At 42.2% G+C, this 61,127-nt stretch overlaps 1 protein-coding gene across 2 annotated transcripts; it reads right to left on the bottom strand.

Moving 5' to 3' along the window:
• Positions 1 to 1,142: 1,142 nt before the first annotated feature.
• On the bottom strand, positions 1,143 to 24,157 carry ZNF395 (zinc finger protein 395). 2 transcript variants are annotated; one of them, XM_063441999.1, is made up of 10 exons: positions 23,974 to 24,157; positions 13,141 to 13,388; positions 11,308 to 11,555; positions 10,483 to 10,589; positions 9,201 to 9,436; positions 8,485 to 8,585; positions 7,892 to 8,150; positions 7,111 to 7,203; positions 5,539 to 5,642; positions 1,143 to 3,887 (listed from the first exon to the last, which is right to left on the bottom strand). In XM_063441999.1, exons 2-10 carry the CDS (start codon positions 13,381 to 13,383, stop codon positions 3,776 to 3,778), a joined length of 1,503 nt encoding a protein of 500 aa, XP_063298069.1. In that variant the 5' UTR covers positions 13,384 to 13,388; positions 23,974 to 24,157; the 3' UTR covers positions 1,143 to 3,775. The 2 variants fall into 2 exon arrangements, with proteins under 2 accessions (XP_063298069.1, XP_063298070.1); XM_063442000.1 differs by lacking the exons at positions 1,143 to 3,887; positions 5,539 to 5,642 and adding an exon at positions 5,845 to 6,452.
• Positions 24,158 to 61,127: the final 36,970 nt, after the last annotated feature.

The raw sequence follows: 61,127 nt of genomic DNA, 5'->3' as shown, positions 1-61,127 counted from the left end.
CATATACAAGGCCAGTGACTGGTGTCAAAACTGTATCCGGAGGATCACTTTATGACCAAAGACTACGTAGAAGCATTAACAGACTATTCTTCCAGTCAACAAGAGTTTACAATTAAACAGCCGGGCTTCAAATAAAAGAAAACCCACAATATAGAGTATGCATCAAATTACTGAAAATATCAAACCAGCACCACAGGTAATGAAAAACTTTTTTTTTTTTTTTTTTTTAATCAAATTATACATCTAAATTTAATAGACCATTTCATAACTTTTTGTGCAAATTAAAAAAGTTTTTATATGCAACATTAGATATTCTTCCTCATTGGTTTAGGCTGATGCAGAGAGGGATGCAACATTTCACACGCACAAAAAAAATATATATATACTTTGTTGAGTTAATATGACCATAAAAAAAATATTCCATATACATATCATTTATATATAATTTTAGAATTGGAGCTTATTTTTTACGATTTAGAAAATAAAATGCATGCAAAATCTGCCCCATTGTAATAGAAGAGGTGAAGTATTTAAAATGCAGGATAAGTTCAGAAGCAGGTATCCCGCCCCACCCCCCGCCCTGCCCCTCACACGCCACCCAACCCCCTCAAAGCTTTGTCGCGATTGGTAGAAAATCTGCATGAATAGAATATTTTTTTCAAAGCTGGCTAACAGGTTGAATGTTTTGTCTTTAGTGGTTTCATAACCCTGGTCTGGACTTTGTCAAATATTCTTTTAGAAGGTGTTTGAATCCCTGTAATCCAGATAGAGCTCTGGGTGGAAACACTGCACTGAATGTCACGGCTTAATAGAACAATTTAAAAATAAAATATTGACTAGTGTTTCACTAAATCCAACAACTTTAAGTGCTATATTTTTAATACAATTAATAAAAATATTCATAATAAAACAAAGTTGACAAAATAGCAAAAGTTAATCACTAGCTGTGAAGTTAACACTAATCACCTTCATACATTTAAATCCTCTTTATGTAACCAGTGAATTTGAGGTTTTGTTGTTGGTTAATTGTAGGTTTTCTGCCCAAATCATCCCTTGCACCAATTTGTATTGGGATTGTTTGGCATTGCAGATACCGGTAAATTCGTTTCCCCAGAAGGTTTGACCACAGCCTGTCTGTAGAAAATTTGATTAGAATTTACGCTGGCTAAGAATTCTGGGAAATGTATTTCACAAACATCTGCAGTGCCAAGATTAGCGACCACTACACTGTGCTTTGCAGCTTAACAGGTAGTTTTAATTCTTATTCAAGAATACTCCAGGCTTACCCTGTCACAGACTCCAAACCAGGGCTAAAATAACTCCATATATATCACAAATAGTGCGAGAACATGCACTGCGGAACACCTGATTTAGGAGGAGCCAATGTATGTATCAAAATTCGATAGACTGTAGCCATCACAACAAATTTTTAGAATACATTTTTTTTTTTTTAAGAAAGTTACATTTGTACCCATAGCCAAAGAAGGAAATGTCTTAATCTATCCTTAGCTGCCTCACAGTCACAAAGGACTAAGAAGTTTGACAGTCGAGAACTCCCCAAACTGTCCCACATACCACCACTGCAAAAGGTTTTTTTTTTATATAGTTAATCCTCTTTACAGATACATCCTTTTAAGCAACATTAAATCCTAATGAGAAGAAAAAAAAAAAATACACATATATATATATATGTATCAGGAATCCTGCATTTCAAGGGCTCAATTAATATTTCATGCATCCTATGTGTATTAATCTAGGGCCCCTAAAATTACAATTGAGAAAAATTAAATAATTGTCAACGTGTTTCCTTAGTACATAGAATCAATCACACGTCAGCACAGTCGGTCTATTACACAACAATAGAAAGTCATTTTGGCCACGGATTATATTGGCCAACACTAATTGTTTGTTCACTTTTTTCTTTGATAGAAAGAAAAAAAGGCTAGGTGTCACTGGGTTAATGTAAAATACGCACAGATCTGAACAGCTGAACACGCTGTAGGACACATTGAAACCAGTCTGTACTGGTGGTCAGGAAGGAGGCGCGGAGAGCATCAACTAACCCGGATAAAACCCTACGGATAATTGTAAGAGAAACTGGCTAGGAGCAAGTACCAGCTGTCTGAGAGTCGCCGAGCTTTCATGCTTTAAGTTCACACTGAAGTGGCAGTGACTGGGGTATAAAGAGAACTCATACATTTCTCCGTTACCAAGTGCAAGGTTTTTCAAACCTTAGAAAGTTTATTTCTTTTCTTTTGTTTCTTTAACACTGTTTTACACAACAGTGGCTATACGAAGAGCATTTAAAATGACATAGTTCTAGCGGGTATTACAATATAAAAAGTGCTGGACACAAGGCTCCTTACAGTGCTCCAAGGTTGTGGGACGGATTGCCTACCACCTACGACAACTGACTCAGTCACAAATAAAAGATATTAATCGACCTATCAAAAATGAGAATGCTCCCATTGGACTCAATCCATTGGACGTACAGGGAGGTAGGTGTTTTTTGGTTTTCTGCCACGTTTCTGTAAAAGCCCATGAGAACAAGATGGTGCTAAAAGCTTCCTTCATACTTTCTAATCTAATAAGTGCTACAGCTTTTTAAAATTAAATTAATATCACACATTTAAAAAAAAAAAGTGGGATTTTCGTATAAAAACAAAATGGTGGCACAATATAGAATTTGTTGCGCGAGTGTAGGCACCGTGCAATGTTACTGCTTCTGCAGAGATCTAAATGGTGCCGGTAACGGAACCCAGATTTTTAAACATTTGTAATAGGATCACCAACCCTAAACTGACGGGTAGAACATTGGACATTTCCACCAGTGATGTAACTCTCCCCACCCACATAATTCAAAAGTATATCTGCAAATTGTGTTACATACATTCCTCTAGTGGGCCAAAGGCGTGTAGACTCGCACATCCCATATTAAGCTCCAGTCACTATGTCTGCTTTATAAGCAAGGTCATCCTTTTCTAAAAGGACTCAACATTTTTGTGTCTGTTGTTGCAGCATCCCCTGCTTCCAAAAATAGTACCCTTTATTTCCCTCCCCCCAAACATGGATAGATAGATAGATAGAGATATATATATCTATGTACTGGAGAATCTGAATGGTTTCCAGACAGATCATCACCTTCATCATCATGTCTTGCATAGGGTTTGTATTTGTGCCTCGAAAAAAATCTGCTATTGCACCAAGTGCCATGCCAACAAACACTAACCCCTCTTAAACCAGGTCAAGGAAGTGTTGGAAAAGTCAGTGTAATAAAGCTGATAAGGTGCCCCTCTCCTAGCATGGGGCCAAAATGAAACATTGCTGTATTTACAAGATCATTAGTTAAAAGTCATGTTTACGAAAATGAAAGAAAAAAGTAGCAGTTTAAAGACATTAAGCAGACAGATAAAGGACATTTAGAAGTGAATCAAAAGGGAAGGAGTCTATATTACATTAGGACAGGTATCAGTTTTCAAAAGTTCTTAAAACTGGATGAAACTGTAGCAACTTGGGATTTGAAAACAACTTCAAAACACTTTGGTCCCTGCAATTCCATAAAGCAAAGATTAAAATAATAAAAAAAAAATAAAATAAAAAAAAAAAAAAATCTGGCAAACATACAAAGTTGTACAGGTCTTGGAATTTACATTGGTAAAAGTCTTTGTCACCAGTCTTCGCAGCAAAGTTTCAGGTGCACTACAATAAGCCGCAAGGTACTGAAGCTTTATTTGTCCACGGATCAGCGGACAGTGCATATTTGGCGTGCTAGTGCTCAGTCTAGGAAACGCTGACACGCTTTTTTCCACCGACATGCGGTACACCACTGGTCCCGATGTTCAATGCCGTAAACTTTACGGCATTTCTTGGCTTCACCACGAACTTTCCTGAAAATCAAAGAACAAAATCCTATAAGTCAGTCTTGGTGGTACGGAGGGTCACCTAATATATCAAGCCGTTTAATTTTCTATAATATGGGAGACTGGAAGCCACAAGTGAATATGGATAAGCATGTACGTTTACATTGACCAATAATGATTATCTCGGGAAACAGATGACCGCTGGCTATATACATCAAGAAAAGTTAAACCCTTTAGATCTCGAAGATAGATGCGATTGCTTTTTTTGGCGTATTCTTAGCACAATTGATTAAATCTGTCAAGTCTCCATAGGTTGCGCCTTCTGAGCCCTGGCATTTCTGAATGTATGTCATTTTCTCTGCAATGATATCATTAATCTTTCCATCACTTTTACTGCCAGAAAAGTGTTCCGCTTTAACTTTTCATTCTACTCGATAAGTTTGGTGATCTTTTCTGAAATGGAGAGAAAAATTATGGATTTTTTCCCCCTATTTTAATTTCTAGTATTCAGATCAGAGACACTGAAATAACTCCAAGCCCAGGAATCAGTACGGTGTAGTAGTTATGTTGCAGTCTTTTTGTGCGGTCACTTTCATTTTCCAAACCATTAGGAAGGCAAAAAGATTGATTATTGGCATAAGCCAATCCCAATACTTATAATGGTTATACAAACTTAAATGGATCCTATAGTGTCAGGAAAATAAAGCAGTTTTCCTGGAACTACAGGGCTAACAGGTACCCCCCACCCTCGGGGCTGATGAGGTAAAACCCCTTCAGCCAATTACCAGTGCCGATGTCCCTTCAATGCTTTCCTATGGGGAAAATCTGACGCTGGAGGTCTATGAGGACATCCAGCGTCAGATAACAGACCAAGAGTCTGTTTGGATTTCGGAAGCCCTCTAGTGGCTGTCTGTTAGACAGCCACCAAGGGCAGACTTAGAGCTGCAATGTAAACACTGCAGTTTTCAAGAACTGCAATTTTTACATTGCAGCACTAGGTGCAAAAGAGACACAGCACCCAGACCGCTTCAATGAGCTGAAGTGGTCTGTGTGCCTACAGTGTCCCAGTGATGAAAAATGAGGATTTGAAATCCCTCATTATCTCAGTGTAGGCTTTAGGAGACAGTGACATTTTTAACTGCACATTAAGATCTCTTAATACCATAACCACTGCAGCCTATTCTAGTGATTTATCGTTTTAAAGGAACACTCCAAGTACCATTAGAATCGCAGTTTTGATTTAGTATCTTGCACTGTCCTCCTGTTAGCAGTCAAACCATTTTAGTACATTTCGACAACTTACCTGGGTTCCACTGGGTGCAGGCAACCACTACTTCTGGTCTTTTCCTGCATGAGAATCTGGTTAGATCTGCAGAGCTTTTGCCAGCCTCCCTGGCAGGAAATGTAGCACAGGCACCCAGGTAAGAGTTCAAACCGCACTAAAAATGGTTTATTTACTATTGGATGGTGCCAGGATACACCTGGCAGCATAAACACTACAATGGGCTGTAGTGGTTGTGGTACTAGGACTATTCCTTTAAGTACCTATCAGGACCCATGTTGCTGGAATACACTGTAGCGATTAAAATAAATCTGTTTTAGCATATTTAAATTTAACCATATTTGCTGCAAAGGAACTGCACTTTGATAAGTTACGGGTTAAAAGAGAAAGACTTGCCTGTTGCCGTTTGAAGCTCTCGGAGGGGACGCCACAATCAAATGAGACTTTATCGATTGCGTCTGCGGCTGCTGTTCGCTGAAACTGAGTGACCGACTTCGAATCTGAGAAGAAAATAAATTGAGTCAGTTTCAGAGAAATGTATATTTTATATTTCCTTCTTAAAGAAGAGTTTACACAACACGTATATTAAAATAACAACCAATCATCTATAGATCTGTGTAAACAAGGGGGAATATTTAAATGCACAAACAAAAGAACCATGAATATCATAAACAGACATTAAACTTGTTCAGATTGAATAATACAGAAACGGGCTTAAAACTAAACACTAGTTCTGTCACTGTGAAGACATATGATATAAGATATATAAGAAATAAGACAATATAAAAACCCGTGGTTGCATGAAAACCTAATGAAGTGAGGTCTAACTAAATGCTTAGCATCTTAGCTGACACCAGATGCTTATCCAGGACACTGTAAACCATTTGGAAAACTAGTTGTCAACTGAAGAGACCCAATGCAGGTACTGTGCGTCTATCTGACCCTAATCTAAGCTGTTTCAAGGCTTCAGGCACTGCACCAAATGTGGCCACCAGAGAGAGACAGCTACCTGCATGAACTCAATACTATGGTCTCTTTAGAGTGCAAGGAACATTCTAACATTATAACAACCTGATTTCTCGGTCTCCAGTTCTGGCTACAATCTGCCTTACCACAAGAAAAGTTTCCCCACTTCCAGAAATAAAAACCAGGTCAGCAAGACGTACTGGTCCATTTCTAACCCATGATAGACCTTCCATGACTGGCGTTTCTTCAGTCCACTTCACTTACAACTCCTGCCGCCATCAACCACTGAAAAGCAGCGGGGGAACATGAAAGCCAGTCCTAAGCTGACCCTGTAAAAAGATAACCTGTAATAAAGAGTGGTTTAACAATTTTCTGAGATGGGACAGTCTTCATTTCTTGTCCTTTAGGAACTGGGAGACCAGAATTAGACTGCATTTTTTGGGCACATACAATAAAGCTTGGTAAACTTACTATACCTATTAAATGAACGCATGTTTTAGTGCTAAAGGTGCTAGTAGTGTCCTGGCGCCTTTGTAAGTAGTCAAGACTTTTTATAACAGATTGATGCTTTACCTGGGGGGTCCACCGGGAATCACTCTCCACATCCACTACAGCCAACAGAGAGCCTGAGCTAAACCCTGCAGTGTACGATAGCTCAGTGGCAGAGATCACTCCCAACCTGTGAGCTAACCCTGTACCATAGAGTTTTAGGATGTCTGTAGAATGCAGTGGAAGTTGGGAAAGCTGCACAGTAGTGTTTATGGTGTTCGGTACGATTCAGGTATCTGGGTCGGTTCTTTTAGCACTCACTTATAATGTCCCTAATTTCATGGAAACGTTTTATACAGAAGGTAGCTTGACAAGCAAATGTGTAAACAAAAACACACATTCCAAAACACTAACATTTCTGTCTTAAAAACTCTCAAAATTCTTTTGAGAAGACAGGACAAAATAACAGTTAAGGAGAAAACATTTTTTTTGTTTTAAACAGACAATACTCACCGGAGAGAGTGCTGGGATGCTGGAAGGAGCTGCCGCCCAGCTTATGCTGGTAAAGATATGAGGTGAAACCGGAATCTGGATGGAAGGCAGGGCCTGAGGGTTTAAATAACAGATATATAAACAATTGGACCTTGTACGTAGCAAAGCAATAGACATTGAGGAATAATGCACGCAAGCTGTGAATACAGGCTACGGGTTATGAAGAGATCCGAAAAGAGTTAGAAGGAACAAAACAAGCTTAAACCCCACATTATAAAGAAAAATGCCCTATGTATCATTTTATACAAAAAAAAATGTATTTTTAATTGCAACAAAGTAAGACTTGTTTCTATAGCAACTACATGGACTGACTCTTTCCATCACACCCCTGCGTGGGACGCCCGTTCCGGTTTTATGTAATTGAACCTCTAATTAAACTCTACCGGTGATATTGGTCAGCTTCAGAAAGGTTCTAAAATAAGCCAAAAAATTGGTGTTTTAAAAAAAGTATTAAAATTCAAATCAATAGCAGCATCCCAGATTTTAAAACGTGTATGACTATCTAAAGCGAAGTTATCAGGTTTTCCAACACACCATGAGATCATTTAGATCAAAGTTTCAGGTTGACAGACACTTAATCAAGGGTGCTACTACAGTGCCCACGGATCCACAAACATTCATACAACAAATCCCACTCCAAGCCTATCTTAGGAGGATCTCTACAACCAACGCTGAGAATTCTAATGAAAACCATTTGAATATCATCACACGTCACAGGAGGATAAAAACAACAAGAAGATACCTGATAAGCATGATCAGCCTGGATGTGCCAAAATGACCCGGGAGCAGATTGGCTAAGGGCGCTGGGCAACGGAGACTCCACAGAGGGCACCTCCAAAGCAGGAGTCTCTGGCTTGGGCAGCACTGGCTGGATAAGAAGTGGGGCAGTGGCAGTGTTTGGGCTTCTCGGGGTGACCTCTGCTTCAACCTCCTCCTTCATTTGGACTTCTGTGTAATAGAAGTCCTCTTCTCTTTTACGCTGATCAGAATCGGCTCCATCCCTGTCAAATGCACAATCATACATTAATATGTACAACGAAAAAAAAATATATTTTTTATATTCTTTTTTTAAAGCGGGGTGGCTATACATCACTGTCCTCTAGATTTGAAAGTTTTGAGAGGAACCTGACACCAAAATCTTAGCAATTAGTGGAGCAGGATTTAGGAATGAAAGGGAGTTTGTATTTAAATAAAGATCATGTCAGAAGCACTTTTTAAAACCAGAGGAAGAGAGGGAATTTAAGTGAGTAAAATAAAAACCTACCAAATGATCACCACCTACATCTACAATCATGTGACTTGTCAAAAGATACAAAACCAAAAAGCTATTCTTACCCAAGATGTTGAGTCTTCACATGGCGTTTAATACCCACAATGGAGCGCAGGAGTTTACCACAATTCGGCCACAGACATTTGTACATGACTTTAACGGAATTCTGAAACACAACAAACCACAACAAACCACAAGGCATTAGATTCACAGGGAAAAAACACAATGTCACAGCTGCTAAAAAGTACTGTCATCGCCAGTAGCTGGTGATCCTTTGTAACACTTTAGTCTATATCCAAAAAAAGACAAGGTCAATAGCGCAGAGGTATGTCGACTGCCAACTTAACCAATAAACAAATGCATCACAGTTCTAGTCATTTTCTATCATTTTATCAACCACCCAGGGAAGAGGTGCAGATAACAAATTGTCCCACCTACTAAAAATATTGCTACTCGAGATGTCAGGGAAGCTCCCGATTGTTCCTTGTGGGAGTGTTTTACCTCTTTTAGGAGTAGTTCCACATGCAGTGTTTAAGAAACAGTGTCAATATATTAACTACAGGTATACGGCTCACGGAAAAGTGAATTGAAAATGGATGACAAACAAGTTCCAAATCCGATCTAGTCATAGTGAGGAAAAGCAAATTAGACAATTTTTTTTCCCCATTCATTTTGACAAACACATTTGTTTTAATCACTGAACACGGCACAGGGAGTTGACCAGTTTACATCTACTAATGGACACATGTCTATAGATTCCATAAAAAGGCTTGTCCTGTACCTTTCTCTTCCGTGGTGCCGGTTCATCCAAAATGAAGGGGTCAGGGTCCGTCTCAAACCCCTCATCCATATGGGATGCACTGAAAACCTCACTTGTATACTTGGGGCTTGCTTCAGTGTGAGGAGGAGACGGAGTGGAAACTCCACTGCCTGCACTCCAGTGACCACTGGTTGTGCTGCTGCCACTGTCCGACACATCTCCACTTTCTTTCCACAAGTCACACGTCACCCGAGGAGCTAAAGGGAGATGTAAAAAAAAAGAAGAAAAAAAAAAAAAAGGCTTAAAAAACATGAACGACAATGCAATGACATTTAGATTTGGGTTGCTTTGATTTAAATGCATACCTTTTGACAATAAAAGAAAAAAAATATTGATTGCAAGGATCGGTGCTGTCAGACTGATTGTTCCATTTCCCAAATAGAGAAACTTTGGGGTAATATTCAAAACGTGTAGCAAGTAGCAGAACAATTGCAACCATTTCTATTGTTCCTGCTTTGCAATGGCTCTTTAAAAACGAGAAGCGGTTAGATGAAAATCTCCATCATGTCACATCTTGTTGCCACCACCAGCCGGAAAACTAGAATTATTTGTTATATTAGGAAACTGTGCCAGGTACAGAGACGTACATGTCAGACATGGGTGGAATTTAATTTTTTTTTTAGTTTTTAAAGGGACACCAAGCACCAAAACCACTACATGGCAAGGTTGTCATTTTGGTGCATGGACCGTGCCACTTGTCAGAAAGGTTGACAGTTCTCAATCCAAGTGAAACACAGAATGCAAATTAGATGAATTATGGATATAAACCGTATTTACATACTGCTACTAAAAGAACAAGGATATGAAAACCACTGAGAATTGTACAACTCAGTTAGACAATATAGACCTTTAAACAAGTACAATAAAGTTCCAAGGCGCTTTTATAGTATGTTCAGCTCTAAACTATAGTGTAGTCACACAACCACTCTACAAAATAACAAAAACAGAACTAGTAAAGTGTGCAAAGTGCAAACAGGAATATTTAATCACCAGAAAGTATTGAAGAGCAGAAATGTAATACTTCCTCTTGTAATGACCTTAGCAGGATACAGGGGTAACAAATCTATAAATTACATTGTAAACCGAGAAGTCTGCTAGTGCCTGATTTTTATTTTAAAAATATTAAAAAAGCAAAAAAAAACTGCAGATCACACAGATCTATGTAGCCCCGTATTTTAGGGATATTCTGTATCTTGTCCATTCAGTGAGCTCCGGTTTGCACAACATAGAAAGTGTTTCATACCTGGGATAGTGTCACTGCACGGAGGACTCTGGACGATGGGACTGCAGGACAGGCTCGTCAGGACCATAGCTGCCATCATTTCATCCATCTCAACAGCGTCGGACCTCCTAAACGAGAAGCAGGATAAAGGTGTCTGCATGGGAGACAACAGACGGCTGCCATAAACAGTTCCAATTCATTCTTACATTGGTAGAAATGGATAAACCATTATATAGCATTATACAGATTTCCTTCTAAGTACACTTTACCTCTTAGCGCTTTATACATGCGTCCACTACGGATACTAAAAGCTTTGTGGCTGGATCCAACAAAGCCAGCCCAAATACTCAGGAGTTGTACCGCAAACCTGAATCTGTAGTTTCTGTACATGTACGGTATTTTCAACCGCTTTAAACACATTACCCATGATTTAGCCCATCTCACAGAACGCAATGCCATGACATCATCCTACCACCCTGCCACCCCCAGTCAACTGATTACAGACACCACCCAGCCACTCCCTGGCAACGGATTACACACACCACTTTAAGATACCAAATGACACCCACCTAATATAGGACTATAAAGCGGAAAGCATAGGGGGTTGAAGCGTAACCATAGGAGGATTTCTTTTAACTTGGAATGTGTAGAGACACCAACTTTTGGGGAGGGCCTCTAGACACAATTCATTGCCAAAAGAGATTTACTAAACTTACTAGGTTTACTTAGGTTTTTATATTTAAAAAATAAATAAATAAAATAAGCGTTAAATATAATTCAAGTAAACTAGTGCAGCTCTCAGCCACGTACGATCCAAACTAGTCTAATCAGAGACTGTTAACCTACCTCTTAGGGACATCGATGCTGCGAGACACAGATCGCGGGGTTGTGCTGGATGCTGCTCCAAGGTTCGCAGGGATTGTGTGCTCCATGGGGTAAGGGACCGATTTCTGAATATCAGCAAGACGAACATCTTCCATTTTTCTGCACAGGTGGAGACCGAGCTCCAACACAAACAGCTTCACTTCATCATCGACGTGATTGTGCTGCTCCACCAAACCCACACACTCCTTTCCATTGTGGGTGATGCAGACCTGTCGATTACACAGAATGGAGAAAAATAAAATAGGTTTAAACACCGACATTTAAACATTTAGACTGGGATAAAGTATATTTATGTCGGTCTGTATAAAAACAAAAAAAACATATCACCACTGTAGGCACCCAGACCACTGCAGTCTATTGAAGTGGTCTAGGTACAAACTCCCATCACCCTTAACCCTGAGCATGTAATTATAACAGTTTTTAAAACTGCAATAATTACATGCTAGCGTTAACTCCTTCTTTCTTGGCTGTCTATCAGACTATCCGACGCTGGAAGTCCTCACGCTCTGGACTGCCTGTTTATTAAAGAGAACAAATGTATGCATTACATCACTATCTGTGCAGTATGGGATTCTCAAAATTGATTTTCCCCCATGGGGAAATCCAATTAGAGCGCGGTGATTGCCACGCATGTGCATTAGGTCTCCCCCGCCGGCTGACCGGCGAGGAAGGAGCTAAGCTAGCGACGAGGGACATCGGCGCTGGACCCAGGTGAGTGACTGAAGGGGGTTATTAACATCTTCAGCGCCACAGGAGGGGGCCTTGACAGAAGTGGAAGCTATGGGGCCAGGAAAACAAGTTTGTTGTCCTGGCACTATATTATCCCTTTAAACCTCTGTTCAGATCTAGAGATTGAAACAAGGGGACCTGTACAGTGGGATTTACAATTCTGATCTAATCATTATTTCTCAAACTAAATTGTATATTTCCTCAAATCAAAAACATGAAAGCAAGACTGACAATTGTTACAACAGAGTGATACTTATGTAAAATCACATTTAAACTTGTCATTGTTCGAACAGAATAGCATACAGGTTACTTAGAGAATCATAGTAAAACTACTACCCAAAAATCCTCAGAGATGCTGACATGTGCAGTGTGGCATTTTGCCGCGCACTCTCAATAGCCTCTCAATGCTTCCCTGTGGAAAAGACTTGGATTGCCTGAGGCCATCAATTCTGATGATCTTGTTTTCATGCTGATCGGTCAGTTTAATAAAAACACACACCACAAAGGGTTACTCAAAAAAAAAAAAAAAAAAAGTGTTTTCAGAAAGCACTGGTTTTGGTTGAAATGACACACAAACATGTTTAAACTGACAGGGGAGGATGTGGTTGCAAGTAGAACTTGACCTCAGCGCAGGATAGCAGGTATGTGTTTTTTTTGTTTTGGTTTTTTGGGTTTTTTTAAAGACACGATCCAGCAGACGTACTACTTTATTAAAAACACTTTTTGGTTGTATATTTGTATATAATTATTGGAAGTAAAAATTCAGCTACATGACACACCTGCTGTGTGCTAATTTTTTTAATAGTTTCTTTTAACTGCTAAAGCATCGAAGCAGACAGATGTCTGTACTCGGCAATGTGGTCTGCCAGTCACTAGAAACATGACTGCATGGCTGACAGAGCAGGGAGCTTAGAACATACTTTGCCAAATAACAGCAAAGAGGTACCTGAAAAAGATTACTGCCTGCAACATTAAAAAAAATAAAACACTCAGGAACATTTAACTCCTCATATTCCCCCTACAGCAGGTAGGTGTAATAAATGAAATGAGCCATAACAAACTTACCCTCTGACCCGGGTACAGCTTGAAGCGGTTTGAAGGTAAATTTGTCATGGAAGTGCCAGCCTCCTCTGGACACTCCTTGTAGCACCCGCTTTCATAGGGGCAAAAATTGGCTCCACCAGACAGGTCCGCTTGCACGACCAACGGCCCCTCCACCAACATTCCATCAGGAGACAGGCTCGGGGTACATACACGCGCCCCAAGAAGGGACCTCTTCCCAAGACGTTTGGACAACATGCTTGCCATTGCAACTAGAAGAAACAAAAATACACAAATACAATAACATTTAGTATTAAAATAATCATCTGCAGCTAAATGGTTTCCTGGAATGGGGCCAAGTGTATCACTAGCACAATCTGTAACATTAACACAAAACCAAAAACAAATTTCACTACATAAAAAATATATATATATATATATATAAATAAAAAAAAGAATTATAAAACAAATCAACAATACCAAAAGCATAAAACAAAAACTTATTTTTATTTTATACCCCCTTTAACCAGTTAAAATTACTGTTGTAGCTAGAACTCAGTCTACTTATAGGGGAGCTAAAAAAAAAAAAAAAAAAATATATATATATATATATATATATTTTTTTTTTTTTTTTAAATTTTTTTTTTAAAAATTGCACTAACAAGGAGTGCCATAAAACTCACTCTGTGCACATACCAAGAAGCCCCAATCTAAAAACTGCTCAATGTGGCCTATCACTTACAGTTGTTACAACATATAAAAAAAAAAAAAATGGTATATTTACAAGGGCAAATGGGTATAATATTTGTACGGGACAGCAGGAGGTATACGAATAGTCTTCTTTAGAAAATATTCCCAAAAATAGGGAGCCATTGGTAAAATGCCGAAGCTGAATAGGCACGTGTCCCAGAATCCTAGAACTACTGAGAGGGACTGGAAAGGATTCTGGACGATCACCCTCTAGATTTTAACAAATCCCGTTTTAGAATCCCAAACTGCACAGATGATATAATGAATACACTTGTTCTCTTTAATAAACAGGTAGCAATGCTCACATCACCTCTGGCAGGTCTGGGGACCCCAATCTTGGGCGGAATAAAGAACGGTGTACCCCATGTTATACTCACGGGTGGCATTTTAATGACAATGGCAGAAATAGCCCCTGCCCCATACCAACTAGGCAGCACTGGGACATTGAACGAAGTCCTCTCTCTAATCCCTACATTACATTAACACTGCAGATTAAACCCTAGAGTAAACCAACACTAACCATTAACTCCTACACTAACTAAAAAGATCATGAAATATAAAGGATACAATGATGAACTGTGTAAAACTGGAAAATAATGTGATCCTTGGGTTCTGGAGACAATGATAAACTACGAGATGGACCACACACACCAAACACTAAAAAAGGATGATTATTGGCCAATAGTGTGGAGCAATCAGCAGGTACATAGCACTGGTTTCAACGGTGATAGCTCCATTTTTAGAATATTTTTTTGAGGTTTTAAACCACATGTTTAGCAGACCACGGCTTTGATCTTCCGTGAAGGCACATGGGGAAGCCTACTTACTCGCATTAGAGCAGGTTTAGCACAGAACGATACAGAGGGCCCACCATTTCCTGAATACCTGATTCTGGGTAAGCACAGTCAGCTGTGTGACTGTAAGATACATGACAACAGAGCACATACGGTGACGTGCTACGGAGCTACTGTACAAGGGAAAGTCCCTGCATGACTGTGTGGGGGGGAGGGGAAATCTGCTGTAAAATTACCGCAGGGAAAAAAAATAAATACAAGGGAAGCAAAAATAGAAGTTCAGAAGTTAACTTGAGTGGATCTGCAAACAGAACTAAATTCAGTAAACAAAAAGAAAGGAAGTTGGGAAAGAGGTGCTGATCGTTCAGTGGCTTAACCCCTTAAGGACCAAACTTCTGGAATAAAAGGGAATCATGACATGTCACACACGGCATGTGTCCTTAAGGGGTTAAAACCAGAGAATTTAAAAGATAATAAAAAGCTCACCAGCAGCTGTAAGTTCACACTGGCCTTGTAACAAAGTATCAGCATTCTTAGACGGGCCATGCCAAATGCACACCCTCAACAGCCATCTCAATCTTCAATTGAAGTACAGCATTTATTCTGCACGCTGCAAGTTAAACTGTTACAATCCACATTAACAAACTGGGACCTTTTTGGTGTTTATTTATTTATTTTAAACACACACTATTACTTAAAGGTTTACTCCAACCACCAAAACCACTACAGATCCTGCCACTCATTCACTGGCACACAGCATCAGCTGACTGCATTTAGCCAATTAATTAGATTTTCGGTGCTATTTTTGGTGCAGAATTGGCACTATTCAACGACAGTGGCGATCATGGAGTTACACCTCTGGCAGCAGAGGGCTAGACACTATATGCAGCCTTTCAAAGCAAATGATGGCCATACAGACTCCAGGCACTATGACCACCTTTAAATGCCCCTGTGATTATATATATATATTAACCCTAGAGTGGCTACAAAGTATATGAGACATTAAAGGGACACTATAGTCACCTAAATTACTTTAGCTAAATAAAGCAGTTTTAGTGTATAGATCATTCCCCTGCAATTTCACTGCTCAATTCACTGTCATTTAGGAGTTAAATCACTTTGTTCCTGTTTATGCAGCCCTAGCCACACCTCCCCTGGCTATGATTGACAGAGCCTGCATGAAAAAAAAAACTGGTTTCACTTTCAAACAGATGTAATTTACCTTAAATAATTGTATCTCAATCTCTAAATTGAACTTTAATCACATACAGGCAGCTCTTGCAGGGTCTAGCAAGCTATTAACATAGCAGGGGATAAGAAAATCTTAATTAAACAGAACTTGCAATAAAGAAAGCCTAAATAGGGCTCTCTTTACAGGAAGTGTTTATGGAAGGCTGTGCAAGTCACATGCAGGGAGGTGTGACTAGGGTTCATAAACAAAGGGATTTAACTCCTAAATGGCAGAGGATTGAGCAGTGAGGCTGCAGGGGCATGTTCTATACACCAAAACTGCTTCATTAAGCTAAAGTTGTTCAGGTGACTATAGTGTCCCTTTAAGCACAAGTACACACGAAAGTGCCGTAACCGTGCATGAACACACTGCCAAATATAAAGATACTACATAATATTACCCTAAAACCAGAGACGGAAATAAAATGATGTATTAATGCATTCCAGAAAACGTGTTTAATCCAAGTTCTAAGACCTGGTGTAACTTGGAAGCAACATGAAGACCAACTATTAGGAGTCACTTCACCTTTTTGAAAAATATTAATTTAAAACTAAACAAAAAAGGAAAAATTAGCAGCATTCGAAATGCTGCTGTCCCTTGTTCGCCATATCGATTAGATACAGATCCATTTGGTTTATTTTTCATGTTACAACAATTTGGAAATACAACTGCTTCAGAACTGCCAAAAAAAACGGAATTTGATTCGGCACAAAACGAAAATCTCACTCAATCCCTCTGTTCCTGTGCGTCCACTTGTCTGGTTACAATTACATGTCTGTTAGTCCACCCATTGTACAGCGCTACGGAATTTGCTAGCGCTATATAAAATAATAAAATAAAACAACATGGTTTTTGGGATGAACCTCCCTTTACATTTTCATCTAATTGAACTTAGTAAAAGGATCTCCAAAATAGTTTATTAATCCTAAATTGTGAAGGACCAGGATAAATGCTGTTAAAAGATACCTCAATAGATTATTCTGCAACTATAGAATGCCCTAAGAGAATCCAGAGTTAATACCATTGCTCTTTGAGTCCTAAAAGGAACAGTTTTGCATTTTAGAAGCTGAATTCATAAAATTAATGTTCTAACCCAAAACCTTTGAGCTCCTCGTTACCTAGCGCATACAGTGGGAGATTTATCAAAGCAAAAAAAAAAAAGGTGCTGTTCAAGCACTAAAGAAGGAGCAATCGCCATAGAAACTAATGTCTCAGCAATTTGCACTTTGATCCCAGAATAGCACTTCTCCAACCTTGATAAATCTCACTGGTGTCATTTTATAGGACAAGCAAACATGTCTACATTCACCAGCATCGGCAAAAAAGAATGAAACATTCAACACACAAAATTAAAACGAGTCAAAGTGAAAGCAGAACACGCGAGCAACAGGATTCTAAAAGCTGCACAAATAAATAAATATATATATATACAAAAAAAATAAAAAATGGAATGATGTCAGAACACCTATATAGCAACAAGCAATACGCCGATCATGTGAAAAAAAGCTCAGACTGCGATCAGAAAGCAAGTGTGGACGTGCAGAACAGAAGCAGATGTTTTAATTTTTTTGTGCTGGGCTGTTTGACAAACGCGTCGTCTCGGAGGGCAGGGGTACGGTTAAGTAAACTGTACTCCGTTCAAGAGAGTGTTGAAATACAGATCCTGTTTCAACACTGTACTGTAAGCCTGGGCTTTTGATTACTGTGATTACATATTAACACATAACGTTGATAAAGGACGGTCGGTCGCACCTAAGGGCTCCAGTGAGGCAGTAGGAATGTTTGGGTTGCAGAATGGTCACACCCCCTCCATGCGTCCCCCTCCCTGCTGACAAGAAAAGCATTTGTTAGAAAGTGCAACGGGCTGGCAGGACAGGCATGTGACAGCTGCGGGAAATATTTTCAGATCTCAGGAAAGGGAAGGACTTCAACAGCAAAAAATATAAAATTAACTCCTCTGGTGCTTCAGTGTAAACATTGAATATCGACTAACACCCATACGGTTTAAAAGGAAACCTGAAGGTATAAACACGGTTTAAACCAGGGAAGAAACTTCAGCAATCAAGGGGTTAATCGGTCCTCTCTGTGAGTAGTTGCTGAGCTCCATGGCTGGCATTCGAGGGGTTAATCGGTCCTCTCTATGAGTAGTTGCTGAGTTGCATGGCTGGCATTCGAGGGGTTAATCAGTCCTCTCTGTGAGTAGTTGCTGAGCTCCATGGCTGGCATTCGAGGGGTTAATCAGTCCTCTCTATGAGTAGTTGCTGAGCTCCATGGCTGGCATTCGAGGGGTGAATCGGTCCGCTCTATGCGTAGTTGCTGAGCTGCATGGTTGGCATTCGAGGGGTTAATCAGTCCTCTCTATGCGTAGTTGCTGAGCTCCATGGCTGGCATTCGAGGGGTTAATCAGTCCTCTCTGTGAGTAGTTGCTGAGCTCCATGGCTGGCATTCTAGGGGTTAATCAGTCCTCTCTGTGAATGGTTGCTGAGCTCCATGGCTGGCATTCGAGGGGTGAATCAGTCCTCTCTATGCGTAGTTGCTGAGCTGCATGGTTGGCATTCGAGGGGTTAATCAGTCCTCTCTATGCGTAGTTGCTGAGCTGCATGATTGGCTTTCGAGGGGTTAATCAGTCCTCTCTATGCGTAGTTACTGAGCTGCATGGTTGGCATTCGAGGGGTTAATCAGTCCTCTCTATAAGTAGTTGCTGAGTTGCATGGCTGGCATTCGAGGGGTTAATCAGTCCTCTATAAGTAGTTGCTGAGTTGCATGGCTGGCATTCGAGGGGTTAATCAGTCCTCTCTATAAGTAGTTGCTGAGTTGCATGGCTGGCATTCGAGGGGTTAATCAGTCCTCTCTATAAGTAGTTGCTGAGTTGCATGGCTGGCATTCGAGGGGTTAATCAGTCCTCTCTATAAGTAGTTGCTGAGTTGCATGGCTGGCATTCGAGGGGTTAATCAGTCCTCTCTATAAGTAGTTGCTGAGTTGCATGGCTGGCATTCGAGGGGTTAATCAGTCCTCTCTATGAGTAGTTGCTGAGTTGCATGGCTGGCATTCGAGGGGTTAATCAGTCCTCTCTATAAGTAGTTGCTGAGTTGCATGGCTGGCATTCGAGGGGTTAATCAGTCCTCTCTATAAGTAGTTGCTGAGTTGCATGGCTGGCATTCGAGGGGTTAATCAGTCCTCTATAAGTAGTTGCTGAGTTGCATGGCTGGCATTCGAGGGGTTAATCAGTCCTCTATACAAGTAGTTGCTGAGCTGCATGGCTGGCATTCGAGGGGTTAATCAGTCCTCTCTATAAGTAGTTGCTGAGTTGCATGGCTGGCATTCGAGGGGTTAATCAGTCCTCTCTATAAGTAGTTGCTGAGTTGCATGGCTGGCATTCAAGGGGTTAATCAGTCCTCTCTGTAAGTAGTTGCTGAGTTGCATGGCTGGCATTCGAGGGGTTAATCAGTCCTCTCTATAAGTAGTTGCTGAGTTGCATGGCTGGCATTCGAGGGGTTAATCAGTCCTCTCTATAAGTAGTTGCTGAGTTGCATAGCTGGCAATGTCCTGATGCTGAACTGCAGATGCAATAAATGGAAGAAGTAATTTCCTATGTTTAAAGAGATCCATTTTTATCCCTCAGGCCATTGATGTGCAAAAAGCAAGGTAGCTCCCAGCTGTTTAAGATCTACAGGCTTGCAGAGCATGTGTAGAGCTGCAGTCCAGTGAAAGCTGGAAATCCACCCGTTGGCTACACTCTGCTAGTATTAGAGCTGCAGAAATATAGTAACAGACTTTAAAATGCAGAGACTCGTATAAACCTGACAAAAACTCAATGGTTGTAGCAGCCTTGTTTTGGTTCCACGGAGTTTCGTTTCTCCCTCTTGGTTTTATAGACAAGAAAGGCAGCCAACAAACCTCCAGCAAAGTAGGATTCGCAATTCTATTAATTATGGGAAAAACAAAAAACACTCAGAATAAGCGTGTCGTGGCACTTTACTTTAACAAACGTACCATATAAATAGATTGTAAGAGCCGCATGCCCGAAACATCCCAAAATGGTATAACCCAAGATAGCAGGACAGAGCAGTCTCAGTTTAACCCCTTAAGGCCACGACATGTGTGACATGTCATGATTCCCTTTTATTCCAGAAGTTTGGTCCTTAAGGGGTTAAAGAAACCATCTAAATACCGGACAGGGTTTGATACTTTGTGTGTAAATAATGCGTTCTCTTATTTCCATAAAGTGCAGAATGCAATAGAAATGAGCACTTGTGTAAATTAAACTTGCTACACCCCCCTGTTGCTTCCTGGTTTGGTTAGCTCAGTGGAGCTAATTCAAGAGTCAGCAATTTCCCTGAGCTCCTGCCTTGCAAAGACTTCTCATTGAGCTGCATTGGGAAGTCTGTGATTGGACAGCCACAGAAAGCATGGGCGGAGTTAGAAGGGGAGGGCTTGCAAAGGCATCAGATAAGAGATCTACAGCTATTGCAAGCCAAGATTTTATATAACCACAAAGTAGACATGCACAATATATAACATATTTTTCTGTGGTGTACATCTACTACATTCTTTATTATCCCTTCCATGTGGAACTCTGTGCTGCCATATTTACTGCAGGCTCCATCTTGACTCCCTGTTAATCACGGTTATGAGCTCTGTCCTTTGCACCTGTCAGTCAGCATAGAGAGGAGTACGAGAAACCAAACAATGTTTTTTTTTCTCCTCCTCCAAAGCAATGTGTGCCCTGGTTGTGCCAGGACTGAACTAGATTAGGATGGCTAAATCTTCACAGACTACAGAGCACACTGCAAACTCTTCACAAATAAACAGAGTAATGCACCATTTACGAACAGGCAGTGATATTGCCTTTAACAGGAGGCCCTGAGCAAACCACAATATTTAATTGTATTTCAGCTTTAAACATATGCAAATTAACAGAACGGAAGCAGTTTTCAGCAAGCGTAAAAATAGTAATTCAGTAAAACAAATAGGAATTAACATCTGCCGAGTTTGTTCTGTGTAGACAAAATATTTATTATAAAATGTCTGTCAGCCACAGTTCACGGTTTCAGGTTCTCATTTATATATTACCGCTAATAAATGATTAATTTCCGTGGGTATAAATAGGATGTACAGGTGCTGACCAACACACGGGAAAAAAAATTATTCTATAATCTGAAAATGTTCTTTCCCCAAATCAGCTTTTCTGGTCTAAAAACACTGTATATGTTGTTTTTGAAGAACAACTTTATGTTCATTGTATGAACTTCCTTTTTAAAAAAGCATGCAGGTAGTTCTGCAATTAGAGCAATTTAAAACCCCAAAATCCTAATTTCAAGAACACTACAATTTGCACCAAAATAAATTCACAGTAGAACTTACAGCTTTTTTCACTAAACCGCCAGAAGTTGCGAATGTTTCAATATTAATTAAATTAAGGCCTGCATTAACAGAAGCGAGGTTCATGGTTCTAACAAAATATGCTGAATTGCATCAACTGACCCAAAAATATAGGCCAGAGACACAGGAGGCAGATTTGTTTACCGACAATAACGTATTGTACAGACATCCCTGTAAATAAGGAACGTAGATCGTCCACAGCGCAATATCCGAAAACCAATGTTAGCTGCAAGCTTCCAGCAGCCGTCACACCCCCTCTCCAACTTTGTAAACATGTGTCTAAGCATCTCAACAGCGACTCACACAGGGAATATTCTGAGCAAGATTAAAAACTGGGTCATACGTACAGCGACGAAATCCCACCCCCTTCAGCAGAACATAAAAACACCACACACACAAACTAACACACACACACACACAGTCACGAAAAGTGTAAATGCCTAATTATACGTGGATTATACATCAATTGGACATGAAAAGCACTTTTACGATCATTTTAGAATGTCACAAAATAGATTTCATACATTTTTATTTTATTTTAATTGTAATTTGAAATGAAACCATATCAACAAAGCACAGTCTATACTGCAGCCAATGCACTTACATTTTTTATAAGCTACTATAATATTTCCAAACAGCTGTATATTTACTATATGATAAATAAGCAGCTTTAGTTGACAATTCTGGATGCCATTGGATCAATGTACAAGTCATTGTGGACCTCTCCTGGTGTACACAAGAAGTTAATGACTATTTCAAATAAATATCTTTAAAAAAAAAAAAAAAAGACCCAAAAAAGAGAACTGTTAAACATGACAACTAAAATCAAGTAAAATTTGAGATCTGGTACAGATCACACAAGTTTAGACCAACAATAGGTGTTATGTATACAACTCAATTCTGAGGCAAAATAGAAATTAAAACAAACAAAAAATAAGAATTAAAAAATAATATAAAAAACTAGCGTCAGTGGACACTGCTCGAAAACATTAAAAAAAAAAAAAAAAACACTGATCCACAGAGCCGCTATGTTTATATTTCAATGATCTATACATTATGGTACTTCCTGCCTAAACAGTGCATGTTAGTGAAATGTAAGTGGAAAGATTCAGACTAAAATGGAGTTGGAAAAAGTCTCCAAATGTGCTCTAGGTCACAGCTCGGCTATTTTGGTTTGAATTTTGTAAGTTCACAATGGAATGAACAAACCTGGGGAAACGCATACAGAGCTCGTCGCCCCTGACTTTAGATGTGGGTAAAAACAAAGCAATGCACAGTTTTGTGTCAGCAGAACTCACAATTACACAAGTAGAGCATTGCATTTAGGGTTTGCAAATCAGTGTTTTCCCAGCGAAATACTTTTTAATACTAACAGGGACAGTCCATGAATTGCTGCACTCTTATCAATGTGGCTCCCTTGGGATCATTATGGTTATTAATTTAATCCTGTAACATATCAAAGTTACATACTACATGGGAGCCCTTCAGTGTGCAGGAATCACGAATCAGACAGACAGCAAGCAATATAAACATGAAATAATCTTAGATCACTCTATGTAATATAAGAACAATGCACATATTGCACAGAATTATCAAAGAGCAGATCTTAAAGGAAAATAGAAACGCTGGAGTGAGCAAGGGAGAGGGGAGGGTCACATATTTACTTTCTACTGCACAAGGACTGCTTATTGGGGAGGGAATCCCTGTACAGTCTGCATGTTCCAGCCTCACATAACAGTGCAAGAGTGGCCACCCCTCCCAGCTCGGAGTGGGAGTGACCCAGCCGGTTCTGGCAGAGCCCGCCTGACATTCAAGCAGCCAAGGAGGGGGGTGTGTACAGGGTAGGGGAGGAGGGGGCTGCAGAACCCTTGCAATAACAAATAAACATGCACATTGCAACAATGTAACAACCCCGCTCCCGCAACGTTCCATCAGCGCTCCACGTGCAGCGCTGCCCTGGGCTGGCACACACAAGGCACAGGGATGGCAATGGGTGCCAAGCGCCCACGCCCCCCTGGTCTACTCGGCAGATAAACAAGGGGCTACTCCCCCCTCCCCGCCATGCAGGGTGCCAGCCAGCCAGTATAGCATGCACAGCCATGCATGGGGCAGCCCTGGCACTAATAATAAATAATAATATACAGTATAAATATACAGGCAGGGGGCACACATGGCTGCTCGCAGAGCGAGGGGGAGGGGGATCCACGTACTGCAAGCGCCATTTAACCAGCACAATCTGCATGTAAAGGCACCCAGAGCCTGGCTGCAGCCATGGGGGGGGACAGCACCCCCAAAATGCAGACTGCATGGGCAAACCCCCCCCCCCTTCCTGGCACCTTGGCATGCATGCTCTTCATGGGCATCACACCCCCTCTGCACACTGCTACCACCCTGCACCCCCTGTTTATTGCACCCTGCACCCCTTGTTTACCAGTTCCTGCACCCCCTGTTTATTGCACCTTGCACCCCGTTTATTGCACCCTGCACCCCTTGTTTACCAGTTCCTGTACCCCCTGTTTATTGCACCCTGCACCCCTTGTTTACCAGTTCCTGCACCCCCTGTTTATTGCACCCTGCACCCCTTGTTTACCAGTTCCTGCACCCCCTGTTTATTGCACATTGCAGCCTGCGCCCCCCGTTTCCCTGTCACTCCCCCTGCGCCCCCCGTTTCCCTGTCACTCCCCCTGCACCCCCGTTTACCTGGATCCTGTATCCGGCTCCCCGCAGTGAGGGCGTTCGATGCTGCCGTCCCTGGTAGCCCCGGTTCCCGGTGGCGGGGGTGCTCCTGGGTGGCGGCTACGTGCCGGGCTGAGTGCTGGCTTGTCACTGGGTGTCTCCTCCTCCTGCCGGCCGGGTTACAGCTCCGGCTCTCCGAACGTTTAGTTGTAAACAAGCTGCCCACATGCTCAGCCCTCCGCCACTCATTGGCTGCCCGGCCGCCCCTAGCCACACGCCCACCGTGCGCATGCTCAGAGCGGACACTGCGTGATAGCGCTGGCTGCCAGCAACTACACACACAGCCAGCAACTACACACACACAGCCACTACACACAGAGCCAGCAACTACACACACAGCCAGCAACTACACGCACTGCCAGCAACTACACACACTGCCAGAAACTACACACACAACCAGCAACTACACAGAGAAACTACACACACAGCCAGCAACTACACACAGAGCCAGCAACTACACACACACAGCCACTACACACATAGCCAGAAACTACACACAGAGCCAGCAACTACACACAGAGCCAGCAACTACACACAGAGCCAGCAACTACACACACACAGCCACTACACACAGAGCCAGCAACTACACAGAGTCAGCAACTACACAGAGCCAGCAACTACACAGAGCCAGCAACTACACACATTGCCAGAAACTACACACACTGCCAGCAACTACACACACTGCCAGCAACTACACACACAGCCAGCAACTACACACAGCCAGCAACTACACACACTGCCAGAAACTACACACACTGCCAGAAACTACACACACAACCAGCAACTACACAGAGCAACTACACACAGAGCCAGCAACTACACACAGAGCCAGCAACTACACAAAGCCAGCAACTACACAGAGCCAGCAACTACACACACACAGCCACTACACACATAGCCAGCAACTACACACAGAGGAGGCAACTACACACACAGCCAGCAACTACACACAGAGCCAGCAACTACACACACATAGCCAGCAACTACACACAGAGCCAGCAACTACACACACAGCCAGCAACTACGCACACACAGCCACTACACACAGAGCCAGCAACTACACACACACACACACAGCCACTACACACACAGCCAGCAACTACACACAGAGCCAGCAACTACACACAGAGCCAGCAACTACACACAGAGCCAGCAACTACACACATTGCCAGCAACTACACACATTGCCAGAAACTACACACAGCCAGCAACTACACACACTGCCAGCAACTACACACACTGCCAGAAACTACACACACAACCAGCAACTACACAGAGCAACTACACACAGAGCCAGCAACTACACACAGAGCCAGCAACTACACAGAGCCAGCAACTACACAGAGCCAGCAACTACACACAGAGCCAGCAACTACACACAGAGCCAGCAACTACACAGAGCAACTACACACACAACCAGCAACTACACACATAGCCAGCAACTACACACACAGCCAGCAACTACACAGAGCAACTACACACATAGCCAGCAACTACACACATAGCCAGCAACTACACACATAGCCAGCAACTACACAGAGCCAGCAACTACACAGAGCCAGCAACTACACACAGAGCCAGCAACTACACAGAGCAACTACACACACAGCCAGCAACTACACACATAGCCAGCAACTACACAGAGCCAGCAACTACACAGAGCCAGCAACTACACACAGCAACTACACACAGAGCCAGCAACTACACAGAGCAACTACACACACAGCCAGCAACTACACACACAGCCAGCAACTACACACACAGCCAGTAACTACACACAGAGCCAGCAACTACACACACTGCCAGCAACTACACACACAGCCAGCAACTACACACACAGCCAGCAACTACACACAGAGCCAGCAACTACACACACAGCCAGCAACTGCACACACTGCCAGCAACTACACACACAGCCAGCAACTACACACACTGCCAGAAACTACACACACTGCCAGCAACTACACACACAGCCAGCAACTACACACACAGCCAGCAACTACACACAGAGCCAGCAACTACACACATAGCCAGCAACTACACACACAGCCAGCAACTGCACACACTGCCAGCAACTGCACACACTGCCAGCAACTACACACAGAGCCAGCAACTACACACAGTGCCAGAAACTACACACACTGCCAGCAACTACACACACTGCCAGCAACTACACACACTGCCAGCAACTACACACAGAGCCAGCAACTACACACAGAGCCAGCAACTACACACAGCAACTACACACAGAGCCAGCAACTACACACAGTGCCAGCAACTACACACAGCAACTACACACACTGTCAGCAACTACACACAGCAGCTACACACGCTGCCAGCAACTACACAGAGCCAGCAACTACACAGAGCCAGCAACTACACACAGAGCCAGCAACTACACACAGAGCCAGCAACTACACACACTGCCAGCAACTACACACAGAGCCAGCAACTACACACAGAGCCAGCAACTACACACAGCAACTACACACAGAGCCTGCAACTGCACACAGCAACTACACACAGAGCCAGCAACTACACACAGTGCCAGCAACCACACACAGAGCCAGCAACTGCACAGAGCCAGCAACTGCACAGAGCCAGCAACTGCACACAGAGCCAGCAACTACACACACACAGCCACTACACACACAGCCAGCAACTACACACACAGCCAGCAACTACACACATTGCCAGAAACTACACACAGCCAGCAACTACACACACTGCCAGAAACTACACACAGCCAGCAACTACACACACTGCCAGAAACTACACACACAACCAGCAACTACACAGAGCAACTACACACACAGCCAGCAACTACACACAGAGCCAGCAACTACACAGAGCCAGCAACTACACACAGAGCCAGCAACTACACACAGAGCCAGCAACTACACACAGAGCCAGCAACTACACACAGAGCCAGCAACTACACAGAGCCAGCAACTACACAGAGCCAGCAACTACACACAGAGCCAGCAACTACACAGAGCAACTACACACACAACCAGCAACTACACACATAGCCAGCAACTACACAGAGCAACTACACACATAGCCAGCAACTACACACATAGCCAGCAACTACACACATAGCCAGCAACTACACACATAGCCAGCAACTACACAGAGCCAGCAACTACACACAGCAACTACACACAGAGCAAGCAACTACACAGAGCAACTACACACACAGCCAGCAACTACACACATAGCCAGCAACTACACAGAGCCAGCAACTACACAGAGCCAGCAACTACACACAGCAACTACACACAGAGCCAGCAACTACACAGAGCAACTACACACACAGCCAGCAACTACACACACAGCCAGCAACTACACACACAGCCAGTAACTACATACAGAGCCAGCAACTACACACACAGCCAGCAACTACACACACAGCCAGCAACTACACACACAGCCAGCAACTACACACACAGCCAGCAACTACACACAGAGCCAGCAACTACACACACAGCCAGCAACTACACACACAGCCAGCAACTGCACACACTGCCAGCAACTACACACAGAGCCAGCAACTACACACACTGCCAGCAACTACACAGAACCAGCAACTACACACACTGCCAGCAACTACATACAGAGCCAGCAACTACACACAGCAACTACACACAGAGCCAGCAACTACACACAGTGCCAGCAACTACACACAGCAACTACACACACTGCCAGCAACTACACACAGCAGCTACACACGCTGCCAGCAACTACACAGAGCCAGCAACTACACAGAGCCAGCAACTACACACAGCAACTACACACAGAGCCAGCAACTACACACACAGCCAGCAACTACACACACTGCCAGCAACTACACACACTGCCAGCAACTACACACAGAGCCAGCAACTACACACAGAGCCAGCAACTACACACAGAGCCTGCAACTGCACACAGCAACTACACACAGAGCCAGCAACTACACACAGTGCCAGCAACCACACACAGAGCCAGCAACTGCACAGAGCCAGCAACTGCACACAGTTATTCCAAGGGATAGTCAATCAGTTCAGGTATGGACTTCTGTTCCCATAATGGCTTAAGATGACTGGCAGTGCCACCTCTAGCCACACATTCATTGTGTGGGCTGTAAAAAGTATATGTACTATCATTTGTAAGAGTGAGATGGCTTGATGAATTTTATTTAGACAGTTACCCCCTGGTATTATCTAAAATCATTTACATCTTTGTTGTTATAGGTCAGTGATGGCGAACCTTTTTGAGCCCGAGTGCCCAAACCGCAATACATGCCAACTTTTTTTTCCTTAAAGTGCCAACATGGCAATTAAACCTCAATACTGAGGTTTAAGTTTAGAAAAAACAACTCGTACTGTTGTCCGAACTAATTAACAACTTTTGTTTTAAAAGAACACAACAACAGAGTTCAATTATACAATTTTAAATAATGATATAAATAGATAAAATTAAGCTTATATTTATTAGTATCTCCAACAAATGCAATACACACACACAGAGACCGCTGAGTACTTACACACAGTCTGCTGAATATACACACACAAGGGGTAGGGGTGCTGTGTGGTGGGGGGGGTAAAGGTGTTTTTTAAAAAAAAAAAAAAAGTATACTAAATCAGTATCCCCTCCCTCCTTCTTACCTTTAATGAATGAGGGGGGGGACACAGCCATCCCTGGTGATCCGGTGGTGGCAAGCATTGCTTCCGGGTCGGAAGGACTGGGGGAGTGATCTGTGTAGCAGCTCCCCTGTCTTACCGCGCGATGCTTTGTGGAGCGTTGCCATGGTAAAGCGCAGCAATGCTTCACACCGCTTGCTCGCGGGAGGACAGGGGAGCTGCTACACAGATCCTCCCCCAGTCCTCCCGACCCGGAAGCAGAGTAGGCGCCTGCCGTTTCGTGCAGGCAGGTGCCTACTCTGCAGTGATGGCAAACCTATGGCTGCGTGCCCACAGAGAGGGCCCAGCGTGCTGCCTGTGGCACGCGTGCTATAGGTTCGCCATCACTGTAATAGGTACTAGACATGTGCAATTAATTTCGGTCCGAATATGAATTCGGACATTCGGATACTTCAGAATGTACGAAGTGCCCAGGTTCCGAAATGACCGAAGTTCCTCCCGCCTGGTACCCCACCCTTATTAGTATTTAGGGCCCCCACCAGCCGCTCAGGGGTGGGGGCCAGGGGGGAGAACAATAGGTCCCAATAGGGGGGGGCACTATTTTTTTTATAAACAGTGAGCAGTCACAGGCTGCTCACTGTTTACTAGACATGCCCCTACTCTCGGTATAGCGAGTAGGAGCAAAATTTACTAATACTAAGTAATTTTTACTTAGTATTAATAAATTTGGCTGAAAGACCAATTTAGGTCTTTCAGCCTTTTGGTAGATAACTCCCTAATACCGTGGGAATTAGGGAGTTATCTACCAAACGGCTGCAAGGGAAGTCCCGAAATTCCAAAATGCCGAAGTGTCGAATTTCCGAAGTGCTGAAGTGCCGAAGTTGCCGAAGTCCCGAATTGCGAAAATCCCGAATTTCGGAATGCCGAACCGAACCGAAAATTCTCCCCATGCACATGCCTAATAGGTACATTCATAGTTTCAAAATGTAAATAATTTAAAATGTATTTAAAATTTTAGGTCAAATATTGTTGATTTGGAAACCTTTTTAAGGCAGCTTTGAATTCCACGTTAAATTGCTGACAAGTCACACTAATGCTGAGGGTATTATTATTATTATTATTATTATGTTATTATTTATATAGCGCCAACAAATTCCGTAGCGCTTTACAATGGGTTCACATTGTTTAAAATTCTCATTCCACCAAATCGATATGCCATTTAAAAGACTACACAGTGCTGGGGCCAGTTCCATTGCTAAATGGTTAATAGGGTTCCACACTAGGTGCGGAGTCTCCTGTCTCCTCTGGTGAAGCCAATCCAGTCACCGTTAGTTGGCTGACAGCGTCTTCCGATCACTCTCAGCATGTGAATGGCACAATGTAAAAAACTAAATTGCATTGAGTTGACATCAGACTGGTGGAACTCTTGTTTTGGCAGCATCTTTACACTCTCACACTTGTAGTACACCAGGGGAATAACATACATGTCACCGTGCCTGTCACAACCTTGTCGACCCCGGGTATGTCACCCAACTTGCTTGCTATATGAAAATGTGCTTACAACCTTGTCATCAATGTTAACGCTATTTCATTGTTCCGCTCAAAATTGTCTTGCCCCTGTTTCCGTGAGATTCTTTTAACATGCTAAACCAAGCACGCATAAATAAAGAATAAAAAAAAAAAAAACTCTTGTTTTGGCTAGTTATTGACACCCTTATAACGCTGTTGCTGGTGGAGTTACACCGCTGGCAGCTAAGAAAAAAATAGGCACATACCGGCACCATGACCACTTCAAATCAATGATATGGCCATGGGTCTTGAAGTTACCCTTTAACCTTCTGATGGGGAGAAAAATATAAATTTTCTAATATTCTGACTATTTATGGCACGACAATTTAGCATTGAAGACTGTTGTTTATTTCCAAGGCAAGTTCTGTATTGAACCGGGCCATTCTGTCAGCTGCTGCAGAACCTGATTTAAAGCGGAGATTTTATGCCATAAAGGAGATTTTCATTAATAAATCTGCACAAGTGACAAACAGTCTACACGTCCTACTATATGATGTAGCCTTTTATGATATTTCTTCTAAAGCAAATATTATCTTCTGTCTCAATCCTGTGAGCATACGCTCTCAAATACCTATCTCACCACACCTATTTCGGCCCGGTTCACATGGGCTTCTTTGAAATTGATTGATTTTGTATGAACTTCTCCATGGTTATTATCTTGTGGGGACGTTGCTTGTTGAACTATGCTTAAAGGGACACTGTAGACACCAAAACAACCTTAGCTTAATGAAGTGATTTTGGTGTACAGATCATGCCCCTACAGTCTCCCTGCTCAATTCTCCATGCATACTGCCCTGCATGTGATGTGCACAGCCTTCCTGAACACTTCCTATCATGAGAGATCTAATGTCTATTGCATAGCCTGTTTTAGAATCTCTTATCTCCTCTTCTGTTAATAGCCTGCTAGAGTCTGCAGGAGCCTCCTCGGTGTGAATTTAGATTTATAGAGCAGGAGATAAAAACAAACTTCTAAAGTAAGTTAACTTCTGATTGTAAATGAAAGTTTTTTTCATGCGGGGCTGTGTGAGTCACAGGCAGGGAAGGTATGCCTAGGGCTGCATAAACAGAAACAAAAGTGATTTTACTCCTAAATGGTAGATAATTGAGAATTGACACTGCAGTGGCATGATCTATACACAACGACTGCTTTATTAAGTTAAAGGTGTTTTGATGCCTATAATGTCCCTTTAAATCTAAGCATGTGCTGAAATGTGTCACAGGCTGTTGACTACAAGGAATAGTTTGAGTATTACAGGCTGCTTCTGCAGGGTGCACAAATAGACTGCAGTGCTCTTATCTTCTTCCTCTGTTCTTCCTGGATGAAAGAATTCAGAAAAAGGATTTTTGAGAAATATTGTTTGGTAAGAGTTGGAGGGACTGGAATTCTCAGCCCTTTGCTCCAGTTTTGGGAATTTCACCTATTATTGGTGATCGGAGTCATACCATAAAATCAACTAAGGAATGGTTCTAGAACTGAAACCAACGTATTGGACTGGTTCAATCACAGCCTATCACCATTTCTATAGGAATTCTGTGGCCTGACCAAAGAAGACAATGCCTAGGACATGACAAAAGATAACGGAGCTGAACTCTTCAGTGAGAAAGAGCCGGATAAAGCTGTTAAATCCTGTTGTAATCAAAGCAAACGGCTCTTTTCTAAATTATTAAAGGGTGTGCTCATACAGCTAACATTTTCACAGTTGTTTGCTAGAAAATTCTTTTGAGTTATTGAAAGTGGAAAAACCATCTTACGTGGCTCGTTTCATCAGCAAATGGTGCGATTACAATGTGTATCCATGCCATTCAGCGCCCTCCTTTAATATTGGCATCCTTGGTAAATACGATCAAAAAAAGGTTGGGGAAAATTGTCTTTTTTTTTTTTTAACCAAAAACACATTGTGATGACTTGAAAACATACTTACACAAAGTTAGTTGCAAAATTAATAAACCCATTAGGAGGTAAATTTGTGCATGTTTTATCTGGAACTTAATCTTTCCAATTTATTTGGAATAAAAAATTTCACTTATCTACAATAAAGAGCTACTTTAATTTTAATATATCTATTGACAATAAGAAGAAAATCTAATTGTTTATTAAAAGAGGGTCCGTGGTGCCTTACTGAAGACTTAAATAACAGAGCAGCTAGATGCTCTTTGTAATGTGAGTCTAACAAGAAATGTGTTTGCATACGTGTTATACGTTTTGTAAATGTTCCGTTACGTTTTAATGAGCATTTCTGTAAATCTGTGGGTTTCATTTAGGAATAACCTAATCATTTTTAGTAATTTATTTTTTTACTACTTTGAAACATAGTTTTTGTTTAATGTTGTTGTTGTTCATCTCATGCTTATAAACACATTACGTATTTTGTTCATATTTATTTTACATTATATTTTATTTAACATAGCTGGGAGGTAATTATTTATTTATTTACTTACTTATAAAATATGTTACCAGGACGGATACATTGAGATTTCTCTCGTTTTCAAGTATGTCCTGGGTCCACAAAACATTGCATTGATACATTAGGGTACAATAATCCACTAGACAGTCACATATCTCTGTGTTTTTAATGCAGTTGTTTCATTATTTTAGGTCAATTGTAAAAAATAGGATAAAAATTCAATTGGCTGTGTTTGTAGCTCTCCCTGTATTGTTGGTAAAAATATTGTTACTCTTGAATTGAAAATTATAGATATCGTTCATACTAAAGCAACAGAATGGTACGATTTACTGTGGGCCATTATGGTTTCTACATAAACCACACTACGCGTAGGAGTCATTTTAGACTTCTAAAATATCTTTCTTAAAAAGACAGTAATTTGTGAACATAGATTGCAGATGCATTTTAAATAAAAGCAGTGTGAGAAATCCATTTGTGTTTTTGAAAATTATAATATTTGCCCTTAATTATATTTTGAAGAAATTGCATAATGAGAGAGAAGAGAACCCCAAAAATGGCCTATTTAAATATTCTGGCATGTCAGCCAATCAGAATGCAGCTGGAATTTAAGTCATGATCAGTGACCAAAAATGAAACATTCTAAAATGAACTAATTGCATTGTGTATGAGTTGTAAAAGGCAGAATTTCCATAGCCATAAGAATAAAAATATAAATTCATGGAAACACGTTTTGAAATTTTCCTGGTTAAAAGAACACCGACATCAAGATTGATTAATATCAATATCTTATTATAATCTTGATGTTATGATCTATCATCTCATTGCTTTCTGAAATTGAATGACAGCATATGCAGAAAGAGCACATCATTTTGAAAAGCTATGGGTAGTTGAAAAAAGTGAGCATTGGGTCACACAACTGACAATCAGAGCAAAGAAACATAAAGGTCGCTGCCGGAGAGGCGGATGGAAAGGATGTGCAAGAGATTTCTTTAAAAAGTCAGTATCTATGAATAAAAAAAATGAATGAGGCGGTATATTATACCATAGTATGTTTATATATATATATACTGATCAGCCACAACACTAAAACCACTGACGGGTGGAGTGAATAATATCAATTATCTTATTACAATGGCACCTGTCAAGGGGTTGGATATATTAGGCACCAAGTGAACAGGCAGTTTGTGAATTCCATGTGTTGGAAGCAGGAAAAATGGGCAAGAGAAAAGATGTGAGTGACTTTGACAAGGGCCCAACTGCAATGGCTAGACGACTGGTCAGCGCATCTCCAAAACAGCAAGTCTTGTGTTCCCAGTATGCAGTGGTTAGTACCTAGCAAAAATGTGCAAATAAGTAAAACCGGTGGCCTGGCATCAGGGTCACAGGCACCCAAGGCTCATTGAGGCACGTGGGGAGTGAAAGCTAGCTCACCTGGTCTAAACACACCGAAGAGCTACTGAAGCTGATATTGCTGAAGAAATTAATGCTGGCCATGATACTTTTCAGAACACACAGTGCATTCCCGTTTGCTGTGTATTGTTCTGCATAGCCGTAGGCAGATCACAGTGCCATTGATGACCCGTGTCCACCTTCTAATATGGGGACGTGAGTTACAGAACTAGACCATGAGCAATGGAAGTAGGTTACCTGGTCTGATGAATCATGGTTTTTACGATCAGGTGGGTGGGTGGGTGCATGTGCGTTGTTTACCTGGGAAGAGCAGGATGCACTATGAAGGGAAGAAGGCAGGCCAGTGGAAGCAGTGTTATGCTCTGGACAATGTTCTGCTGGGAAAACTTGGGTCTTGGCTTTCATGTACCACTTACCTAGCGATTGTTACAGACCACATATACCCCTTCATGGCAATGGTGTTCCCTGATAGCAGTGGGCTCTTTCAGCAGGATAATGCACTTTGACACACTGCAAAAATTGTTCAGGGATGGTTTGAAGAACATGACAGAGTTCAAGGTGTTGCCTTGGCTCCAAAATTCCCCAGATCTCAATCCGATTGAATATCTGTTGGATGTGCTAAACAAGAGGTCTTTTTGGTTATCATGCCTCGCCAGAGCACCAGAGCTGTTTTGGCTGCACAAAGGGAGCTACACGATATTAGGCAAGCGGTTTTAATGTTGTAGCTGATCAGTGTATGCAGTATAAGATATAAGGTATGCTCTTTTAATTATTACTGTCAATTTAAATCTTTCATGGTCATATTTTTCATAACGTAAGACGTTATCTTTTACCCGGCATGCTCCTTCCAGCTACAAGCCCAATCATACTATTATATTACCCAACACTGTAAACATATAAGTTTACTGTGGGCAATAAATAGATGCGAGTCTGGGGTCAGGTATAGCATTATATTTACAATCCTACATACCTGTGAAAGTGTTTATTTTCAAAGAAAGATTAGTCTTTTAAATTGCATTAAAAGGACCTCTGTTTACATCACAAGTTATAATTTGCTAAACTTTCTCGTTTACTGCACCTGTCACTCAAACAGAAAATGTCACAATATAGATAATGTGTAGGCATTTTGCTGCACACAAACCCATCCGCAAAATACAGTCAAGAAAGCAATGAGCTATTTAATTTAATCTATACATTTCTCACGTTACGTTGCGTATCTACCTCTATGCATGACACCCTTTGTTTGCATCATTAATATATTACCCGCCCATGTCCCTTATTTATTGGAAAAAGTCATTGCCTCGTCCAGCCAAATCCACAGTTATCATTTGCCTAACTTTATTCTGTCCCTCACCTTTTTGTCTCTACTCCTTCTGTACATGTGAACTTATTGTCCTACTCATCCCTGACTCGTATATAAAAGGTAAAGAGACAAGCCAGACTTTGTAAACTTGTCATGGTTGCAGTATCTGTTTTGCGACTTGCAGGGCCGCCACCAGAAATTTTGGGGCCCCTAACTGAGCTCAGGGTCTGGGCCCCTGGGGGCCCGCCTCCAAAACCGCCCACAGAGACCGTCTCCAAATCCCGCCCACAGGAATACACACACAGACACAAACACATTCACTGATACAAAAGGACACAGATACACACACACACACACACTGATAAATACTAACAGACACACATACTGATACGCATATAGGCATACATACTGACACACAAATACTGAGACATACACACATATACAGACACACAGGCGTACATAGTGACAGACACATACTAACATAGATACAGACACACATGCATAAGGACATACAGACACAGACACATTCATAATGACATACAGACAGACATTCATACTGACATACACACATTCATACTGACATGCAGACATACATACACTGACATTCATACACACATAATGACATGCATACAGATAGACATACATGCATACATACATACAGACATACATTCATACTGGCATCCATACAGACACTGACATCCATACATACACACATTCATAATGACATACATTCATACTGGCATACATGCATTCATACAGACACACATTCATAATGACATGCAGACATACATACACTGACATGCATACACATAGACATGCATGCATACAGACAGACATACACACATTCATAATGACATGCATACATACATACACTGACATTCATACACATAATGACATGTGGTGAAAACTAACATACAGAGGGCCATGGTGCAAGAACCAGTGGTGAAACTAACATACAGAGGGCCATGGTGCAAGAATTTTACACCAGTGGTGAAACTAACATACAGAGGGCCATGGTGCAAGAATTTTCTAGGCCCCTCTTTCTCATCTGTCGTACATCTCTCACAATGCTTTGCCAGCTGGGGATCTACCATTTTCTCATGCTTGCAGGGTTGTATTTAGCAATGAGCAGTGTTTGTGAGTTTGAATGTAAGTATGTTTTTATATGTAGTGTTGGCGTTTGAATGCACGCATGCACTTATGTGTAGACTTCGTTTTTAAATGCAGGGGTGTTTTTATATATAATTTTGGTGTTTAATACAGGCGTGTATGTGTTTGTATGTAGTGTTTACATTTGATTCTAGAAGTGTGTTTGCATGTAGTGTTGGCATTTGAATGCTGAGATGTATACACATATACACATACACTGCCACACACACACTGTGATAGACATACACACACTGACTCACATGCAGATACAGTGACACAGATACACACATTGACACACATACAGAGAGAAAAGACACACACACTGACACACAGTACACACACTGACCCACATGGAGATACACAAAATGGCAACACAGATACATACTGAAACACATGCAAATATACAGATACATACTGACAACAGACAAATACACACTGACAACATATAAATACAAAGATACATAATGACAACATATAGATTTACAGATACACACACACACTGACATACAGATAAACATAGACACTCACTGACAGATATACCCATACTGACATACAGACAGACATACAGATACACACACAGTGACATACACACAGATACTGACAGACATACAGACAACATTAACATACATATAGATATACACAAACACTGACAGACTTACAGATACACGCAGACAGCACTAACACACATACAGATACACACACACTGACAGACATAAAGATGTAAATGCAGGTCAAAATTGACACTTTTATAGCCACCCTCCAGTTTCCTACCATTATGGTGCTGGAGAGTGGCTTCCCTGGGGTCCAGTCTGTAGGCTGAGGTAGTTGGGAGTTAGGGGCTGACTCTCCGGTCCTGCATCACTCCTCTCTGCCTTACCCTCCTGCTCTCATGCACTGCTAGCTCCTCTCTACTCCAACCCGCACGGCTCCAAACTCTGTGGGAGGAAGTGACCAGTTGTCACTACCTCCCTGACTGCCGAAAAGAAGGGGGCACTGTTGTGCTGTTAAAGGGCCACAGCATTCGGCCTGGCCCCTGCTGGCAAATGCCCATTGAGTGGCCCTACGTGCATGGGTCACCCAATGGGCCCCCTTCAGTGAGCTAGCCCTGATGCAGCCGCAGCGGCAGTTGTTACGCCACTGTCTTACACCAAGACTCATGAATGTGTGGTTATTTTGGTTTGTTTTTCACAAGCAACAAAAAGTTAGCAAAACACAAATTCCTTCCAGACCCCCCACCCCCACCCCCTTTCCAATACCTTGTTAAATAGCACACCCTTTATTCCTTCTGTGATTGGATTTATGATGAGAGAATGCATCGAAGAGGGAAAAAAAACAGTACCTTCTGCTTGTTAAACTAACAATTTACATTTTGTTACAAGACGCAACTTGCTTACGCAGCAGAAATAGAACCTGAAAGATACCTACGGAATTAAACCATGATTTAAATCACATTCAGATTGTCCTAACAGAAACACTGTTCTTAGTCTCCCCTTAGAAATTACAGTTTAATTGAGTGGTCCCAGTCAGCCTTGAGGAATGGCCCACTGCAATTCCACTGGTGCTCTGGTTTAGAATAGTCAGGATCTCTTTGAACTTCAGGTTACGACAGCTGATAGTACCCAATGACTGTGTCACAAGAGGACCTGCAACGAATAGTCCGAGTATATGGGTCATCAAATAACATGTCTTTTTATTGCACAGATCTAGCTTATTATAGCCATGTTTATCTGCTTGCATTCAAAAGATGTGTGTGGCGTAGAGTGAGGATTAAAAGAAAGGTCACTTTTTTTTAATTGGTCTCCCCAGCTTCACTATATACGCCTCTCTCTTTAATATTTGCAGATTGCATGATCTGGACAAATGTTTTCAAAGAGACATACTCCCAGATCTTTCTCTTGCTATACCACCGCTTGCCAGCAGGAAGGCCCTCTGGATGTCTCTCCTGTTATGGTGTTTATAAACATCTTGTTCCCTTCTTGTAGATGGTATACATGTTATGGTGCTCCAGTTGTACCTGGGATAGATGTCACCTTCATTGTTATGATGAGTTATGATCACTGGCAGTGTCGACTTATCTAGGTCAGTGATGCCTACCCTGGGTGTCTACAAAACCCCTGTTCGAAAAGCAGGATTTATGGTTTTTAGAAAGGGATAGTAAAGTGAAACCTTTTTTAATATGTCTGTTTTTGTTTTTCATTTCGTAATTATAATGCAGCAAGAGAACCAAACAGATAAATCGCACTGCTAGTGAATGTACCAGAAATTAGTGAAGGTAAATAAAAAATAACATCAACAAGTAAAAACAAAGGAAAGCAAAAAAAAAAAAAAAAAAATGAAAGCACCAATAGGAAAAGTTGGGAAGTTGATGATGACATGGCAACACAGTTGCACACATTATGAAACAGGTGGTAGAACCTGGATAGAACTTTGTCATTAATGATGAGAAAGACCAGATGCTGGTGGAGAGCTTTTGGGGAATCCAATTATTGACTTCAAATCAATCCAGTCCCACATCATAAAAATGGACTTGTCTACCTTGAACTCAACAGAGCATCTAGATGTAACTCAAACAATTGTTCATTAAACCCTTCCATTTTATGGCGGTAGGTACAGTACAGCTTCTCCGTGTAGAGGGAATAACTTTTTTGTTGTTGTAATGAAACCTACATGTATGTATGTTGTATATGAACAATGTGTTGGAACAGCAGAATAAGGAATGCAATATACAATCAATCCTTAGATTAAAAATGGCTCTAGAGTAAGTGTAGAGCTGGGTTGGTGACCCTTTGGCTGTCCAGAGGGTTTAGAGGCAGGTTTAGTGGTAGGTTTCTCTAGAAGTAACAAATCTTTTGGATTGTGAGAAAGGTTGCAGATATTTTCTAGCTAATGTTTGGTAGACCCATTGTGCTGGCTCGGTGTCGTTGAGTCTGACTTGTCTTTCCATGCTAGTATTGAACTGCTAATAGAACTTTCTATAGTAACCTACCCCACATTTATATCATAAGAAATCTTCGACTGGTCTAAAAAAAACTCATTACCCCAAACCCTATGTAGTAGAGTTGAGCTCTGTTCTGAAGATTTTACAACAAAACTTCTAAAGCACCACTAATAGAAAATTTGCCTGGTCCCTTCCACCATGCTTGTAGAACGGAGATAATTAAAAAAAAAGGAGGTAGAAGGGAGGTGTCATCTTTAAGAAGAGATATAGTAAGGTAACTAAATTCCCAATCCCCATGAACACATAAATAATCCAGAATCTATCTAGGTAGTACCAGAAAGTACAGTCTACAGATAATATAGGTTGTGCCTCATCTAATTCCAAGAGTAAGATTCACACAGCATTGATGACTACAAGAAAGGTTTGGAATCAAAATGATAACTTAGAATCTATTGCAGTGAAATACCAGAAAAGTGTAATTTAAAGATTAATTCTAAGTACCATGCCCACTTCAGTGATTTGAAATAGTCATAGAGACTGTATAGGCAGCATTTAGCTTTGAAATATTCATTGACTGACAGCGGTCAGCTGATGCTCTTCTGCTGTGCTGCAGCATCCCAAAATGTGTCTCCTGACTGGATAGGAAACTTAGACCCCCCCAGCAGGGCCCCGGGTTGAGGGCAAACCGTTGCTAAATGGTTTGTCCCATTATTGGGGATCCAGGCCTGGGTTCTCCTGTCATTGGAACCAGTTGGAGTGACCCTTTAATGAAAATATAAATAAAATATAGATTGAGGAAGTACTACTATGTTTTATTAATGGAATATAGCAAGTGAATTATTGTTGGGGTAAGTCTTGGCCCAGTTACAGTTGCCCTCCAGATGTCTGAACGATCAGTAAAAGCCTTTCTAGCTAGAGGTCTCGGTCCTTCGGGAAACAGCAGGTCCTCCACATATCATGCTAGTTTTATTTCCACTCTAAAATAGGGTTCCAGCAATTACAGTGTTTAGTCAAACGATTAGGTTAGTAGGATCATTTGGCAAAGCAAATAAAGTGGAGACAATGGGCATCAATATATAGTGCCCCTTCCCAGTGTGCACGAGGAGACCCGATCTACCTTGCAAATGATCCTTAGAGTTTAGTAATTTCAGAAATGTTGACCCTACATTGAATGCCTTTGTGGGGTCTCATGAAAATCCACTACACAAGGGTGTGGTCAGAAAACGCTCTGGGCAAATACATAACATCAATACATTTTAACAAGCCTGATTTGGAATGGAATTCCAAGTCAATGCGGTATAACGACTGGTATGTAGTAGAGTGACACGAGAATTCTTTGTGATTGTACATTGACTAAAAAAGAATTACCCAAAGAATGTGCAAAAAGCTAATATTGTAAAACACTTTCAATGAGAACTAATTTGATCACTGTCTGAAACCAGGTCAATGGACATTTTTACATCTCCCATGCAAAGGATCTGTGCTACAGGCTACTGAACACTGGTTCTACAACTATCACTATCAAAATCCATCACTTTTAAGGTTCATACATGCCTTCAACATAAACTCGACAGTGCACCCAAGGATGGATGTATTTTCTCAAAATTTAGTTCACAGAATACATCATCTTTATTATTATTAAAAAAAAATTCAATTTCCCCCATTACCCTATGCTATAGATGCCCCTAAACCAGACATATCAAATAATATTCAGCATCTTTCGCTTCAGCCAAATAATATATTAAAGCATTGCTGATCAATGGGTGGGTAGAGTCCCCCTATGGCCACCTATGGTCTTCAGTATCAGTAATTCTCTTCTGCCATTTTTGGCCTTGGCAAACTGGCCCACAGCTGATATGATGAGCCCTGTTTAGAGATCTGGTTGACGATAAGGGTTGGATAATGCCACCAGGTGCAATAGCTAAGGTATAAATAGCTAAATCAGAAAGACTTAATGGGAGTGTTCAACAGAAATCGTATGCAGCCATGAGTAATTGTTAGTAGTTAGATCAATAGCTGTGAGGTCGCAGAAGTGTCATGACTTTCGGTCTATTGATATCTTTTCGCAGTCTGAGTTATTCGTCACTGCTCGTGCACTCACATGTCAACATGTCACAATTTCCTTTAAACTCAATGACACTATCTTATCCTACTGACACACACTGTCTGTCTGTGCTCATTTGCATGTAAAGCTGAGAACTCTGGGAAAGTTGAGAAAACATGATTTCTCAATGATAAAGAGAAGGTGTAGGCAACCTTTTAGCAGCACTGTGCCGCAATAGAATTGTGATGTCCCGTAGCGTGCCGGTCTTTTTTTTTTTTTTTAATTGAGGTGTGTATGTTGCCGTATTCTGCTTGTGTTATTTATACTGTAGTTGCTTTGTATCGTTGCATTTGTGCTTATATGAGCGATTATATTGTATATGTTCATGAGTAGTTTGTGGTATCGTATATGATATCTATGAATGTTGGCTGTGTATGGGGGCTGCTTGTGGAATTGTGTGTGTGGATGGTCACATTGTGTGTTTGGTAGTGTGTGTGTGTATGTGTGGGGGCTGTTTGGGTTATTGCTGAATGTGGTGTTGTGTGCATGTATGTGGATTGCCAGTGGTGTTGAGTTTGTGCAGACTGTGTGTGTGTTTGTGTGTGGGCTGTTTGTATTATTTGTATGAGGGGAGGGTTATTATGCATCTCTGTGTATATCTAGCAGTGTGAGTGGCTTCCCTGGGTTCCAGTGGGGACCAGGCTGTCCAGGTACAGATCAAGGACAGGAGCTGCAGGCTGCTCTACTCCAGTGTGGATTTCCATTCACAAGTGCTGGGAGGAAGTGATCTGAGATCAGTTCCTCTACGTGCTGCAATGCATAAATTGAGGATTGTCCTTCACCACATCTTCGTATTAGCAGATATCTGAAGTTTTACTGTGACTCCTGATAGGCCAGAGCCTGTTTGGCTCTAGCAGCCTTGAGTGCCGTGCAAAGACACCTCGAGTGCCGTGCATGGCACACGTGCCGTAGGTTGCTTACCCCTGATATAGAGATATACATGATACATGATATAGCCAGAGCATACATACATGTATTACATTTCCATGCAACATATGAAGTCTCCACAAATGCAAACCCACATGTGTCCCAGGCAGGTCCGGCGCGTCCATAAGGCGGCACAGGCGGCCGCCTTAGGGCGCACCGGCTCCGGGGGCGCAAGATTTCAGTGACCGGCAGGAGGGAAGCTCTCCCTCCTGCCGGCCACCATCTCCGCCCCCGGCGTGCGGCAGGGCTGCGATCAGGCGCTGCGAGGGAGCTCTAACCTCTCTGCTCTGCTCCCTCGCGCGCTGTCTGCTGATGCCGCGGGAGCCGGAATATGACGTCATATTCCGGCTCCCGCGGCATCACTAGACAGCGCGCGAGGGAACAGAGCAGAGAGGTTAGAGCTCCCTCGCCGCGCCTGATCGCAGCACTGCCGCACGCCGCCCAGCAGCCCCACTGGACCCCAGGGAATGATCCACACCAGCTCTCCAGGTAGGGAGGCTGGGTGGATATTATTTATGTATTAAAATAATTTGTGAATGTATGTGATGTGTCTGTGTGTGTGAGTGTCTGTGTTAGAGTGTGTGTCTGTCTGTGTGTCTGTGAGTGAGTGTGTGTGTGAGAGTGTCTGTGTGTCTGTGAGTGAGTGTGTGTGTGTCTGTGAGTGTGTGTGTGAGTGTCTGTGTCTGTGTGTGAGTGTCTGTGTGAGTGTGTGTGTGTGTGAGTGAGTGTCTGTGTGTATGTGTCTGTGAGTGAGCATGTGTCTCTGTGTGAGAGTGTCTGTGTGTCTGTGAGTGAGTGTGTGTGTCTGTGAGTGAGTGTGTGTGTGTGTGTGTCTGTGTGTGAGTGTCTCTGTGTGTGAGTGTCTGTGTGTCTGAGTGTGTATGTGTCTGTGTGAGTGAGTGTCTGTGTGTGTGTGAGTGTCTGTGTGTGAGTGTCTGTGTGTGAGTGTCTGTGAGTGTGTATGTGTCTGTGAGTATGTGTCTCTGTGTGAGTGAGTGTGTACGTGAGTGAGTGTATGTGTGTCTGTGAGTGACTGTGTGTCTGTGAGTGACTGTGTATGTGTGAGTGAGTGTATGTGTGTCTGTGAGTGACTGTGAGTGTGTGCGTGAGTGAGTGTATGGGTGTCTGTGAGTGACTGTGAGTGTGTGCGTGAGTGAGTGTATCTGTGTCTGTGAGTGATTGTATGAGTGTTGCATGTGAGTGTGTCAGTGTATGTGTGTGTCTGTCAGTGTGTGTTTGTGAGTGTCTGTCAAATCAGTGAGAGTATCTTTGTCATTGAGTCTGTGTGTGACTATCAGTGTGTCTGTCAATGAGTGTCAATCAGTGTGTGTGTGTCAGATCAGTGAGTCTCTGTGTTTGTCATTGAGTGTGTGTGACTGTCAGAAGAACACTAAGGGACAGGGAAGGGAGGGGACCAATAATGGACGGGGAGAGGGACTGGTTAAGAGGCACATAGGTGAAGATGTTATTTTTGAATGGGGGGGGGGGCGGAAAAATTACATCTTCGCCTATATACCCAAAAATCCTTGCACCGGCCCTGGTCCCAGGTATCATATATTTTCCCATTCACGTCTCCCTCTACATTCATTTCACATGTTCCATTTAATCTTTCCCATTTACTTCGTTTCCCCCATTTGTGTCATGTCCTCATGAATCTCATGTGATATCGCTACCTATTCATTTTATATAATCGCTATATTCATCTTATATAGTGTATGTTTGTTTGTTTCTAATATGTTCTTCCCTTTATTTCATCCCATATGTTGTCAGTCAGTAAACATTTCTTTATTCATTTCATATTTTTTTCATATATTTTTCATATTTTATGTATTTAGTTTTTTTCTGGCAGCACCACTACTTAGAAATACACATTCCAGGTGTGCCCTCAATTCCCACATAATTTATTTCTCCCCCTTCTTTGTTCCCCTCAGATTTACTGATGAATTTACTTCCCTTGATTCATTCATTTCAGTCACCTCGTCCTGCAATAGGATGATTGTCCTTGTGAACATCATCACATCTTGTGACATGTAACCCTGACAGTAACCCAAGCCAGAACTGACACACAGCAGATACTACCAACTGGCCAGCCTTACATATCACTGCTGCCAAACTGCAATAAAGGGGGCTCTTCAATTGGAATTGGGGCAACAGTCTTATCAATACTGAAGTTCCGACAAATGTCTATAGTTGACAAGGCTGACTGGAGCATGCCGGGCCAGGCCACACACCATTTTGCACCTTAGTGCCATAAGGCAAGAAGGCGACCGATTTGGTACTTGGGGCTTACAATACAATCAGGTTAAATCACATCTGGCCCTGTTCAAGAATCAAGTTCAGCCTCACCAGTGGCCCACACCCTGTTACCAGTAACATGCAGTATCTCACTCCACACAGTTACAGGCAGACAGATAGACCCTCCCCCCCCCCCCCCACACACACACACTGTCACATATACCCATACAGTTACAGTAACATACAATAACTCCAAGCAGTTACAGACATATGGTGACTGCAGTGTGTGTGTGTGTGTGTATAGTGGCTGCAGTGTGTGTGGGTGTGTGGATAGTGGCTGCAGTGTGTGGATAGTGGCTGCAGTGTGTGTGTGTTTGGATTGTGGTTGCAGTGTGTGTGTGTGTGTGTTTGAATAGTGGCTGCAGTGTGTGGATAGTGGTTACAGTGTGTGTGTGGATAGTGGTTGCAGTGTGTGTGTGTGGATAGTGGCTGCAGTGTGTGTGTGGATAGTGGCTGCAGTGTGTGTGTGTGTTTGGATTGTGACTGCAGTGTGTGTGTGGATAGTGGGTGCAGTGTGTGTGGTGTGTGGATAGTGACTGCAGTGTGTGGGGGTGTGGATAGTGGCTGCACTGTGTGTGGATAGTGGCTGCAGTGTGTGTGGATAGTGGCTGCAGTGTGTGTGTGTGTGTGTGTTTGGGTTGTGGCTGCAGTGTGTGTGGATAGTGGCTGCAGTGTGTGTGTGTGGATAGTGGCTGCAGTGTGTGTGTGTGGATAGTGGCTGCAGTGTGTGTGTGTTTGGATTGTAGCTGCAGTTACATAGTTACATAGTTACATAGCTGAAAAGAGACTTGCGTCCATCAAGTTAAGCCTTCCTCACATTTGTTTTTTGTTGTTGATCCAAAAGAAGGCAAAAAAGCCCAGTTTGAAGCACAATTTTGCAACAAGCTAGGAAAAAAATTCCTTCTTGACCCCAGAATGGCAGTCAGATTTATCCTTGGATCAAGCAGTTATTACCCTACATTGAAAGATTATATCCTTGAATATTCTGTTTTTGCAAGGAAGCATCTCTGATAAAACCACCTCTTCAGGCAGAGAATTCCACATCCTGATTGTTCTTACAGTAAAAAAACCTTTCCTTTGCCTTAGACGAAATCTTCTTTCTTCCAGTCTAAATGCATGGCCTCGTGTCCTATGTAAAGTCCGGGTTGTGAATATATTTCCACATAATGGTTTGTATTGGCCCCAAATATATTTGTATAATGTTATCATATCCCCTCTCAGGCAACGTTTTTCTAAACTAAATAGGTTTAAATTTGTTTACCTTTTTTCATAGCTGATATGTTCCATTTCTTTTATTAATTTTGTAGCCCGCCTCTGCACTTTTTCTAGTGCCATAATATCCTTCTTTAGAACAGATGCCCAAAATTGCACAGCATATTCAATATGTGGTCTTACCAGTGATTTATAAAGAGGCAAAATTATATTCTCGTCCCGAGAATGAATGCCCTTTTTGATGCATGACAATACCTTACTGGCCTTGGCCACTGCTGATTGACATTGCACGTTGTTGCATAGTTTGTTGACTATAACAATTCCCAAGTCCTTTTCGTGTGTTGTTATCCCTAATTCGCTTCCATTAAGGGTATACGTTGCTTGTGTATTCTTTACGCCGAAGTGCATAACTTTGCATTTTTCAACATTAAATTTCATCTGCCATTTGAGTGCCCAGTCCCCCATTCTATCTAAATCCCTCTGGAGCAAAGTAATATCTTGCTCACATTGTATTATTTTACAAAGTTGTGTGTCATCTGCAAACACTTAAACATGACTTTCAATGCTGTCTTCAAGATCATTTATAAACATGTTAAATAGAAGGGGTCCCAGAACTGACCCCTGAGGAACACCACTTGCTACCTCTGTCCAGCTTGAAAATTTACCATTAATGACAACCCTTTGTACTCTGTTTTTAAGCCAATGTTCTACCCAAGAACAAGCATTTTCATCTAGACCGATTTCCTTGAGTTTGAACACTAATCTATTGTGTGGAACTGTATCAAATGCCTGATAACCATGTTCTTCTCAAGGAATTCTTGAATATTATCTCTTAATAACCTTTCAAATATTTTACCAGCCACAGAAGTTAGGCTCACAGGTCTATAATTTCCAGGCAAGGATTTTGAACCCTTTTTGAATATAGGAACCACATCTGCCTTCCTCCAATCCTCCGGAACACTTCCTGAAAGAAAAGAATCTTGAAAGATTAAAAACAGAGGTTCACTTATTTCTACACTTAGTTCCTTAAGTACACGTGGATGGATACTGTCAGGCCCTGGAGCTTTGTATATATTAACTTTCTTTAGTTGCTGCAGCACCTTGTCTTGAGTTAACCAATTACAATTATTCTGCAAGTTTTTAGTAGCAATCATTTGCACATCTATTGCCATGGGTTCTTCCTAAATATATACGAAGGAGAAATAGTTATTTAAAATTCCTGGTCTTCATTAACTAATACCCCCGTTTCAGTTTTTAGTGTACCTACACTTTCATGTTTGTTTGTTTCTAGAATTTATGTACTTAAACAATGCTTTGGGGTTGGTTTTGCTCTCTTTAGCTATCATTTTTTCATTTTGAAGTTTAGCAAGTCTAATTGCCTTTTTGCACGCATTATTTGCTTCCTTATATCTTTTATAAGATGCATCTGATTTGTCCGATTTAAATGCTTTAAATGCCCTTTTCTTATTTATTTTTTTTTTTTTTTAAATTCTTTATTTTTTCAGTGCATTTTATAACAGTAATGCAATTTGACCAAGCAAAGGTGAAACAGAAAACAGTGTGTAGCATTATATCACAGGTGCTTGGTTTTTGCGAGCATCGCACTTTTTTTTTTTTCAGAACAATCATAACAGACATGTCAGTGGTGCATGTTTGTGGGTATACATGTGAGGGCTGTAGTACTGAACATGTGGCTTGGGTTACTGTGCTCAGAGCGACATGAGGTTGGGGGGGCCTGTGTGACCCGAGTGTGTCAGGAGGGTTTGATTTGGTCAAGCCGGGCGCTTCATGACATCGGTTATTGTGGGCGTTGTGCCAGGCTAGTATAGATGTCGAAGCGTGTGCCGGGACCTAAGTTGTGAGCTAGCTACATGTGTTATGTACATAGAGTGGGTGCTCCTAACCAAGGGAGCTGCGGGGGGGTGGTGAGTGAGCTCGCCGCGTACCGTCCCTCTCTTGTGCTGTTGTACATGTGGAAGGGCTGGTGTATCATCTCCCATGGGAGCTATCTCCTGTTGGGTTGACTCAGTAATGAGCCGCTATGTCTATGGGCATATGTATGTATGTAGTGTTGACAAATAGGAGGAGAAGACATAAAGTGAACTTGTCGGAGAAAAAAGAGAAAATAAAATAAAACTTTTCGTTGGCTCAAGAGATCATAGGACGAACTTGGTGAGGAAACAGTTCCAGGGGACGCTGAAAGCTTCTGCCGGCTTATGCGGTTCAGGTCCCGGTAAAGTTCGAGGTGCCTGCTCTTGGGGTAAATGGTTCAACCGTATCCGGGTCCCAGGTTGTTGTGCCGGTCGCGGCTGGTCGAGCTGGTGTCTGCGGTGTGAGGCCCAGGGTTGTCGAGATTGCAGGGATTTCTTCTGGAGATCGTATTAGATGGGTGGTCCTGTTCCTGTTTACTTGTAAGGTGCCCAGGGGTCCCCATTTATAGGATATTCCAGCGGTACGTAGTTGAGATGTCAGGGGAGCCATGGTCCTGCGCCACTGCAATGTAGCTTTAGATAAGTCTTGGTAAAACGAGAGGTGAGAGTTCTCAAATTGTACCGGAGCTTTTCCCCGCAGGGTTGACATAATGCGGTTCCGGTCTGCGTATGATACGCATTTCACGATGACGTCCTGTGGCGTTACAGTGGTACTTTGTGGATTCCTGGCAATTCGGTAGACCCCATCTAGAGTCACCTTCTTAGCGGCCCCCGGTGGTAGTATGGCTGCCAGTAGCCTCCGTACATAATGGGGTAATTCTTCCGCTGTTATCTCTGCGGGTATTCCGCAGATTTTAACGTGGGTGCGGCGGTGGCGGTCCTCCATTGCTGTCAGTTGCATAAACATAGAGTGCTGTGTTCCTTGGAGCTGGCGGACCGTGTCACCAAGCGTTGTAATCGCTGTTTGTACCTCACGTATAGTGCCTTCTGTGGCCTGTACCCTGGTGGCGACTGCCTGGATCTCCCTTTGTGCTAAGGCCCTGTCTGCTGCTATCAGACTGTGCAGGTCTGTTAATAAGGCCTTGAGGTCGTCCTTTGTGGCTGGTGCTGATCCCCCTGTGAGCGCTTGGGAGGGCTGTGTCATAGCCTCAGGTGTCTGGCTGGGCCCTGTGCTCTGGGCCTCCAGCGATTGCTGGGATGAGGCTGCATCTGGGTGTTCCCCTGTCTGGCTTGTTTTGCCCTGTGTGGGTTTTTGGAGCATAGCTCCGATGTCCCTACCTTCAGGCTTCTGTGATCGTCGGCCCATGGTACAATCTGGAGGTGGAGAGGGTGAGTTACGGGCGTACCCAGATGTGTTGTGTGCCAGTGGGCCGCCCAGGAGTGTCTCCAGGGAGAAGCGTGGCGGGTGCAGGTAGGCCGCAGCCTTGCGTTTCGGCGTGGGTCGCCCTGTGGGATACCGGAACGGCATCAATCGGTGCAGCGTTTGACCCTGGGAGGGATGGTGAGGTGCACGGTACCGGGTGGTGTCAGGGTTCGACGGAATGTCCCGGTTTAGGCAGTGAGTGTCGGGAGCCGACAGATATGGCGTCCGTCTCGTCCCGCTAGCAAGCTCCGCCCCCCCTTTTCTTATTTTTAATCTCTTGTTTTACTTCTCTACTAAGCCACATTGGTTTTAAATTGTTTATTTTATATTTATTTCCCAATGGTACATACTGAGAAATTTACCTTTCTAATATTTGTTGGAATATGATCCATTTATCCTCAGTGTTCTTTTCACTAAAGAGTTTATGCCAGTCAATATATTGTAACGCTTCCCTTAACTTATTGAAATTGGCCTTTTTAAAATTATATGTTTTAGTATGCCCCATGTGCTTTTGTTTTTTTGAGTTTATTTCAAAGGACACTATATTGTGATCACTATTTCCCAAGTGCTCACCTACTTGAATGTTGGTCAAAAGATCAGGTCCAGACAAGCGTCCATTCTAGTTGGTGCTTGTACAAGTTGTGACATGAAGGTGTCATTTAACAAGTTTAAAAACCTAATTCCCTTTGCTGAGCTACTAGTCCCTCTGTCCCAATTTATGTCCGGGTAATTAAAATATCCAATAATTAACGTGTTACCCAGATTTGCAGCTTTCTCAATTTGCTCAAACAGCTGTTGTTCCTCGTCAATATTAACATTAGGTAGTTTATAACATATCCCAACCAATAGTTGTTTCCCTTCTTTTCCCCCAAGCAGATATTTACCCATAAAGCTTCCACATTTTCCTCATCGCATTCCATTTGCTTAAGATTTGGCTTTAAATCATGGTTGACATACAAACATACCCCACCACCCTTCTTGTTTTTCCTATCCTTCCTAAATATCATGTACCCATTTAAGTTAACTGCCCAGTCATGTGTCTCATCCCACCATGTTTCAGTTATGCCTATTATATCATATTGTTTAGTGTATGCTAATGCCTCTAGTTCCCCCATTTTGTTATTTAGGCTCCTTGCATTAGTAAACATACATTTAATATCATGCGGCACTTGTATATTTTGTGAATTATCAACATTACATACCTAATGATAGAGTCCCCTACCACCACAACCTGTATTGCCTTCTTTACATTTTGATCCCCACCCGTACTAGGGGGGATGTTAGCTTTGCTGTTAGAAGTGTGTGTGGATAGTGGCTGCAGTGTGTGTGTGTGTGTGGATAGTGGCTGCAGTGTGTGTGGATAGTGGCTGCAGTGTGTGGATAATGGCTGCAGTGTGTGTGTGGGAAGATACTAGGGGCTGTAGTGGGTTCAGGGGTGATAGTGGCTGTATAAAATATTATACATACCTGCTGAGTGCTGCCAGGTTGCTCCTTATCTGCAGGAGAGAGCAGACAGGAAGTGATGTATGCCGTCAGGTGCAGCCCCTCCTTCAGTCTGCCCGGAGAGAGCCGCCGGTCTGCCGCTCCGCCAAGTGCAGAGCTGCAGACCATGTGATGGAAGGCTCAAAAGCTCCCAGAGTGTTGTTGCGGGTTACCACGGCAACGCTCTAATCGGAGCTCGCAAGAACTTGGTGTGCTGCTCACACTCGGCGGAGCTGCAGACCTGTTGAGCCAGCCACTGGACCACCAGGGAATAAAGCAATGAAAAAAAAAAGGAATGTAAGTATGGGGAGGCTGATCATTCCCCTCACCATGCCCCCCACACTGTCATATTCACATCCTGCCCCTCACCACTGTCACCCCCACTGTCACCCCCACCTTCACCCTCATACCCTGCCCCTCACCACTGTCACCCCTACTGTCACCCTCACATCCTGCCTCCCACTGTCATCCTCACACCCAGCCCCCTCAATGTCACCCTCATACCCTGCCCCTCACACCGTGCCCTCCCACTGTCACTCTCACACCCTGCCCTCCCACTGTCACCCTGTCACTGTGTCACTGTCACCCTAACACCCAGCCCCCAATGTCACCCTCACACCCTGCCCCCCCAATGTCACCCTTTCACTGCCACCCTCAGACCCAGCCCCCCCAATGTCAGCCTCACACCCAGCCCCCCAATGTCACCCTCACACCCAGCCCTCCCACTGTTGCCATGTCACTGTCACCCTCATACCCTGCCCTCCTACTGTCACCCTGTCACTGTGTCACTGTCACCCTCACACCCTGCCCTCCCACTGTCATCCTCACACCCAGTCCCCCCAATGTCACCCTCACACCCTGTCCCCACACTGTCACCCTGTCACTGTCACCCTCACACCTTGCCCTCCCACTGTCATCCTCTCACCCAGCCTCCCAAGGTCACCCTCACACCCTGACCCCCCACTGCCACCCTCACACTCTACCCCTCCACTGTCACCTCCACTAACTGCCAAACACCACTGTCACCCCCACACTGTCACCCTCACATTCTGCCACCCACCACTGTCACTATCATGTCCTGCCCCCAACTGTCACCCTCACATCCTGCCCCCATAATGTCATCCTCACATCCTGCCCCCATAATGTCATCCTCACATCCTGATACCCACCACTGTCACCCGCACACTGTCATCGTCACCCTCACATACTGACTCCCACCACTGTTACCCTCACATCCTGCCCCTACACTGTCACTTCCACACCACTGTCACCCCCAAATACTGCATCCCACCACTGTCACACTCACATCCTCTCTCCCACCACTGTCACTCTCACACCCTGCCCCCCACACGGTCACCACCACACCCTGACCCCACAGCCTTCCTACATACTCCTCCCCCACACTGTCCACTTCCTACATTCTGCCCCCTATACTGTCACCTTCCTACACACTGCCCTCCTATACTGTCACCTTCCTACACACTGTTCCCCCTATACTGTCACCTTTCTACACATCCTGTCCTGCCATTTCAGCCCACAGGTAAGAGGCAGGAAGGGGGATAACCCCAATTATCCAACTCTACACACACACACTACATGCCCTACACAGACACTACTACATACACTACATCCATTACACAGACACTGCATCCACCTCACACACCCTACATCCACTACACACACTGCCTCCTGTGGGGATATTTATGGGATAATAATAGTAAACAGATGAGAAATTGCCCACTAGTTTCAATTCTCAGATCCCTAATCGTTATCGTTATAAGTGAAAGGTAAAACCATATACCGGTAATTAAAATCACAAATTGTTATAAAAATATAATTTTATTTTTAACAATTTAAATTAATAATGATGAGTAACATGCATGATAATAATCAATGGAATTCGAGTATAACAATATGCAATACAATATGGCAATAATCAATAAATATTCAGTATAAAACAATATGCAATACAATAAGCAATTTACTTCCTGGTTAGTACAGCATAGACTCCATTAGCTGTCAAGACTGATTTACGATAGGTTTCAGAGAAGGAATGTGAGTTTCACACTGAGCTGCAGTGTAGGGCAATAGAACTTAGCTAGCAGTTAGAAATAACCCTTTCAATGCTGGCTAGACCTCTTCTAGGGATTTAAGATCTACTCCTATGTAATATTAAATAAAAATAATATTTAAATAGTCAGTCTTTAATCATTTCCTTGATTCATCCAATTAAGAGAAAATCTACATGTTTAATAAGCTGATATTTTATTAATTTGTCTAAACAGATATTTAATCTTATTTATAGCAAATCAACACAGCTGGATAATATCACGATATTCTAATATGTGATTAATCACATAAATACATTATTATTGTTTTTATCTGCAGAATAAAAAGCTTAATTATGTATTTCTTATTTAGCTAAGATTTCTAAATCGAAATCTGATCGTGAATTATTCAGTCATATATCATGCTATTAATTTTAATTAGTTTTAATTAATTAATTAAATGCTAGTATATTTACCAGTTATGTAGATATTTTCTCATCAGATATTCCCAGGTAGCTAAGTGTCATGGGTCTCTTTCTCTGCATGGAGTGTAAGAGTTTCTTGGTTACTCTGATCACCCGATTCTGCCTGGATCTCTCTGAATGTTGAATCCCCAGAGTGTTGTAATGTCTCTCTCTTCAATCTTTGATTTTTTTAAAGGGGAAATTCCTCTAAGTGATAGCCAATCACAAATGTGGGGTGTGGTTGCCTTCTAGGTAATCATTTTAATATTTGGACTCTAGATGGCAGCCTCGTTCCACTACACATACCTATCCAGGAAAGAGTTAACTTTTCCTGGTGGCTATTTTTGACGTCATTTACGTTATCTTTATGTAGCCATAATTTTATATTCACTTGTCAGATCACAGGGTCTTTCTCGGTTTTGTCCAGACTATGCGTCTCCATTTTCTGTAGTAATTCCTAATATGACAGCTTATAACACTATAGATGAACTCAAAAATACAATGAGAATCTGTTGGTATAGAAAGTAAAATTTTATTATTTAATCTCCTCTGTCACCTACGTCTGGGAGTAGAATTTATTATAGTTGCATTAGTACCTAGACAGTCTCTTATCTATTTGGTTGTTTATCTTACACATTCCATTCAGCTCGGGCAAAGCAGTCAGTTTTAGAGAAAGGATAGAAATGTTGTGTCTCTTTGTTAACTTGAAGATACAAAATGGAGTCTGGTCTGTTCATTTTGACTTCAGAATATACACTTTGTATTTCTATCATAGCACAAAATGTCTGCTGATATAAATACGCTGACACTCCCCTATACACAGATACAATATATTCAATACACACACTGCATACAATACACACTACATCCATGACACAATTACAGACGCAGCATCTACAACACATAGACACTGCATCCACTAAACAAACACACTGAATATGATATATACACTGCATCCGCTACACAAACTGACATTGCATTCACTACACACACCGCATTACATAATTGCTTTTGGTGCAAGGTGGGCGTGGGGGTGGGGGTGGGGGAGTTGGGCAGCATTTCATCCTTGGACCCAGGCAGCACAATGTCATGGGCCGGCCCTGTTGAGTCCGATTTTACATGTGCAACTAGGTTATTGGAATAATAATCTGAAATTATTTCTCAGTTATTACTTTATCAATATCACATAGACTTCATTGGAAGAGTCTCTTACATCTTTCTTTTTCACGTAGTATTGTTTAAATAAACTATGATTGTATATACTGGAAAGTATTTCAGGATATTCTTAGATAAAAGATATTCGGACCCCGTACTCCTTTTTGCTCCAATAGTACTAACTATATCCCTTTCCTTCATTGACCCAACCTATGGGTAACTGATATTTTTTAAAGCACGCTAGACAACAGTGTTATATAACTGTTAAGTAAATCCATACATTGTATTAGTCAACATTTTAGCAATTATATAAATGAGATTTTATTTGATAGTTTATCACATTGATCCTGCTAAGTTTTGCTGCTATGCCATTATAGTAAAGACAATAAAACAAAGCAGCGTGCACTCAGTATTTTGTTTTCCAATAAAACTGTGCTAATAGTCACGGGCAGACAGTTTGGTAGATAGGAAGAAAGAATTCAGCACAATGTGCAGTGCTTTTATTGTGACACAGGCCAAGACAATATTTAGCTCATCCGTGTGGTCTTTCTCGAGTCATTTGGTAAAAGGTATAAAATGAAAGATCACATCTTAAGGTGACGAGAGCTGATTCATGAGCAGCCACCCATTTCCAAATAACACTGCTGCTTCCTTAATAATTCCAGTGGGTATTTCCATGGGTCACAGCCTCTAAAATTAACTTACATAAACTTCCAGGAAGAAAGCCATTGTGTGGAATCTTGTGCTTCGAAAATAACTAATTTTAACATCTAACTTTCAGTGACAATTACCTGCAACTGTCTTCCCAGGAGAACAGTCGGGAACTGCAAAAGAGGCAAGGAACAAACACTACATCACATTAAAGAGTAAACTATCTCTACGGAGAAACTAATATTTATCAGAACGTGTACTCTTCAGACTAATATATTGAATATGAATAAGCATAAATTAGAAAAAAAATAATTATAATTTTCAGCTTGTTTTATGGACAATATGTAGAGGAGGAGCGAGGTGGTGGGAACAAAGGTTTAGCACCCCTCATTCAAAATATAACTTAAAGGGACACTTCTGGCTGAAAGGGACGTTCCAGACCCCTAAACCACTTTAGCTCTGCGAAGAGAGTGTCCTCTAATTTTTATTTTGCAAAAAGTGCAGATTTAGAATGAAATTCACACTTTTATAAATTAACCTGGTTACATCGCACTGGCTGTCAATCAGACAACCGTCCCTGTTCCTTCCTGGTTTGGGTCAGCAATTGCCCAGAGCACCTTCCTTGCAAAGAATTCTCATTGAGCTGGATTGCAAAGTCTGTGATTGGACAGCCACAGTAAGTCTAGATGGGGTCAGAAGGTGAGGTCCTTTAAATGCTGCAGAAAATAAATCTGCAGCTTTTAAAAGCTGGTTTTAGATAAACCCCCAATTTTAAAACTGCATAATTAAAGGTACACTATAAGATTAGGAACACAAACATATATTCCTGACCCTGTAGTGTTAAAACCACCATCTGGCCCCCCAAGTCCCCATAAATATAGTAAAATCTGCCCCTGATCTGCCTGCTTGGTGGACATCATCAGAAGTGATTCTTCGAGCCAATCACAATGCTTTTACATAGGATTGGCTGAGACTGTCAAGTAAGGCAGATCAGGGGCAGAGCCAGCATGATTCAAACACAGCCCTGGCCAATCAGCATGTCCTCATAGAGATGCATTGAATCAATTAATCTCTATGAGGAAAGTTCAATGTCTCCATGCAGAGTGTGGAGACACTGAATGTCAGTCACACTGTGCAGCACTGCCCCAGGAAGCACCTCTAGTAGCCATCTGAGGAGTGGCCAGTGGAGGTATCCCTAGGCTGTAATGTAAACACTGCATTTTCTCTAAAAATACAGGGTTTACAGCAAAAAGCCTGAAGGGAATGATTCTACTCACCAGAACAAATGCAATAAGCTGTAGTTGTTCTAGTGGCTATTGTGTCCCTTTAAATGCATGCATGATGTCATTTGGGGTATATCTGCTAAAATGGATTTTTATCTATTTTTTATTGAGGCAGTGGAGTGTCCCTTTAAGCTGTCCCCCTTTATAAATGATTATAGATAATGCTAATGCATTAGAAAATTACAAAATAAATAAATAAACTAAAATATAAGATCCTCAACTTTCAAGTTCCCATGGTCCCCATCTTAGCAGCTACGCAACCTAGACCTCATTTTGCTATCAATAGGAATGCTAAACCTGTCTTGTTCATTAGTGCATTCACACGTTTTGTTCATGAAAGGATATGAGTAAATCTATTGTGCAAGCTAACAGACGTTGCAGCACAGTTTTCATCATCACTCCACATAGCTCCATTCTTGGTTTGTATTAATTGCACAGCCATTGAGCAGGCACAGGTGGGGTTTAGCCTGCTGCAGCAATTATTTTTTACAAATCCTGCAGTTTGACACTATGCGGGGAGGCAGATACAGGGACCTCCTTGCACCCAGACATAGGAAAGCAGCACAGGTTATTTATATAAGGACCCCTCTACTCCTGGGTGCTGCGAGAGGCATTGCAGTGGTTGTAGACCCAAATAAGGGATCAACACTATCAGGTCTTATCATTTTCCTAATATTATATATCGGAAGATGCGATGTAACCCATTAAAGGTGTTCATTATGTGTCCATTGGCACAGTTGTCATCGAAAAAGTTTCGCTGCACTATTAACACTCGATACAAGTATATTTACTGCATGACCGCAGTAAGTCAGCTGCTCTTCTGTTCTTGTGATTCATTTCCTTCCCGGCAGGTCACTGTTATATACAAACAGAGAAAACCACCCAGGGCCGCAGCTTCTTTATTTTATTGAAGATAGCTTCCAATGCCAATCTGCTGCATCTGTCAATGTAATCGTATTCTTTCCAGTCTTTGTTTTTTTTTGTTTTTGTTTTTTTGTTACGTTTCTTTTCACACATAAAATAGAAGAGTTAGAATAAATTAGAATTACAGGTTTTTTTTAACTTTTTCTTCATTCTTTATATTTTCCAAATTCAATATTTAGAGCTGGCCTTGATATGTTTTTATTTGAGATTTATCAAAGGTTTGTCATTTTTATTTTTATCTTCTGCCCAGGTGTAAATGGTTTTTTGCTATGACTCTGAGTTGAGATGATAACGGTATCTAATGCATTCCTGCTCAACTAGCATTCAACATGTTTGCATATAGCTTACACTGACTGCATTGGTTATGGTGTAAGTAGTATTATAACTATGCATTATAACTGCAGCTATAAGGTTATGGTGTAAGGAGGTCTCCTGTCTCCCAGCACACAGTGTATTATAACTGCAGCTATAAGGTTATGGTGTAAAGAGGTCCCCTGTCTTCCTGCACACTGTGTATTATAACTGCAGCTTTAAGGTTATGGTGTAAGGAGGTTCCCCGTCTCCCCGCACACAGTGTATTCTAACTGCAGCTATAAGGTTATGGTGTAAGGAGGTCCCCTGTCTCCCCGCACAAAGTGTACTATAACTGTAGCTAGAAGGTTATGGTGTAAGGAGGTCTCCTGTCTCCCAGCACACAGTGTATTATAACTGCAGCTATAAGGTTATGGTGTAAAGAGGTCCCCTGTCTTCCTGCACATAGTGTATTATAACTGCAGCTATAAGGTTATGGTGTAAGGAGGTCCCCTGTCTCCACGCACACAGTGTATTATAACTGCAGCTATAAGGTTATGGTGTAAGGATGTTACCTGTCTCCCCGCACACAGTGTATTATAACTGCAGCTTTAAGGTTATGGTGTAAGGAGGTTCCCCGTCTCCCCGCACACAGTGTATTATAACTGCAGCTATAAGGTTATGGTGTAAGGAGGTCCCCTGTCTCCCCGCACACAGTGTACTATAACTGTAGCTAGAAGGTTATGGTGTAAGGAGGTCCCCTATCTCCCCGCACACAGTGTATTATAACTGCAGCTATAAGGTTATGGTGTAAGGCGGTCCCCTGTCTCCCCGCACACAGTATATTATAACTTCAGCTATAAGGTTATGGAGTAAGGAGGTCCCCTGTCTTCCTGCACATAGTGTATTATAACTGCAGCTATAAGGTTATGGTGTAAGGAGGTCCCCTGTCTCCCCGCACACAGTGTATTATAACTGCAGCTATAAGGTTATGGTGTAAGGAGGTCCCCTGTCTCCCCGCACACAGTGTATTATAACTGCAGCTAAAAGGTTATGGTGTAAGGAGGTCCCCTGTCTCCATGCACACAGTGTATTATAACTGCAGCTATAAGGTTATGGTGTAACGAGGCCCCCCTGTCTCCCCGCACACAGAGTATTATAACTGCAGCTATAAGGTTATGGTGTAAGGAGGTCCCCTATCTCCCCGCACACAGTGTATTATAACTGCAGCTATAAGGTTATGGTGTAAGGAGGTCCCCTGTCTCCCCGCACACAGTATATTATAACTTCAGCTATAAGGTTATGGAGTAAGGAGGTCCCCTGTCTTCCTGCACATAGTGTATTATAACTGCAGCTATAAGGTTATGGTGTAAGGAGGTCGCCTGTCTCCCCGCACACAGTGTATTATAACTGCAGCTATAAGGTTATGGTGTAAGGAGGTCCCCTGTCTCCCCGCACACAGTGTATTATAACTGCAGCTAAAAGGTTATGGTGTAAGGAGGTCCCCTGTCTCCATGCACACAGTGTATTATAACTGCAGCTATAAGGTTATGGTGTAAGGAGGTCCCCTGTCTCCCCGCACACAGTGTATTATAACTGCAGCTAAAAGGTTATGGTGTAAGGAGGTCCCCTGTCTCCCCGCACACAGTATATTATAACTTCAGCTATAAGGTTATGGTGTAACGAGGCCCCCCTGTCTCCCCGCACACAGTGTATTATAACTGCAGCTATAAGGTTATGGTGTAAGGAGGTCCCCTGTCTCCCCGCACACAGTATATTATAACTTCAGCTATAAGGTTATGGAGTAAGGAGGTCCCCTGTCTTCCTGCACATAGTGTATTATAACTGCAGCTATAAGGTTATGGTGTAAGGAGGTCCCCTGTCTCCCCGCACACAGTGTATTATAACTGCAGCTATAAGGTTATGGTGTAAGGAGGTCCCCTGTCTCCCCGCACACAGTGTATTATAACTGCAGCTAAAAGGTTATGGTGTAAGGAGGTCCCCTGTCTCCCCGCACACAGTATATTATAACTTCAGCTATAAGGTTATGGAGTAAGGAGGTCCTCTGTCTTCCTGCACATAGTGTATTATAACTGCAGCTATAAGGTTATGGTGTAAGGAGGTCCCCTGTCTCCCCGCACACAGTGTATTATAACTGCAGCTATAAGGTTATGGTGTAAGGAGGTCCCCTGTCTCCATGCACACAGTGTATTATAACTGCAGCTATAAGGTTATGGTGTAACGAGGCCCCCCTGTCTCCCCGCACACAGTGTATTATAACTGCAGCTATAAGGTTATGGTGTAAGGAGGTCCCCTGTCTCCCCGCACACAGTATATTATAACTTCAGCTATAAGGTTATGGAGTAAGGAGGTCCCCTGTCTTCCTGCACATACTGTATTATAACTGCAGCTATAAGGTTATGGTGTAAGGAGGCCCCCTGTCTCCCCACACACAGTGTATTATAACTGCAGCTATAAGGTTATGGTGTAAGGAGGTCCCCTGTCTCCCCGCACACAGTGTATTATAACTGCAGCTAAAAGGTTATGGTGTAAGGAGGTCCCCTGTCTCCATGCACACAGTGTATTATAACTGCAGCTATAAGGTTATGGTGTAAGGAGGTCCCTTGTCTCCCCGCACACAGTGTATTATAACTGCAGCTATAAGGTTATGGTGTAACGAGGCCCCCCTGTCTCCCCGCACACAGTGTATTATAACTGCAGCTATAAGGTTATGGTGTAAGGAGGTCCCCTGTCTCCCCGCACATGGTGTATTATAACTGCAGCTATAAGGTTATGATGTAAGGAGGTTCCCTGTCTCTGAGCACACAGTGTATTATAACTGCAGCTATAAGATTATGGTGTAAGGAGGTCCCCTGTCTCCCCGCACACAGTGTATTATAACTGCAGCTATAAGGTTATGGTGTAAGGAGGTCCCCTGTCTCCCCGCACACAGTGTATTATAACTGCAGCTATAAGGTTATGGTGTAAGGAGGTCCCCTGTCTCCTCACACACATTGTATTATAACTGCAGATAAAATGTTACCCCTGTCCCAGTTTCCATGCATATGACTGAATAACCTAAGTGGCTCCCATCTCATCCATCTCTATCCAAATATTTATAAGCTGTATATGACATACAATTCCCCTCTTATACAAACAGGCCATTTCACAGCTTACTGGGAAGAGCCTGGCCTCAGCCACACATCTGACACCTTCACAAAACTGTTAGCTGAGCTGTCAGTAGGTGATAATAACTGCGGTGCAGCTGCTGTCAGCTCAGGCAGTAGTTCTCTCCATTAAATTTGATGAATGGAATTGGTTCCAAGTATTGATCTACTTACACTAAACTGGCTGTGGGATCTGCTCATCTCCCATTGAAATAATGGATCATGGTGATTGGCTAAGTAACTTCATGTGCTTGCTGCAATTTATCAGGATTTACAAAGTATCTTTTTAGATATTTTAAATGAATTATGAATAGTATATACTAGGCCCATGGGTTATTTAAGATGTGGAATACAGTTAAATTAAGAGAATTAGCATAAATGAATATACGACTTACATTTCATCCCTCGAAAAGAAATTAGAA

This window comes from Pelobates fuscus, chromosome 2, assembly GCF_036172605.1.
Source record: "Pelobates fuscus isolate aPelFus1 chromosome 2, aPelFus1.pri, whole genome shotgun sequence".
In the NCBI taxonomy this organism is placed as follows: Eukaryota; Metazoa; Chordata; class Amphibia; order Anura; family Pelobatidae; genus Pelobates; species Pelobates fuscus.
The sequence above is the reverse complement of the archived record's forward strand: the minus strand, read 5'-3'. Positions and strand labels throughout refer to the sequence as shown.

Coding starts and splice junctions, on each gene's coding strand:
- ZNF395 (XM_063441999.1), bottom strand. CDS start 13,383: ATGGCAAGCATGTTGTCCAAACGTCTTGGGAAGAGGTCCCTTCTTGGG. Junction 8,586..9,200: donor CGGCACCACGGAAGAGAAAG/GTACAGGACAAG, acceptor GTTGTGTTTCAG/AATTCCGTTAAAGTCATGTA. Junction 5,643..7,110: donor GCATCCCAGCACTCTCTCCG/GTGAGTATTGTC, acceptor TTTTCTTCTCAG/ATTCGAAGTCGGTCACTCAG.